Source organism: Vigna unguiculata, chromosome 10 (genome assembly GCF_037176805.1).
Source record: "Vigna unguiculata cultivar grain cowpea cultivar isolate G323 ecotype 2 chromosome 10, ASM3717680v1, whole genome shotgun sequence".
NCBI classification, from domain to species: Eukaryota; Viridiplantae; Streptophyta; class Magnoliopsida; order Fabales; family Fabaceae; genus Vigna; species Vigna unguiculata.
This window is the reverse complement of record NC_140801.1, coordinates 20,523,461-20,595,549: the sequence shown is the minus strand read 5'-3', so window position 1 is coordinate 20,595,549 and position 72,089 is coordinate 20,523,461. Positions and strand designations below refer to the sequence as shown.

General features: G+C 36.6%; 1 protein-coding gene, 1 non-coding gene and 3 pseudogenes across 2 annotated transcripts; 2 read left to right on the top strand and 3 right to left on the bottom strand.

The window, feature by feature from the left end:
• The first annotated feature begins 534 nt into the window (after positions 1-534).
• LOC146882323 (uncharacterized) lies at positions 535-1,844 on the top strand. Its single transcript, XM_085667352.1, has 2 exons — positions 535-615; positions 1,410-1,844. Exons 1-2 carry the CDS (start codon positions 535-537, stop codon positions 1,842-1,844), a joined length of 516 nt encoding a protein of 171 aa, XP_085523478.1.
• A 5,403-nt stretch (positions 1,845-7,247) lies between these two features.
• On the bottom strand, positions 7,248-11,701 carry LOC146882322 (uncharacterized; annotated as a pseudogene).
• Positions 11,702-26,045: 14,344 nt separating this feature from the next.
• Positions 26,046-26,861, bottom strand: LOC114171342 (uncharacterized; annotated as a pseudogene).
• Positions 26,862-34,980: 8,119 nt separating this feature from the next.
• LOC146882321 (uncharacterized) lies at positions 34,981-43,629 on the bottom strand (annotated as a pseudogene).
• On the top strand, positions 42,923-43,031 carry LOC114171343 (small nucleolar RNA R71). Its single transcript, XR_003601441.1, has one exon. It is a non-coding gene; the product is annotated as a small nucleolar RNA R71 (small nucleolar RNA).
• Positions 43,630-72,089: the final 28,460 nt, after the last annotated feature.

The following is a 72,089-nucleotide window of genomic DNA, read 5'->3' as shown; positions in this document are numbered from 1 at the left end:
TGCGACATCAGATGTTTCCTTGGCCTTTCCCTTTTGAGTGGGATCGGCTTCAATCTTTTGCCTTAGGCCAGAATTCTCTTATCGCAAGGCTTCCATCTCATCAGCACTACGCTTCTTCAAGTCAGCCAACTCCTGTTGCATCTTGGCATGACCGTCTAGGATGGCGGACTGGTCCGAGGTGATGTTTGCACGTCCGGGATGTTTGTGCTGGGCAAGGTGGCGGCGGGGGTGGGAGCCGTAGTATTTACTGGGAGGGTGGAGTGGAAGTGAGTAGGATGGGTTGAGAGGATGGGAGTTTGTTGGGTGCTGGTGAAGGTGTGTGGGGTAGGATTGTACTCGCTTTCCTCTTCAGTAGGCTGGAAAGCTGGGGACCCTACGGCATCAGATGTTTCCATGGCCTTTCCCTTTTGACTGGGATCGGCTTCAATCTTTGGCCTTAGGCGAGAATTCTCTTGTTGTAGTGCTTCCATCTCATCAGCACTGCACTTCTTCAAGTCAGCAAGCTCCTATTGCATCTTGGCTTGATCGTCTAGGATGGCGGACAGGTCCAGGGTGATGTTAGCAGGTCCTGAGGGGCCTGCCTCAACTTTCTTGTTAACTCTTGCTTTGTTGCGGGTAGAAACCATTTTTGGAGAAAGCGGGTGGTAACGTACTATCTCGTGCCCCACGGTGGGCGCCAATTGTTCCTGCAGAGAACAAACAAGATATGTCAAACACAAGTATTACGTTATCCTGGTCCACCATCTTCTTAGTAGACTTCTTCCCAGTTGATATATATCGCTTATGGGTATCTCGGTGTGATCGGTTTGGACCCGGGAGGGGTTACCTGCAGAAGGGACTCTGAAGTTTAAGTTAGCGAAATCTCTCAAAAAGTCAAATTTGGTGATTAGGGAAGTAATGAATGTGTACCTTTAATTTGTGGGGTCCATGCATATTTATAGATTATTAATTATGTCTGGCCACGTCATAGGCTGGGCCCTTGTTTGGGCTGTAGGTGTGCTTGGGCCCTAGCCTAGGCCCTTACTTCGATTATTGTGGGCTTGGTGAATCTCATTGAAACATTTTGTTTTTTCCAAGTCCTTGGTTAGTTTCGTGGAGTTATCGGCCTTGGTCGGTTACCCTTTAGCGGTTTAGGCCGCTATTGTTGTTTTGGTTTGTTTGATCAATGTCGCTTCTTAGCGGTTTAGTCCGGGTACCCTAGCATGTGTATGGTAATTGTTATTATTCGGCTAGGCCGACTAGGTGTGGTACATTCACCATTTCAAAACTAACAATTGGTATCATAGCAAGGTTCTTGAAAGGTATTCAAGTTTGATAAAAAATATTTTCAAGTGGTTGAAAGTAAACTCCCTTTTGCTAAAGGTGCCTCTATTCATAGACCACCTATGTTTTATGGCCTAAACTATCAGTTTTGGAAAATAAGGATGCAAATTTTCATTGAATCTATAGACAAGGGAATTTGGGATGCAATAGTTAATGGAATATATACTCCTAAATGTGTTGTTGAAAATAAGCAAGTGGACAAGCCTTGGAGTGAATGGACTGATGAAGAAAGGAGAAGAGCTCAATACTATTGCAATGCCAAGAACATCATCACTTCATCTTTGAGTATGGATGAATTTTTTAGGGTCTCCAAATGTAAGAATGCAAAGGAAATGTGGGATGTGCTAGAGGTTACACATGAAGGAACAAGTGAAGTGAAGAGATCAAGGAAGGATGCCTTGATTCAAGAGTATGAGCTTTTCAAGATGCAAAAAGCAAAGTCCATAGTTGAAGTACAAAAGAGGTTCACTCATATAGTCAATCATCTCATGGGTCTAGGCAAAGAATTTGACAAAAAGTAGCTAAACATCAAAGTGCTTAAGTGTCTTGAGATAAATTGGCAACCAAAGGTGACTGTCATATCTGAATCTAAGGATTTATCCATCATTATAACAGTTGCACTATTTGGCAAGCTCAGAGAGCATGAGATTGAAATGCAAAGGCTAAGTGAGCTTGAAACAAGTGAGAAAAAGGTAAGATCCATAGCCTTGAAGGCTAGCTCTATGAAGAGTGATGAAACTGAGGAAGAGGTTGCTGAATCTAGTGATAACGAGAACTTGAATCTACTAGTCAAGAAGTTTAGGAAGTATCTCAAGAGGAAAGGCAACAAAGGTAATCAAAGGAGGTACAATTCTAAACAAAATGATTCAAGTAATTCTTCTAAATTCTCATGTTATAATTGTGGAAAGCAAGGACATATCAAGATTGAATGTCATAATGTTAACAAAGAGAAGGAGAAGGTTGATGATAGGAAAAAGGAGAAAAAGGGCAAGGAAAGACGTGCCTACATAGCTTGGGAGGACAATGATGATTCAACAAGCACTTCATCTCAAGAAGGAAGTGAGGAAGGAAACCTATGCCTCATGGCCGGATATGAATCATCCTCATCAAGCCAAGTCATAAAACAGGAAAAGAAGGATCTTTGGTACCTAGATAGTGGCTATTCAAGGTATATGACATGAGATAAGACCAAATTTGCAAAGTTGGAATTGAAAGAAGAAGGATTTGTAACTTGTGGAGACAACAACAAAGGAAGAATCCTTGGAAATGGAGTCGTAGGCAATGGATCCTCTTTCAACATCAAGAATGTATTGCTGGTAGAAGGGCTCAAACATAATTTGATAATTATAAGTCAATTATGTGATAAAGGCTTTAAAGTGATGTTTGAACCAAGTAATTGCTTGATATATGATGCACATGGTAGTATTGTCTTGATAGGAAAAAGAGTGAACAATATATATCTACTTGATCTACATCATGCATCATTTAGCATCCATTGTTTGCTTACAAAAGAGGATGACACTTGGTTATGACATAGGAGACTTTGTCACAAACACATGCAGCATTTTAATCGACTAAATAGAAAATAGTTGGTTGAAGGACTACCAAAACTCAAGTTTGAGAAGGATAGAGTGTGTGAAGCATGTTTAAAATGAAAACAGACCAAGGTCTCTTACAAATTCAAAAATGTTGTTTCAACTAAAAGACCTCTAGAGATGCTTCACATGGATCTATTTGGTCCATCTCGAACCCTGAGCCTTGATGTCAATCTTTATGCATTAGTCATAATTGATGACTTCTCTAGGTACACATGGACTTTGTTCTTAGCGGTAAAAAATGACACTTTTCATGCTTTTAAAAGACTTGCCAAGATGCTAGAAAATGAAAAAAGTTCCAAGATAGTGTCTATTCGAAGTGACCATAGTGGGGAATTTCAAAATGAAAGGTTTGAACACTTTTGTGAAAAGCATGGCACTAAACATAATTTTTCTGCACCAAGAACCCCACAACAAAATGGCGTTGTTGAAAGGAAAAACAGGTCATTTGAGGAACTAGCTAGAACTATGTTAAATGAGAATTCACTACCTAAGTACTTTTGGGTTGATGCAGTGAACACTTCTTGCTATATTTTAAATAGAGTTTTGATTAGGCCAATTTTGAAGAAAACACCTTATGAACTTTTCAAAGGGAGAAGGCCTGTTTTAAGTCACATAAAATTATTTGGACGTAAGTGTTTCATCTTAAAAAATAACAAAGAAAGTCTTGGCAAATTTGATGCAAAAGCAGGTGAAGGTGTTTTTCTAGGCTATGCTATATAGAGTCTATAATAAGAGTTGATGACTGTTGAAGAGTCTATGCATGTTGTATTTGATAAAACTAACCCAAAATTGCAAGATCATGTGCCTAAGATTGTAGATGAAGAAGAAACAACACAAGAAAAGAAATCTGCTACAGAACTGGAATCTGCTGTAGGAAATCAGTCAGCTGAAAAGGAATTTCAGTCGACTGAAAAAGCTACAAACAACAACTTACCCAAGGAGTGGATTGAACCCAAGGGGATTATCAAAGGACTACAGAATTGGTGACATAGAACATGGAGTATCCACTAGACGCAAGCTTGCATTCTTTCAACATATTGCATTTGTTTCTCAAATTGAACCTAAGAATGTGAATGATGCATTGTGTGATAGTAATTGGGTTGTTCCTATGCAAGATGAACTTAATCAATTCACTAGGAATGATGTGTGGTCTCTTGTTCCTAAAACTGATGCAATGAATGTGATTGGTACAAAATGGGTATTTAGGAATAAAATGGATAAAAATGGTAATATAGTTAGGAATAAGGCTATGTTAGTTGCTAAAGTATAATCAAGAGGAAGGTATTGATTTTGATGAAACATATGCACCTGTGGCTAGGCTAGAAGCTGTGAGGTTATTGTTAGCATATGCATGCATGTGTAATTTCAAACTTTCTCAAATGGATGTGAAAAGTGCATTCTTGAATGATTTCTTAAATGAAGAAGTGTATGTATCACAACTTCATGGCTTTGAAGATCACCTCTATCCTAATCATGTTTTCATATTGAAAAAGGCTTTATATGGTTTGAAACAAGCACCACGATAGTGGTATGAGAGGTTAAGCAACTTTTCATTAGAAAGCATGCAAGAGATGTAATACTTGTTCAAGTATATGTAGATGATATAATCTTTGGATCAAATAATAACTCCATGTGTGAAGAGTTTGTTGCAGCTATGCAGGGAGAATTTGAGATTTCTATGATGGGTGAGCTAACCTACTTGCTAGGGTTGCAAGTGAAGCAACTCAAGCATGAGACATTTTTATGCAAGTTAAAATACTGTTTTGATGTACTAAAAAAGTTCAAAATGGAGGATTGCAAAGAGGTTGCCACTCCAATTGCTACAAACTACCTTATGGATGCAGATGAAGCTGAAAACCAAGTTGATTCAACCAAATATAGAGGGTTAATTGGTTCCTTGTTATATCTAACTACTAGTCGACCAGATATATAGTTTGGTGTTTGATTATGTGCAAGGTTTCAATCCAATCCATAGGAATCACACTTTAAACTTGCAAAACGGATTCTCAAGTATCTAAAAGGGACAACTAATGTTGGAATATGGTATCCTAATGAATCTAACATTGTTCTTAGTGGGTTTTTAGATTCTGACTATGCAGGGTGCAAATTGGATAGGAAAAGCACAAGTGGTACATGCCATCTACTTGGATCAAGCCTAATCTCATGGAATAGCAAGAAGCAAGCTTGTGTAGCACTCTCTACAACTGAGGCTGAGTACAAAGCAGCTGGACATGCATGTGCTCAAAGCATATGGTTAAAGCATCAACTTATGGATTCTGGTGTAAAGCTAGAGAAGGTACCTCTTTATTGTGATAATACAAGTGCAATCAACCTAACTAAGAATCCAATCCAACATTCTAAAACTAAACATAGTGAAATCAGGCATCATTTCATAAGAGATCATATTCAAAAAGGTGATATTGAAATCAAGTTTGTGAAAACTGAAAATCAATTGGCGGATTTATTCAGTAAACCACTTGCACGTGATAGATTCAATAAGCTTAGGACTGAATTGGGTATTCTTGACATGAAGAATGTATGTTGATATCGGTTTGGCTTATTAATCTTATTATATCATGTGTGTGGTGCATTTAAAGTGGTGAAATCTGCATAATTTGAAAACTGCCAGTATTTCAGTCAGCTAAATTTGCAATTTCAACACATAGATTTCATTTAAAATGTTAAAATCTGCATAATTTGGGTTCTGGAATTGTCTCAATCTATTAAATCTCACAAAACAGCACATATATTTGATTTAAATTGGTCTGGTCTGAATTTCATGAAATATGGAATTTTTAGTCAGCTAAAACTACAAATTTAACACATAGATTTCACTTAAAACTGCCACTGCACCAAAAATAAGTTTTTTGGTACAATTTTAGTCGACTAACTCTGTATTTTTATGTGTTAAAATCACTTATGCTGATGTGGAATTGCTTGAATTGATTTTAATTTATCGACCTAGCCAAAGAATGCATCACATGACTGTTTTTGGACTGTAGTAGCAGCTGTAACAACTATTACATCAGCTAAAATCATTTTTTCAAATTGCATTGACCATAAAGTGCTTTAATTACATGATTTCCAATGAACATGCATTAGATGTGAACTATTTGTGAGTGGATTGTTCATAAAACGCATGAGAAACACATCACTACATCTCTGATATAGATTCCCTTACATTTAATTGCTGTGATTTCCTGTACTGCATTGAAACCAGAAAATCTGCACAATTTAATTGTCTGATTTTGAAAATTAACATGATGATTCTATAAATACTTGCATAAGCATCATGTATTGGCATTCTCATTTGCTAGTAAGAGCCAAACCTACATTTCACCATGCCTAGAAGATCACGAACTGCCCCCTCAGATGATGAAAGCTCCAGCCCACCGACTCCATCCTCTCCAAATGCCATGAATCAAGGAAGGCTTGAGATATGGTTTGAAGGTCATGAAGATAGAATTAAAACCTTCTTGATTGGTGGAGCTCCAAAGGTGCATGAAGAGCTTCATGTGCAGCGGAAATGGATGAAGGAATGGAGGCAAGTTGGAAGGCACTTGCAAGCAATGGAAGGTGAAAAAGGTGATAGGATTTCATAATCTATGCTAGCCTAAGGAAGGTGGCTAGAGGTAGAGAGAGGAAATCTCTAGAAAGTGGTGACTCTCAAAGGCAATAGAGGGAGGACTGCTCTAAACTCAAGTTGCATCTATTGCATAAAATTTCAAGAGTGTCTACAAATGAGTGAAAATTTGGCTTTTATATGAAGCCATTTACACATGAGAAAGGAGAGCCATTGGATGGAGTGAGCCTTGATCTTGGCCCTTAGATCAAGCTAGGAGAAGGAGAGAAGATCACGCCCCTTGGATCTTGGCTCGAAGAACAAGAAGGATTCTTAGCCTTTAGATGTGATGACCAACCTTAGTCAAACCATGAAGCAAAGGAGCCTCCTTGTCTTGATAATCTCGGCCATGTATGAAGAGAATTGGGTCGAGCCCAATTTTAACCCATCCTATGGTCCTTTCACGTCTTATGTATCATTGGAAAGCAAAGCCCAAACAATGGCCCAATTTAAATCTACACTACTAGATTTACGTGCACTTCTTCAAGTCTTTGTGATCTCTTTGGCCCATGTAAAGAATGTGAGAAGCCCATTGATTTTGTGATCATCTAATGAGGAGGCCCTTTTGAATCTTTTTCATCATTGATCTTGTATTTGGGCCTTTTAATGGGCTTGGGCTTGAAGGTGCAATTGGGCTTGGTGGGGTCACATCATCCCCTCCCCCTTGAAGAGGATTTGCCCTCAAATCTTGGTTGTCATCCTCATCAGCTACAGTACCTGTAAAAGGAACTAAGTCAGTGATATTAAAAGTAGGATGTACACCAAATTCAGCTGGAAGATCTAATTGATAAGCATTATTGTTGATCTTCTTTATGATTTGGAATGGACCATCACCACGGAGACTAAGTTTGGATTTTTGTAATTAAGGAAATCTTTCCTTCCTTAGATGAAGCCAAACTAAGTCACCCTCATTGAATGACCGAACTCTCTTACCCTTGTTTTAGAGTTGGTAATCTTTTCCATTTGAGCTTGAATTTGACTTTTAACCTTCTCATGAAAATCTTTGATAAATTGAGACTTAGAAACCCTTTCTTTATGAACAAAGTCAAAAGAAGATGGAAGAGGTAGCAAGTCTAGAGGAGTGAGAGGGTTAAAGCCATAGACAACCTCAAAAGGTGAGAGTTTGGTGGTGCTATGGACCACTCTATTGTAGGCAAACTCAATGTGGGGAAGATACTCATCCCAAGATTTATGGTTCCCCTTAAGCACAACCCTAAGCAATGTGGAGATGGATCTATTGACTACGTCTGTTTGCCCATCAGTTTGAAGGTGACAGGAAGTAGAAAAAGAAAGTTTAGTTCCAAGCCTAGACCACAAGGTCCTCCAAAAGTCCCTATCAAACACAATTGTTTTGGGTAAGCCATGAAGACGAACCACTTCTCTAAAGAACAACTTTGCAATGTAGCTTGCATCATCGACTTTGTGGCATGGAATAAAATGTGCCATTTTCGAAAACCGGTCCACAACCACAAAAATCGAATCAACACCTCTAGAAGTCCTTGGAAGCCCTAGGACAAAGTCCATGCTAATATCCTCCCAAGGGGTGGAAGCCACAGGCAAAGGAGTATACATCCCAGCAGGCATTGCGCTAGACTTAGCATGCAAACATTTCAAACAACTAGCGCAATGTTTTTGAATATCACGTTTCATGTGGGGCCAAAAGAATTTTTCTATAAGCATGGCCAACGTTTTGGCGACCCCAAAATGGCCCATAAGTCCCCCCTCATGCATCTCAATGATTAAAAGTTTACAATGAGAACCACATGGAACACATAGGCGAGCTTCTTTGAAAAGATATCCATTTGAGACATAGAAGCCGCCTTGGGACTTATTTAAACAATTAGAATAAATAGGGGCAAAGAAGGGATCTTGACTATACAATTCACATATATTGTCAAATCCAAGAATTTGAGATCCAAGTTTGGCTAAAAGAGTATATCTTCTAGAAAGTGCATCAGCCACAACATTGGATTTCCCTTTCTTGTATTTGATGATATAAGGGAATTTTTCTAGAAATTAAACCCACTTTGCATTCCTCTTGTTGAGCTTGTGCTGGCTTTTCAAATACTTGAGAGTTTCATGATCAGTGTGAATTATAAACTCTTTAGACACAAGATAGTATTCCCCAGTATGAAGAGCTCGCACAAGAGCATACTACTCTTTGTCATATGTGGGGTAATTACGAGAAGGGCCATTGAGTTTTTCACTGAAATAAGCAATTGGATGACCTTCTTGTAATAAAACCGCACCTACTCCAACCCTAGAAGCATCACATTCTAGCTTAAAAGTTTTCTCAAAGTTTGGAAGAGCTAGAACTGGTGCTTGGGTGAGTTTAGCCTTAATATCCTCAAAGGCTTGTTGTTGCTTATCACCCCACACAAAAGGTGTGTCTTTCTTGACAAGTTCATTGAGGGGTGAGGCAATTGTGGAAAAGTGGGGTACAAACCGTCTATAGAAGCTAGCTAGCCCATGAAAGCTACGGATGTCCCCTACATTCTTTAGCACAGGCCATTCTTGGATGGCTTTGATTTTGTCGGGGTCAACATGTAAACCCAAGAAAGATGACACTCTCTACATAGAAAGTGCACTTGTCTATGTTGGCATAGAGTTGATGGTCTCGAAAGAGAGACAAGACTACCCTAAGGTGTCCTAGATGAACTTTGAAGCTGTGGCTATAAATTAAAATGTCATCAAAATAAACAACCACAAACTTCCCCAAACAATCCCGTAAGACATGATTCATTAGTCGCATGAATGTGCTAGGAGCATTGGTTAGGCCAAAAGGCATGACTAACCATTCATATAGACCAAATTTAGTTTTGAAAGCGGTTTTCCACTCATCAGCTTTGGCAATTCGAATTTGGTGATAACCACTTTTAAGGTCTATTTTTGAAAACATTTTGGCCCCATGCAATTCATCCAACATATCATCTAGTCTAGGGATGGGGTGCCTATACTTTATGGTAATGTTGTTGATGGCCCTACAATCTCAACACATGCGCCATTTGCCATCTTTTTTGGGCACCAACAACACGGGAACAACATAAGGACTAAGACTCTTTTGGACCCATCCTTTGTCTAACAACTCGATCACTTGAGTCTCTATCTCTTTAGTCTCAATTGGATTTGTCCTATAGGCTGGTCTATTAGGTAGACTGGCCCCTGGGATAAAATCAATTTTGCGCTCTATTCCTCTAAAATGTGGGAGGCTTGGGGGACCATCCTTAGGGAAAAGATTCGCAAATTCATGGAGAAGAGCACAAACAGAAGGAGGTAGGTCCTTAAGTGAAGGATGTTGGAGACATGTAAGGACAGCATGACACAACAAAAGGTAGGAAGGGTGTTCAACATGAAGAGTTTGTAAAAGAGTTTTATGAGTGAGAAACACTTCATGATGAACATCCTTAGAAGGAGAGACTTCCTCTATCTTTGTCTTAGAAGCCTTGGATAATTTAGTAGAGTTAGTGGAACTCTCTTCCTCCCTCTTAGCTTTCATTTGAGCTTGGTCACTAGCAACTTGAGTAGGAGTGAGGGGATGTAACACAAAAGTTTTGGAATGATGTTGGAGGGTGATCTCATTGGTATGGCCATGGTGGGTGGTTTTGCGGTTAAATTGCCACGGCCTACCTAAGAGAATATGGCAAGCTTCCATTGGAATTACATCACATAAAACTTTGTCTTTGTACTTTCCAATAGAGAACTTAACCAACACTTGATGCTTGACTTCGAGATCCCCATCTTCATTAAGCCAATGAAGTTTGTAAGTTTTGGGATGGGGTAACAAAGTCAAGTTCAACTTCTCAACCATTCTTGTGCTACAACAGTTGCAACAAGACCCACTATCAATGATCAAAGAACAAGTATTGTTCAAAACGTCACAGTGAGTGTGAAAAATGTTTTCTCTTTAATCATTGAGAGGAAGGGTTGGTTGGTTATTGAGAAGCCTCCTATTCATTAAGAGAGACCCTTCTTGAGGGTAGGAATGATGTTTATCTTTGGAGGACTTGTCAGTGGGGAGTCACTATAAGAGGAAGATTCCTTAGAAGACTCCTCTTGACTACTGTAGAGGTCTTGGCCCTTTAGCACAATGGTGCACTTGGTAGGACACTGTGATGCCACATGACCTCTACCTAAACACTTAAAACACTTGATCTCACTACCTCGCTTGGAGGTCTCACCCTTATCTTGACCTTTTGCTGGGTGTATGAGCGGTCTCCTTGATATGAGAAAAATCTTTCTTTTGAAAATCAGATTTTGAAAAAGAGAGTGAAGAATCCTTGCGAATAGGTTTCCTCAAGAGTTGTTGCTCCACTTTGATGCACATTTGAACAAGTTCATTTAAATTTTGATATGGGAGCAACTCAACTCTATCTGTTATGTTGTAGTTTAGACCACTCAAGAACCTAGCAATGGTTAGATCTTCTTCCTCATCTATCCTAGCCCTCAATATGCACAACTCCATCTTTTGCCTATATTCCTCCACAGGCATGGTTCTTTGTTGGAGCCTTTGGAGTTTATCCATAAGCTCTCTTTTGTAGTATGAAGGAACATGACGAGCATGGAGGGCCTCTTTGAGATCAAACCAATATTCAATCTCGGGAAGGCCTTTCTTTCGCTTTTGGAGGACAAGGGTTGTCCACCAATTTAAGGCATGACCTTGGAAGCTGAGGACAACAAGAGAGACATGTCTCTCTTCCTCAACCACGTGGTTGTCAAACAGTTGTTCAACTTTTGCCACCCAATCTAGATATGCCTCAACATTGTCTTTTCCATGGAAAGGAGGCAAATCTATTCTTGTTTCTTTAGGGTGAGGAGGAACACGCCTTTGTCTCCTAGTGTGAGGAGATTGCCTTGGAAAGGGGCGTTGTAAATCCTCCTCCTCGCCACTAAGATCATGATGATGTCTTGATGGGGGGCGAGAAGATCTAGGAGAAGCACAGTGAGTGTGTGGAGGATTCCTTAATTGCTCAGATATGAAGTGCAAATTGGCTTGCATGGCAGCCATTTGAGCCTTGATGTCACTCACCTCTTTGGTGAGTTTGTGAAGCATACGAGGGGAAACATCACCCTCATCATCCGCACTAGTGTTATGTTGTGTGGGTTGTGGTAAATTTTGTTGGGTCTGCACCCGTGCACGTGTAGCCCTTTTAGTGCTCATGATTGACACGATCTAGCACTTGAGACAAAGTGTGAATAAAAGTTTTAAGAACACAAGTGAACCTCCAAGTAGGCGAGGTGAGTCTAAAAAGACCACTTAATAACCAAAGCAAATCCTAGCCAAGGCACACTTGGGGAAGTTTGAAAGAATTTCACACAATGGCTAGGTGCGAAATGATGACAATCACTAGACACTAGTTGTCAACAAAGAACAAAGAACAAAGAAATCCATAAAACACTAAAGACGGACCCCTAATTGGCCAAAAATATGTAGAGACTTTGGTCTCAAAATTTTAAGTCACTAAACAACGTGAAAACTTGAATATAAGCTATGCGGCCTAATGTAAGGTGAGAAAGCACTTAGAACTTTCAACACACTTACAACTAAAAGCGAATTACTAATGGAGGAGAAAGGTTCTACTTAGGAAATGGGATTGAACACCTTGTGGTTCCCCAAGACACCTAAGTAGGCCAAAATACAAGTTCAAAGAGAGTTAAAATTGGTACACAAAATTTAGGCAAAGAGGAGCAACCTAAGAGCACCAAACTTTTAGAGAACTTTAAGTAGAAAATAAGGCACAAAGGATGCTCGAAATTGACCAAAAGAAGTGACCAAATTGTAGAAAAACTAGTAAACTAAAAGATGCAACAATTACAAGCCACAATGGCCAACAAAAATGCTTGAAATTGGTGTTGGAAGCTACACCCAAGGCCAACTTGAACACCACAATTTTGGACAGCAAAGTGATGCACTCCCAAGAGCACTTTGGTGCCAAATGAAGCCTTAGTTGATGGCTTTGAAGTATACACCAATTGGAGGAATATTTGGACCCCTTGTGGATGCAAAATGCAACACCAAACAGCAACAAAACCTGGCCAAAATAATGAACAAAAATAGCAAACAAACTATGCGAAAGGCATTGGTTAGCTCTCACTCAAGCAAGAAATTGATGGCTCAAAACTTACCAAAATATGGTGAAGGTGAGAGGAAGAATTCAAGCACACTCTCTAGAGTTTTACTTCTCAACCACCGCCTAAAATGCTACCTTAGACTAGCAACCAATTTGGAAAACAAAATCACTTAATTCACAATCAAGAGCATTGAAGCCAAAATTACTTGCCAATTGAAATGTATAACACAAGAAAAGCTAATTAAGAAAGCTAAACCACATTGAATATGATTTGACAAGACTGAATTGAATAGTCAAAAACAAGGACAAGCAAGAAATTAAGGCTTGAAAGAAAGGAAAGCACAACAAAAGGAATCCTAGAACGGAACTAGAATTGAGTAAAAACCAAAAACAGAAACTGCAGTGCTCATAAAATGCTTATGGTATTCATTGCATGTATGCCAATGTGAGGGAAGTAATCCACTCCAAATGAAAGCAATTGATGGCAATATTGAATACACACATAAACAAGCAAATGTATAGACCAAGAGCACTGAAATTCTGAAGCAAAACACACCAAAAACGCACTAAACAGTGATTTTCCCGAAAACAAAGCACCAGAAAACGCTGACAGATGCCTTAAATTTGAAGATTTTTCATATTTTTTGTACTGGACATATTTGAATGATTCTTTTTGCTACTTTTTAGTCCAGATGTTAAGAAAATTAGGAAAAACTCAGAAGGTGATTCGGTGCTATGAATCGTTACAGTTAAATCACACAAGAAAAGTGTACGTCAGGACACAAGTGAAAACAGCAGCAAACTGGCACTGAAAAACACAGAAAGTTGCCTCTACTTCAAAAATTTGTATAGAATTCAATTCTCAACATAATTGAATGATTCTTGGTGGAGAATTTTCGTCTATGACTTAGCTTTTCGAAGCAACAATCAGCTTAAAATTTGGTGCACTGAGTCACTCGTGACACTTCTCAAACAGAAGGTGTGCAGTGGAAAAAAGTTGAAAACAGAAGCAAAAGCAGAGTGAAAGGGGAAGATGTTCAATAGACAAATCAATTCGATTTGGAGCTTGATTATGATCTAGAATCAAGCATAGATGAAGATTAAAATCTTAGGACACTCTAAGGCACAAACCAATTGGTGAAATGGCATTAAAACAATGAGGAAAGTTGACTCAAACAACCACACGCATAGCATGAAGCTTCATTGCGTTTTGGAGTGGAGTTTGGCACGGTTTCACTCAAGCAAGTGCAGAAAATGATTTTAAACGGTGGAAAATTGAAGAAACATGTAAAAGAAAGCATGAACAAGACATAGAACACAACTTGAACGATGGAAATGGAAAAGAAAAAAGAATCACAGAATAAAAATGACAAGAAACACAATGGAAGCAAAAAAATGGTGCTGAAATGTAAAGGAAAGCTAGTAAAATATGTGAACCATAGCAAGCAAGGAAATCTACAAATAGAGTGTAGAACACTCTTGTAGTCTCATAGTTGCATGGAATCAATGGAGAAACACAATATAATATACAATGAACGGTAAATTTGAAAGAAAAACAAAGAAGAAGAAGAAGAAGATGAGAACAAGACGGAAAATGAAGGAAACACAAGACTAGGAAAGAACCTTACCAAACCTTGAGAGACCATGGTTTGATGGCTCTTGATACCATTATGGTGGAGCTCCAAAGGTGCATGAAGAGCTCCATGTGCAGCGGAAATGGATGAAGGAATGGAGGCAAGTTGGAAGGCACTTGCAAGCAATGGAAGGTGAAAGAGGTGATAGGATTTCCTAATCTATGCTAGCCTAAGGAAGGTGGCTATAGGTAGAGAGAGGAAATCTCTAGAAAGTGGTGACTCTCAAAGGAAATAAAGGGAGGAGTGCTCTCAACTCAAGTTGCATCTATTGCATAAAATTTTAAGAGTGTCTACAAATGAGTGAAAATTTGGCTTTTATATGAAGCCATTTAACATAAGAAAGGAGAGCCATTGGATGGAGTGGGCCTTGATCTTGGCCCTTAGATCAAGCTAGGAGAAGGAGAGAAGATCACGCCCCTTGGATCTTGGCTCGAAGAACAAGAAGGATTCTTAGCCTTTAGATGTGATGACCAACCTTAGTCAAACCATGAAGCAAAGGAGCCTCCTTGTCTTGATAATCTCGGCCATGTATGAAGAGAATTGGGCCGAGCCCAATTCTAACCCATCCTATGTTCCTCTCATGTCTTATGTATTATCTGAAAGCAAAGCCCAAACAATGGCCCAATTTAAATCTACACTACTAGATTTACATGCACTTCTTCAAGTCTTTGTGATCTCTTTGGCCGATGTAAAGAATGTGAGAAGCCCATTAATTTTGTGATCATCTAATGGGAGGCCCTTTTGAATCTTTTTCATCATTGATTTTGTAATTGGGCCTTTTAATGGGCTTGGGCTTGGGCTTGGGCTTGGGCTTGAAGGTGCAATTGGGCTTGGTGGGGTCACATCATTGATTGAGATCAATAGGAAGCAAATCATCCCTCCTAAGGTGATTCGCATGTCATGGCTAAGGGCAGAAAACTTTGGCAACCTTGAGCAACATCTCAAAGCTCAAAAATTGAAGACTTTCCTTGAGCTTTCGGGCAAGGTGTATCTGGATTTGGTGAAGGTGTTCTATGCCAACCTCAAGTTCAGTAATGGCATTCTCAAAACAAGTGTCAAAGGTGTGGAGATGGAAATCACTAAGATAGGCAACATTTAGCTGGTTGAAGGAGATCAAGGTGTTAACATTGAAGTTGGAGCAAATGACCATGAAACAGGAACTAATGGAGGAAACCAAGATGAAGATGAACCTCAACCAATGGCAATTGAGCTGTACAACCCTCTTGAGAATGCTGGACCTGCATATTCCCAATTTGAGAGAATGATTCTCAATCAACTTCAAGACCTCAACATGGCACAAAATGCACATCATGCCTATTGCACAACAAGGTTCCAAGACTTGGATGGCCACTTGCATAATGTTCATGACGTCCTCTCTAATGTCAACAATAGAGACAACTCTAGGAATGAGTGAAGGGGATGGCTCATAGGTCATGCATTGCATTTTCCTATTGCATTTTGTGTGTTTGTATGTTTGTTCCAGTATTTTAATTGGCTATTTTTTCATTTCAATTGACTGATTATATCAGTTTTTAGCTTCATGAAGTATTTGTATCTTTCCAAATTGATCTATGCATTTACTTTCATTTGATGAATCCAAAGGGGGAGAAAAATGAGTTAAAATGAGCAAAAGTTGTTGGCAAAAGCAATACAAGTCTAAATGCTGAAACAAGATTTTGATGATGATAAAAGAAGCCATGAAAGCCATCTAGAAGTCAATATGAAGACCATGTGTTGTTGTGTTTAAAGCTATCTTGTAAAATGTAATTAGATTAGTTAGAATCAGTATTGTACAAGAAAATTCTGGTATTTCTCGAAAAGTCAAGGTGATAATCGATTATCACTTAGAATAATCGATTATCCTGAGCTGAACCATTTTTTTCAAGAAAGCACTGGAATAATCGATTATCACCTCTGATAATCGATTATCTGCTCAAAAATTTGTTTTTCATAAACCACACTGGAATAATCGATTATCACTAGTGATAATCGATTATCCTGGTCAGTTGGGCGCGACTGTTCAGCTTTTTGACCTAATTTTTGGAACCTCTATTTAAGGAACCTTAAAGTTACTTCTCAGACACCTTTTTGAGAAGCTAGAGTGCTAGGATCCTAATGTTATCATGCTCAAGAGAGTTCTCTGAGTGTTCTCAATAGAAGCTTTGAAAAACCTAGTGCGGGTAGAGCGATAATTTTTCCTGAGAGGTGTTCTAGGAGATTGAGTGCTGCTGCTGTTGCTAGGAAAGCTAAGGTCAATATTCTCTGTGTGATTCAGAGAAAGGTGTTCATCTCTTGTGCGATTCAAGAGAGGTGTTTTCTTAATATCTGATTGTAAATCTGTTACTTGTTAGTGATTTAGTTAATCTTATTTTTGAGAGATTAACAACTGGACGTAGGGTCTTTTAATCCGAACCAGTATAAATACTTGTGTTCAATCTTCTTCTCTATCTCCTTATTTCATCTATTATTGTGTTTAAAGAAATTAATTATTAATTTAATTGATAAATTTTGGAAAAATTTTAAAGTATTAATTTTATTACTTAAAAACCAATTCACCCCCTCTTGGTTTTGTCCGCACTCTCAAACATTCCGCTGCGCGATACCAACAATTGGTATTAGAGCTTGCTTTGATAGTTATTCAAAATTTTCGAAAATGGTTGGACAAAATCAAACCTTTGCTGAAGGTGCGTCTATCAACAGACCTCCTCTATTTACTGGTGAAAATTATCCTTTCTGGAAAGTTAGGATGTAAATTTTTTTGGAATCTGTTGATAGAGGTATTTGGGATGCTGTTTTAAATGGTACATTTGTTCCTGTTAATATTGTAAATGATGTGTAGGAACCAAAGCCATTTTCGCAATGGACAGCAGACGAAAATAGACGAGCCTAGTATGATGTAAAAGCTAGAAATAAAATTTCATCTGCTTTAACCCTAGATGAGTTTTACAAGATCTCAGTCTGCACTAGTGCACAAGAAATGTGGGAAATATTGCGTGTAACCCATGAAGGAATAGACGATGTGAAAAGAGCACGCAAGAACTCCTTGATCCAAGAATACGAAATGTTTCGGATGCAACAAGGAGAAACTATATACGATGTGCAGAAACGATTCACACATATCGTCAATCATCTCAAAGGTCTAGGTAAAACTTTTGACACTGATGAATTAAATATAAAAGTTCTTAAATCCTTGAACAGGACTTGGCAGTCGAAGGTGACAGCCATCACGGAGTCACAAAATCTTGCGACAATGACGATGGCGGCTCTATTTGGAAAGTTGAGAGAACATAAGCTTGAACTGGGCAGATTAAATGATGAAGAAGATATTGGAAGAAAGAAGAACATTGCCTTTAAAACCAAAGTGGTTAAAGGCAAAAGGCAAAAGGAAGAAGAAGATTCGGATGACGATGAAAATCTTAGTCTTATGAAGAAGCAAATCTATGTTTGATGGCTAATCATGATGATTCTGACAGTGAGGTAAATTCTACTTGCCATGAAAATGACTATGATGATTTGTATGATGCTTTTCAACAATTCCTTATTAAATCTAGTAAATTGGATACTACACATAAAAACTTAAAATCTGATTTTAAAGATTTACAAAGTAAATTCGAAAAATCTCTTGAAGAAGAAAAACTTTTGAAAAGTAAAATTTCAAATTTAGAAAATAAAGAAACTGTTGAATGTGCTTCATGTAAAAGTTACATGTTTGATATATGTATTTTGGAAAAACATCTTGAAGATGCCTTTGAAAATAAAAACTGTGAAAAGTTTGATCTCAAGAAAAACCCAAATAAAACCAAGCATGCTCATAATTATAATTTTAAAAATAAAACTAAAAGAACTTGTAGAGTTTGGGTAGAAAAAGGAACATACCATGTTATGAATACATATGCATGTACTGCTACATGTTTTTATTGCATGAAAAAGGGTAATACCTCAAACAAATGTAATATTAAACATTTTGGTGTTCCAAATGGGAAGTATCATTGGGTACCTGTTCATACTTAGATATTTTTATTTTAACCCCAAGGACCTAAACAAGTTGTTGGGGACCTAAATGAATTGTTTCCTTATTTTGCAGATGACTTCTAAATCCAGAAGATCAATGTGGTATCTTGACAGTGGTTGTTCAAGACACATGACTGGAGACAAAAAGAAGTTTAAGAACTTTAAAAGAATGGAACAAGGATTTGTCACTTATGGGGATAACAACAAAGGAAAAATACTTGGAACATGTGATGTAGGTGGAGGAAATACTTTGGAGATCAAGGATGTACTGTATGTAGAAGGACTAAAGCACAATCTTCTTAGTATAAGCCAATTATGTGATAAAGGACTCAAAGTAATATTTGAGAGTGACTACTGCACTATTCATCAAAAGGACTCCAAAGAAGTAACCTTAAAAGGTATGAGACACAATAACATTTACTTGATTGATCTTGATACTGCATCATCTAGTGATATAACTTGTTTGGTTGTTAAAGAAGAGAATCCTTGGTTATGGCATAAACGAGATGCTCATATTAACATGCAACAATTAAACAAACTGATTTCTAAAGAATTAGTAATTGGATTGCCAAAAATAAAGTTTGAAAAAGATAAACTATGTGATGCATGTCAAAAAGGAAAACAAGTAAAATCTTCATTTCATTCAAAAAATGTGATTTCCACATCAAAACCTTTAGAACTTTTGCATATGGATTTGTTTGGTCCTTCAAGAACAAAAAGCTTTGGAGGAAATTATTATGCTCTTGTTATTGTTGATAATTACTCAAGATATACATGGACTTTCTTTCTCACACTAAAAAGTGAGGCATTTAAAGCTTTCAAGAAGTTTGCAAAAGTAGTTCAAAATGAAAAAGATTTGAAAATTAAATTTTTAAGAAGTGATCATGGTGGAGAATTTCAAAATGAATTGTTTGAAAACTTTTGTGAAGAAAACGGAATTATGCATAATTTTTCTGCACCTAGAACTCCTCAACAAAATGGAGTTGTAGAAAGGAAAAATAGATCTTTAGAAGAATTAGCTTGCACAATGTTAAACGAATATGATGTGCCTAAATATTTTTGGGTTGATGCTGTGAGCACAGCTTGTTATGTATTAAATAGAATGCTCATTACACCAATTTTAAAAATTACCCCCTATGAATTGATTAAAGGAAGAAAGCCTAATGTAGCATATTTAAAAATATTTGGATGCAAATGCTTTGTTCTAAATAACGGAAAAGAAAATTTGGGTAAATTTGATTCTAAAGCTGATGAAGCTATTTTCTTAGGATATTCATTAACTAGTAAAGCCTATAGAATTTTCAATAGAAGAACCTTGAATATGGAAGAATCTGTGCATGTTGTTTTTGATGAAATTGTGGACCTTGAGGAGAACCCTCTTGAGTCAAGTAAAACAAATGCAGGTGATGAAGAATATTTTAAAGAAGCTCTTAATGAGATGTACCTAAATGAGAACCCATTGACTGAACCTGAAGATCTTTGCAAAAGCTAGAAATCACCTAGAGGATTGTCTATGGAAAATTTCATTGGAGATATATCAAAGGGAGTAGTTACAAGAAACATGTCAAATTTCTGTATGATTGTTGCCTTTATTTCATAGATAGAACCCAAAAATGTAGAAGAAGCTCTTCAAGATGATCAATGGTGTATAGCAATGCAAGAAGAGCTGAATCAATTTGAAAGGACTGAAGTTTGGGAACTCATTCCTAAGGAAGATTCACACCAAGTCATAGGAACAAAATGGGTGTTCAGAAACAAGCTGGATGAAGATGGAAACATCACTAAAAACAAAGCCAGACTTGCAGCAAAGGGGTACAGACAAGAAGAAGGTATAGACTATGATGAGACTTATGCTCCAGTTGCTAGGTTAGAAGCCATACGTTTACTTCTTGCCTATGCCTCTCTCATGAAATTTAAACTATATCAGATGGGTAACAAAAGTGCTTTCCTAAATGGATTTATAAAAGAAAATGTGTATGTTGAACAACCACCTGGATTTGAAGACTATAAGTTTCCTAATCACATTTATAAATTAAAGAAAGCATTGTATGGATTAAAACAAGCACCTAGATCTTGGTATGAAAGATTAAGTACATTTTTGTTAGAAAATGATTTTGAAGGAGGTAAAATTGATTTAACTTTGTTTATTAAAAAGAGTGAATGAGCATATTTTGCTAGTTCAGATTTATGTAGATGACATAATATTTGGGTCTACTGATAATTCATTATGTAAAGGCTTTGCAACCATAATGTAAGGAGAATTTGAAATGTCAATGATGGCAGAATTGACATTCTTTTTGGGTCTTCAAATTAAGCAAATGGAAAATGGAACTTTCATTTCTCAATCAAAGTATTGTAAAGAAGTACTTAAGAAATTTGGAATGGATACTGCAAAGGAAGCAAGTACTCCTATGGGAACCTCCTGCTACTTAGACAAAGATGAATCAGGAATAGAGGTAAATCAAACTATGTTTAGAGGCATGATAGGTTCTTTGTTATATCTTACTGCAAGTAGGCCTGATATTATGCAATTTGTATGTGTGTGCTCGTTTTCAAGCCAATCCAAAAGAATCACATCTTACTGCAGTAAAAAGAATTTTAAAATACTTAAAAGGAACTGCATGTTTTGGACTTTGGTATCCTTCAGGAGCATCTCCTAATTTGATAGGCTATTCAGATGCTGATTATGGTGGTTGTAAAATAGATAGAAAAAGTACTAGTGGTACTTGTCACCTCTTAGGTAGTTCATTAGTCTCTTGGCACTCGAAGAAACAAGCTTGTGTAGCTTTGTCAACTACAGAGGCTGAATACATAGCAGCTGGAAACTGTTGTGCTCAAATTCTTTGGATGAAACAACAACTAGAAGACTATAATATCTTTTTAAATCACATACCTCTGAAATGTGATAATACCAGTGCTATTAATTTAACCAAAAATCCCATAATGCACTCGAGGACAAAGCACATTGAAATAAGGCATAATTTCCTAAGAGATCACATTCATAAAGGAAATTGTGAGATAGAATACGTGGATACAAAGCACCAATTAGCTGATATCTTTACCAAACCTTTAGCTAAAGATAGATTTTATGAACTAAGAAGAGACTTAGGCATATGAGAGATCTCTTAAATTGCCAAAAACTCGAATTCCTTAAAAATCCGAAAAATAGCGTCAATAATCGATTATCAGACACTCAAAAAAAAATTCCAAAACAATTTGGAATAATCGATTATTTGGGGACATAATCGATTATCCTTAATTTTGAGCCAAAAATCAAAAACTCACTGGAATAATCGATTATCACTTAGGATAATCGATTATCAGCTCGTCAAACTTCATATTTTGCCCAGTTCATGAACCAATAATCGATTATCACCTTAGGATAATCGATTATTACACGTCATTGGACCAAATAAATTCAAAAACTAGTTGTTGTAACAGCTAGATTTGCATCAAATCACATGTATATGGCCGTTGGAGACTCTTCTCTATAAATCTTAGCCATTTTTGTCACTAGAACACTCTTTTCTCTCCATCAAAACTCAAGAAACTCTCCTTTTCTCATTTTCTCAAAAACTCTCAAAAGCTTCCCTCACCTTTACCTCAACCATGGTTGAACCCTCTCGTAGAAAGATTCCTACCCGCAGAAGGACTACATCTCGTGCTTCTCAACCCTCAAATGCACCTAGGACTGCTTCCATTGAAGTATGGATTACGGATGAAGAAAGAAGATCTGAATTCATCACATTGTGGAAAGACAAACCCCTCATCACTCCTAAATTCATCCAGTCTCAATGGTTTGTCAATCGCCATTTCACAATTCAAAATTTTCTGGCTGAACAAGGTGTGAAATTCTTCACAGAGATGCAAGGCACCTACTACCCCGATTTGGTACGAGCCTTCTACTTCAATTACAAATTCAGAGATGGAGTTGGGTTCACAAAGGTAAAAGGTGTCAACATTATTCTAGATAATGATATTTGGGAAAATGTTGCACAATTTCCCATTCATGATGGCACATCTCCAATCCTCACGACTGGCATTGAAGGGTTCAACATAATTTTTGCATATAGATCCTTTATGCGACGCCCAGATCAAGAAATAGGCCGCCAATTGTTAGCCGGACCTCTCAAAATTAATGAGCGTCTACTTCACTATCTCATTGTTTGGATTTTATGTCCACATGGTACAAACCACGCACAGTGCAGTGAAGCAGATCTTATGATCATCTATGCCATGCTCAACCACATTCCTATCTATTGGCCAAACATCATTCTTGACATCATGCTCAAAGCCAAGAGATTGCCTCAATATCCTCTCCTGTATTCCTTGCTCATCTCTCGTATTTGTGAGTACAAAGGGGTCAATGTCTCTGATGAACAATCTCATAAAACCACTAAGGCAAATAAAATTGCAGAAAAATCCTTGAAGCAGATGAAATTTATTCCTTTTGGGAATACCTACATTCACAAGGATGATATGCCTTCCTCGGACAATGAAGAAGAAGAGAATCCTTCCACTGCTTCTATTCCTCCTGTTGACACACATATTGGATCATCTAGTGGTGTTGGTGGCTCATCCTCTTCTTTAGAGGATCACATTTTAAATCTCAACCAGAGACTTGAAGAATTCTTTCTTCTCTCCACTCACAGACATGAAGAAGTCATTAGCTTAATTAGAGGATTAGATTCTAGGATTTCCAACTTAGAACATAAATTTGATAAGTATGATGAAGATGATGACATGAGTCAAGACTTTTAAAAGTCTACATCATAGTTATTTTTTATTGTAATATGTTTTCTAGTTCTATTATTTCTCAAATAAACGTCTCTTTTTATTGCTATTCTTTACCATTGTCTCATTGAGGGGGAGCTTCTCTATTAAAACTTTTTTTCATATGATCAAAACAAGGGGAGAAAAAGTTTAAACGTTTAAACCCAACTGTGCTACCGACAAATGTACTAGTAAGATATTTTGATTGCAGATACTTTAAACATATTGTTTTGATCATCATAAAAAAGGGGGAGATTGTTGGCAAAAGCAATACAAGTCCAAATGCTGAAACAAAATTTTGATGATGATAAAAGAAGCCATGAAAGCCATCTGGAAGTCAATATGAAGACCATGTGTTGTTGTGTTTAAAGTTATCTTGTAAAATGTAATTAGATTAGTTAGAATTAGTATTGTACAAGAAAATTCTAGTATTTCTCGAAAAATCAAGGTGATAATCGATTATCACTTAGAATAATCGATTATCTTGAGCTGAACCATTTTTTTCAAGAAAGCACTGGAATAATCGATTATCACCTCTGATAATCGATTATCTGCTCAAAAATTTGTTTTTCATAAACCACACTAGAATAATCGATTATCACTAGTGATAATCGATTATCCTGGTCAGTTGGGCGCGACTGTTCAACTTTTTGACCTAATTTTTGGAACCTCTATTTAAGGAACCTTAAAGTTACTTCTCAGACACCTTTTTGAGAAGCTAGAGTGCTAGTGTTGTGATTGCAAGAGAGTTCTCTGAGTGTTCTCAATAGAAGCTTTGAAAAACCTAGTGCGGGTAGAGCGATAACTTTTCCTGAGAGGTGTTCTAGGAGATTGAGTGCTGCTGCTGTTGCTAGGAAAGCTAAGGTCAATATTCTCTGTGTGATTTAGAAAAAGGTGTTCATCTCTTGTGCGATTCAGGAGAGGTGTTTTCTTAATATCTGATTGTAAATCTATTACTTGTTAGTGATTTAGTTAATCTCGTTTTTGAGAGATTAACAACTGGATGTAGGGTCTTTTGATCCGAACCAGTATAAATACTTGTGTTCAATCTTCTTCTCTATCTCTTTATTTTATCTATTATTGTGTTTAAAGAAATTAATTATTGATTTAATTGATAAATTTTGGAAAAATTTTAAAGTATTAATTTTATTATTTAAAAACCAATTCAGTCCCCTTTTGGTTTTGTCCACGCGCTCAAAAATTCCGCTGCGCGATACCAACAAAAGTGTGTTAAGATTGGAAAATCTAAAATAAATCTGCTAGAACCATATAATACTGCAAACTTAATCTAGAATGTGAAGTTAAATCATGTTATTAATGATAGGGGGAGCATATGCATATGTAATATGTATGTATGCTTGTGTGCTTTTGCTTGGTTTTATGTTTGGAATATTGGTATCTTGTATGCAAAAGCTTTTTTAGGTTTCTCTATGGATCTTAGCTCATCAATTCAACTCGAGGATGTTGGCTTCATCAATTTAGGGGGAGATTGTGGGCACAAGCAAGCTTGAAGCAAAGAATTGATAAAGCCATGTGCATGAATATCTTAAGTGTTTGATGAAGATTAATGAAGATCCTTTTGAAGATTAAGTTGTAGTGTGTTAAATCTGTATATAACATGTTAAATGTAATGTGTTAGTGTTATATCTTGTTGGTAGGCTATATGACATAAATTAGATGTCTTGTGTGCCTTAGTGTGTCTCTTTTAATCTGTTAAAATAGGTTTTAACAGGTTAAAAGGCTTGTTGTATATAGTTTCTGGTATGAATGCATTCAGTCAGTTGAATTATTTTTCAATCGACTGATTTCACTTAAGTCAGATGAAATCAGCTGACTATATGAAAAATTCAATCGACTATTTTAACTTAAACCATACTATATAAGCTGTGTTTTCGCGAGCAAAGGTGCGATTCTGAGTTTTTGAGCATGAAATTCTGTCACTCATCTTTGGGAAGCTCTTTCCCTGTAATTCCATCTCCACCTAACACTTTTTTAATTCTTTTTACTATTCTTAACAATTTACAATTCAAATAATTGAAAATATATGTGTAAAAATTGCTCAAAATATTCAGATGGGATTAGTTTCTGAAATTTAAAATATTCGATCTCTCGAAAACAATTTTTCAATTTTTTCGTACTACTTTTTACTATTTAAAATTTAAATAACTCATATTTTCTACATAAAAAATGCTCGAAATTTCACAAGAATTTCGTTGGCCAATACTCAAATTGGATTATTGATGTTATGAATTTTGAAAAATTTCGGCTTTTTGGGACACGTTTTCACTTTTCTTACTAACTTTAACTATTTACAATTTAAATCATTGATATTTGAAATATAAAAATTGCAAAAAAAGTTGGCCAATACTAGGATAGTAGTTGTGTTCTTAAATTTGACAAATTCCATCTCCTCCTAATGCTTTTTTAATTCTTTTTACTATTTTTAACTATTTATAATTCAAATAATTGACATTTTATGTATAAAAATTTCTCAAAATTTCATAACAAACAGGTTGGAGGATACTCAGATGGGATTAGTTTCTGAAATTAGAAAAATTCAATCGCTAGGTAACAATTTTTAAATTTTTTTACTACATTTTACTATTTACAATAGAAATAATTCATATTTTCTACATAAAAATTGCTCAGAATTTCACAAGAAACCCTCTGGTCAATACTTAAACGGGATTATTGGTTTTATGAAATTTGAAAAAATTCTTCTTTTTGTGACACTTTTTTAATTTTTTTACTAATTTTTACTATTTACAATTTAAATAATTGTCACCAGTGCAGGAAGGCCTTTTGGCAGTGGTTATTTTTCATATTCTGCACCGGTTCCCGGACCGAGGCATATTGGGGCGAGGCCAAAAGAGGATAGCCTTTGGCCTCAGTTGTAAACCGAAGCCATAGAGCCCCTCTTCTGCCTCGGTTCCCACGTACCGGAGGCCATAGAGTCTCTCTTCTACCTCGGTTGGTAGGTCTAACTGAAGCCATATGTGCTCACGTTTTTACATTTTTAAAAAATTCGCTCATGTTTTGGCCTCGGTTTTAGTATGACCCGAGGCCATATGTCCCTTTTTGGCTTCGGTTTGCGTAGTACCCGAGGCCATATGTCACCATTCTCAACCGCATTCCATGGCACCCACAAATCCGCATGCCTCCCCAAAGCCCTATCCCAATCCCCCACCACCACGACTCCCAAATCCGCTTCCCTCGCCCTCCTCAACATCTCCAAAAAATCTAAATCATCCGAAACCAAAAACAGCCAATCAATCCCTCTACTCATCGAATGCACCATCTGCCTCTTCAACGCCCAATCCACCGCTTGTGGCTTATCCTGCACCGTCTTAACAAACACCCCCGCCCGCCGCAGCTCCGCCGCCAGCCTGTACCCTACCTTCGGAACCAGCAGCGTCCTTGTCGCCTCATTATACTTATGATTCCTGCGCAAAAATTGTTCCTTGAAACAGTCTTGTTTCTTCTTCCCCTTCAGCGACTTCAAGTACTTCGTCAGGTCCATGTGGGTCTTGCACTTGCGCCCACACATCCCGCACGTGTAGGGCTCCGAGGGTGTGACCACACCCTTCCGTTCGAGGATGTCGAGGTTCCTGCGTTCCCGGTGCTCTTCTAGGACCCACTAGGGAGGTGGACGAAGGCATGGCGGTTGGCGTAGGCGAAGAAGTCAGTCACCTTGCCGAAGCGGGAGGCGAGGGTTTTTGGCGAATAGAGGCCCGCATGGGGGCGTGTTGTCGAGGTCCCAGAGAACAATGACCTTGTCGCTTTTGGGGGCGTAGATTCCTTGGGAGTTCTTCACCATGTCGATTTCGATGCAGCAGCATTAGATACGTGGGTAACGCTGAGACGAGAATTTGATGGAAGCAATGTGCCTGCGTTGTGTTTGTGAAAATGCGGAGTGGAAAGTGAAGGGATTGGGTTTGCGTTGTGGAGAAAAAGTGAATATTTGCAGAGAGAAATGGAGGAGCAGCGCGCGCGAGGAAGTAAGGGGGTTCAGTTTTGAGCCCTAATTAAACTATATGGCCTCGGTTCAATTTAGAACCGAGGCATATAACCCCTTTTGGCCCCGGTTCCCTAACACCTGAGGCCTAACATCCCTTTTGGCACCGGTTTTTTCCCAACCGAAGCCTATAAGTCAAAATGAGAATGGCATTTTTGAAAATTTTGGCAACCTTTTTAGCTTTGGGCCTTCTTAACCGAGGCCTAACACCCCTTTTGGCACCGGTTTTTTTGTAACCGAGGCCTATAACTGCTTTTGGCTTCGGGTTTTAGGTGAACCGAGGCATAAAAGTTGCCTGTAATTGTAAAATTGCCACCGCGCCATTATAGGCCTCGGTTTCTTGCCAACCGAGGCCTATAAGGCGAGGTAAAAATGCAATGCTGCACTAGTGTGTATTTTATATATAAAAATTTCAAAAAATTTCACAAGAGACAAGTTGGCCAATCCTAAGATAGGAGTTGTGTTCTTAAATTTGACACATTCCATCTCCTCTTAACACTTTTTTAATTCTTTTTACTAGTTTTAACTATTTACAATTTAAATAATTGACATTTTATGTATATAAATTGCTCAAAATTTCATAAAAAACAGGTTGACAAATACTCAGATGAGATTAGTTTCTGAAATTCATACTTCATCAGATTAGTTTCTAACTTTTACTATTTAAATAATTCATATTTTCTTCATAAAAATTGCTCTAAATTTTACAACATTCATTGGCAAATACTGAAAGGGGATTATTGGTGTTATGAAATTTGAAATCAAGCTAAAATTTTTCATATTTTTTTTGACACTTTTTAAATTTTTTTACTAACTTTTACTATTTACAATTTAAATAATTAATATTTTATATATGAAAATTGTAAAAAATTTCACAAGAAACAAGTTGGCCAATACTAGGATAGGATTGATGTTCCTAAATTTGACTTCCATCTTACGGTAACACTTTTTAATTCTTTTTACTGTTTTCAACTATTTACAATTTAAATAATTGATATTTTATGTATAAAAATTGCTCAAAATTTCATAACAAACAGGTTGGCAGATACTCATATGGAATTAAGTTTGGAAATTTAAAATATTCAATCTCTAGGTAACAATTTTTAAATTTTTCCTTACTACTTTTTACTATTTACAATTTAAATAATTCATATTTTATACATAAAAATTGCTCAAAATTTTACAAGAAATCATTTGGCCCATACTCAAAGGTGATTATTGGTGTTATGAAAGTTGAAAATTTCCTTCTTTTTGTGACACTTTTTTAATTTTTTTTACTAACTTTTACTCTTTACATTTTAAATAATTAATATTTTACATATAAAAATTGCAAAAACTTTTACAAGAAAGAAGTTGGCCAGTACTAGGATAGGATTTTTGTTCCTAAATTTGACAAATTCCATCTCACGGTAACACTTTTTTAATTCTTTTTACTGTTTTTCGCTATTTACAATTTAAGTAATTGATATTTTATGTATAAAAATTGCTCAAAATTTCATAACAAACAGGTTGGCAGATATTCAAATAGGATTAATTTCTGAAATTAAAAAAATTCAATCTCTAGGTAATAATTTTTAAATTTTTTTACTACTTTTTACTATTTACAAGTTAAATAATTCATATTTTTTACATAAAAATTGCTCAAAATTTCACAAGAAACCCACTGGTCAATACTCAAAGGGGGATTATTGGTGTGATGAAATTTAAAAAATTTCTTCTTTTTGTGATGAAATTTTTCACAAAAAAATTTCTTCTTTTACGTTTTACAATTTAAATAATTCATATTTTATATATAAAAATTGTAATGAATTTCAACAAAAACAAGTTGGCCAATACTAGGACAAGAGTTGTGTTTTTATATTTGACAAAATTCATCTTTTAACTATTTTTAACTATTTACAATTCAAATAATTGACATTTTATGTATAAAAATTGCTGAAAATTTCATAACAAACAAGTTGGTGGATACTCAGATGGGATTAGTTTCTGAAATAAAAAAAAATTCAATCTCTAGGTAACAATTTTTCAATTCTTTTACTACTTTTTACTATTTACAATTTTATAAATTCATACTTTCTACATAAAATTTTCTCAATATTTCAAAACAAACCTTATGGTCATTACTCAAAAGTGATTATTAGTGTTATGAAATTTGAAATATTTCTTCTTTTTGTGACACTTTTTTAATTTCTTTTACTAATTTTTACGATTTACAATTTAAATAATTGATATTTGATATATAAAAATTGTAAAAAATTTAAACAGAAACATGTTGGCGAATACTAGGAGAGGAGTTATGTTCTTATATTTAACAAATTCCATCTCCTCCTAACACTTTCTTAATTCTTTTTACTGTCTTTAACTATTTACAATTAAAATAATTGACATTTTATGTATAAAAATTGCTCAAAATTTCATAATAAAAAGGTTGGCACATACTCCGACTACATTAGTTTCTGAAATTTAAAATATTCGATCTCTAGGAAATAATTTTTCAATATTTTCGTACTACTTTTTACTATTTACAATTTAAATAATTCGTATTTTCTACATAAAAATTGCTCAAAATTTTACAATAAACCATCTGCTCAATACTCAAAGGGGATTATAGGTGTTATAAAATTTGAAAAATTTCTTCTTTTTCGGACACTTTTTGAATTTTTTTTTCTAACTTTTGCTATTTAGAATTTAAATAATTGATATTTGAAATATAAAAATTACAAAAAAAAAATTCAGACGAAACACGTTGGCCAATACTAGGATAGGAGTTGTGTTTTTATATATGACAAATTCCATTTCCTCCTAACACTTTTTTAATTCTTTTTACTATTTTTAATTATTCACAATTCAAATAATTCACATTCTATGTATAAAAATTGCTCAAAATTTGAGAACAAACAGATACTCAGATGGGATTAATTTCTGAAATTAAAAAAATTCAATCGGTAGGTAACAATTTTAAAATTTTTTTACTAGTTTTTACTATTTACAAGATAAATAATTCATATTTTCTACATAAAAATTGCTCAAAATTTCACAATAAACCCTCTGGTCAATACTCAAAGGGGGGTTATTGGTGTTATGAAATTTGAAAATTTCTTCTTTTTGTGACACTTTTTGAATTTTTTTACTAACTTTTACAGTTTACAATTTAAATAATTGATATTTTATATATAATAATTGTAAAAAATTTCAACAAAAACAAGTTGGCCAATACTAGGACAGGAGTTGTGTTCTTATATTTGACAAAATTCATCTCCTCCTAACACTTTTTTAATTCTTTTAACTGTTTTTAACTATTTACAATTCAAATCATTGACATTTTATGTATAAAAATTGCTCAAGATTTCATAACAAACAGGTTGGCGGATACTCAAATGCGAATAGTTTCTGAAATTAAAAAAATTCAATCTCTAGGTAACGATTTTTCAATTCTTTTGCTAATTTTTACTATTTACAATTTGAAAAATTCATATTTTCTACATAAAATTTTCTCAATATTTCACAACAAACTCTATGGTCAATACTCAAAAGGGATCATTGGTATTATGAAATTTGAAAATTTTCTTCTTTTGTGACTCTTTTTTAATTTTTTACTAATTTTTACGTTTTACAATTTAAATAATTGATATTTTATATATAAAAATTGTAAAAAATTTGAACAAAAACAAGTTGGCGAATACTAGGACAGGAGTTATGTTCTTATATTTAACAAATTCCATCTCCTCCTAACACTTGCTTAATTCTTTTTACAGTTTTTAACTATTTACAATTCAAATAATTGACATTTTATGTATAAAAATTGCTCAAAATTTGAGAACAAACAGATACTCAGATGGGATTAATTTCTGAAATTAAAAAAATTCAATCGGTAGGTAACAATTTTAAAATTTTTTTACTAGTTTTTACTATTTACAAGATAAATAATTCATATTTTCTACATAAAAATTGCTCAAAATTTCACAATAAACCCTCTGGTCAATACTCAAAGGGGGGTTATTGGTGTTATGAAATTTGAAAATTTCTTCTTTTTGTGACACTTTTTGAATTTTTTTACTAACTTTTACAGTTTACAATTTAAATAATTGATATTTTATATATAATAATTGTAAAAAATTTCAACAAAAACAAGTTGGCCAATACTAGGACAGGAGTTGTGTTCTTATATTTGACAAAATTCATCTCCTCCTAACACTTTTTTAATTCTTTTAACTGTTTTTAACTATTTACAATTCAAATCATTGACATTTTATGTATAAAAATTGCTCAAGATTTCATAACAAACAGGTTGGCGGATACTCAAATGCGAATAGTTTCTGAAATTAAAAAAATTCAATCTCTAGGTAACGATTTTTCAATTCTTTTGCTAATTTTTACTATTTACAATTTGAAAAATTCATATTTTCTACATAAAATTTTCTCAATATTTCACAACAAACTCTATGGTCAATACTCAAAAGGGATCATTGGTATTATGAAATTTGAAAATTTTCTTCTTTTGTGACTCTTTTTTAATTTTTTACTAATTTTTACGTTTTACAATTTAAATAATTGATATTTTATATATAAAAATTGTAAAAAATTTGAACAAAAACAAGTTGGCGAATACTAGGACAGGAGTTATGTTCTTATATTTAACAAATTCCATCTCCTCCTAACACTTGTTTAATTCTTTTTACAGTTTTTAACTATTTACAATTCAAATAATTGACATTTTATGTATAAAAATTGCTCAAAATTTCATAACAAACAGGTTGGCAGATACTTAGATGGGATTAATTTATGAAATTAAAAAAATTCAATCGGTAGGTAACAATTTTTAAATTTTTTTACTAGTTTTTACTATTTACAAGTTAAATAATTCATATTTCCTACATAAAAATTGCTCAAAATTTCACAATAAACCCTCTGGTCAATACTCAAAGGGGGATTATTGGTGTTATGAAATTTGAAAATTTCTTCTTTTTGTGACACTTTTTGAATTTTTTTACTAACTTTTACAGTTTACAATTTAAATAATTGATATTTTATATATAATAATTGTAAAAAATTTCAACAAAAACAAGTTGGCCAATACTAGGACAGGAGTTGTGTTCTTATATTTGACAAAATTCATCTCCTCCTAACACTTTTTTAATTCTTTTAACTATTTACCATTCAAATAATTGACATTTTATGTATCAAAATTGCTCATGATTTCATAACAAACAAGTTGGCGGATACTCAGATGGGATTAGTTTTTGAAATTAAAAATTTTCCTGCAGAGAACAATAAGATTAGTTAGGCACAAGTGTCAGCTTACCCATATAGTCCGCTATCTCCTCGGTTGGCCTCTTCCTATTTGACATATATCGGCTTAGACCCGGGAGAGGTTACCTAGAGAAGGGACTCCGAAGCTTAAGTCAGCCAAAAGCTCTCAAAAAGTCAAATTAGGTGATTGATGAAGTAATGAATGCGCACCTTTAATTCGTCGGGTCCATGTGCATTTCTAGATTATTAATTTTGTTTGCCCACTCAATGGGCTGGGCCTTGGGTTGGGCTATAGGTGGGCCTAGGCTTTGGCCTAGGCCCTTAGTCTCGACTGTTGCGGGCTTTAATTTCATTAAGTATACCAGGGTGGTCGGCTAGGCCAATTACCTCTTTGGCGGCTCATGCCGCTATTCCTAATATGTGGTATTAGGCTGGTTTTAGTGTCTTGGGTTACCGATTTAGGCCGGTTAGGATTAGGTCAGCCTAAGCCGGTTACCTGAATAACTTTGCGTGTAGATATGGTGGACGTTTATTATTATTACTTGGTCAAATTGGCTAGGTGTGGTACAAAAAAAAGTCAATCTCTAGGTAACGATTTTTCAATTCTTTTACTACTTTTTACTATTTACAATTTCAAAAATTCATATTTTCTACATATAATTTTCTCAATATTTCAAAACAAACCCTATGGTCAATATTCAAAAGGGATTATTGGTGTTATGAAATTTGAAAATTTTCTTCTTTTTGTGAGACCTTTTTAATTGTTTACTAATTTTTACGTTTTACAATTTAAATCATTGATATTTTATATATTAAAATTGTAAAAAATTTGAACAGAAACAAGTTGGCGAATACTAAGAAAGGCGTTGTGTTCTTATATTTGACAAATTCCATCTCCTCCTAACACTTTCTTAATTCTTTTTACTGTTTTTAACTGTACCGCACCTAGCCAAACTCGACCAAGTAAACAGTGTACATATCGAGACCGCCAAGTACCCAGGCTAGGCCAAGTTAGCCTAACTTGTACCGGTTTTAACCTAACCTAAATGTCTAAGAGGACAACCTGCACCTCATATCACCAACAAAAGCCATCTAGGCAAGTAGTCGGTCTAGATCGACTACTCGAGCATATCTGGTAAGGTTAAGGCCCAGGCAGACGCCATGATACCAGTAGAAATTGGTGAACCATCCCTGCGCCGAGAACTATACGACCCAACTCACAACCACCAAAACATGGCCTTACATCTCGACCTCCTTCCCGAACTCAGAGAAAAAGCCCAAATACGCAATCTAGCCGCCAAACAACAAGCTGCCAGGAAATATAATGCAAACCTACACCCACGATCTTTTGTCGTCGGGGACCTAGTATGGAGAATGGCCAGCAGTGCTAGAAAGAAGGATGGCAAGTTCTCCGCCAATTGGGACGGCCCGTACCGCATACAAGAAGACGCAGGAGGAGGGGCTTATCGCTTGGAACAGTTATCTGGGGAAGAGATTCCCAACACATGGAATGTATCCCACCTCAAGTTCTACTTCAGCTAAATATGTATCATAATTGAACCAATACTTGTAACCACGGGTGTACTCTTTTTCCTCACTTGGTCTTTTTTCCCTAAGGAGGGTTTTGGCCAAGGAGGTTTTAACGAGGCACCCCTATTCAATAAATAAAAAGAAGGGTTCCCTACTTTATGACTCTATGCCTTTACTTTTGCTTAATTCGTTTAAGTTCCCCACCCTTACCCCAAGTAAGCGGCCTGGGTCGAATACCCGTATCTTTTGCTTAATTCGTTTAAGTTCCCCACCCTTACCCCAAGTAAGCAGCCTGGGTCGAACACCCTTTAATCTTGGTTCATTCGTTTAAGTTCCCCACCCTTACCCCAAGTAAGCGGCCTGGGTCGAACACCCTTTAATCTTGGTTCTTTCGTTTAAGTTCCCTACCCTTACCCCAAGTAAGCGGCCTGGGTCGAACACCCTTTAATCTTGGTTAATTCGTTGCCCACCCTTACCAAAATTAAGCGTCCTGGGTCGAGTACCCTCAATAACAAGTCCAAATTGCCAAACATCACATACACCAAAACATCCACTCATAATTATCCCATCCGCTAACGCACCATTACCACGGAAGTTATCGACATCCAATAACAAACATAACATACACAAGGCATTCATCATATTAAGGGCAAAGTAAAATAGTGTACGGATTATTACAAACAGAATTCAAGTTTCAAATTATAAAAAAATGAAGTTCCTACATCCCCTTGGTCTCATCACCCCCCACGACAGCTCCCGCATCCTTCTCCTCCTCTGCCGCCTTCTCCTCCACCTCCTCAGCATCCCCCTCATCCTCCCTCACCAACTTCCCACCAACTACGTCCTTATCTACGTCAAATCTTGAATCCAAGACATCCACATCCAAATGGAAGAAGGCCGCCTGCCACAACCCCTTCTCGAAACCATTAATATGCTCTTGGATGACGCTGTTCTTCAAATTGTCAAGTTCCCCAACAGCCCCATCATACTTATCCTTCAAATCCTCATAGTCTTCTTCCAACTCCCCTATACGCTTGTTTAGCTTTTCCTCAAAGTCCAAGCAACGCACCTTCCATGTTACCAGCCTTTTCCTTTCCGCTTCCCAGCCTTCTTTCTCCTTTTCTAAAGCCGCCTTCTCCTCCTCAAGCTTATCCATCTAACCCTGCAACTCCCCCACCTTCTTTACTTCCCTTCTATAAAGAGACCCTACACGTCGACTAAGGACTAAGGCCTTACTTCCAAACTCTACCATTGTTCTCACAATATGATCCACCTCCATGTTATCAATAGAGTTAACAACGGTATCCGGAAGGTCGATCGAGATATCCTTCCTAACGGATATCTCCGGCAACTCAATCAGCCCGGCCTCAGGCAACTTCTCTCCACTAGCCGACCCCGCCCCGCTAGCCGTCCCAAGAAGAGCTGCCCTTATCTTCTTCACGTCTTTGCCCTTCTGATAGAGGCCGTACCCCACCAAATTAAAACATATTAAATGCAATACATGAAAGTGAACCAAGTCGTCTCCCAACGACCAATATTTTCATTCAAAGCGAATTTTCCAGATGGACACAACAATAAAACACAGGGGGGGGGGGGTTGGCAAACAGATCCGGAATGCTAATCAATAGATTAATTTAAATGCTACAGTTACTAAAACCGTATTGACATCCCTGATTCAAACGCAATTTCACTTATCATAGGCCACCAAATTAACACCAACCCTGCCTTGTCTCAATCCACTAGATAATAATTCACTAAGCGAAAATTACAATCTAGCTTCATTATGCACTTAAGCAATGCACACATCCTTAAATTCGTGACAGCCAAGCTACATACATTAAGCATGAACGTATCTTAAACAAAACACATGCAATTACTCTGTAAATTAAGCATTGACAGATTCACCACATGCATTCCACGAATTCAGAACAAAAACATGGCAGATTTCACAAAACAAGCACAACCTCAAAGCTTCATTGCGTTTTTCATCAAGGAGTCAATACACGAATTTAGCTAGACATGGAAATGAGTAATTAAACACTTCAAAACTAAAATCACAAAAATCAGAACCAAGAACCCTAACTATCAAATCTGAAAACGCAATTTAAGACCAAAAATTGAGATTTCAAAGCTTAAATGGAATGCAAAACGGTGATATCATATATAAATGCGAAAACCCCATGAATGGGTATTGTTCCAAGTCAATAAACCCACAAAACGAACTGCCCAAGCAAGAAAACGAATTCAAAACGTAAAACCCTCAATGGGTGCTGTCAAATATGCATGAAAACGGTAAAAATGAGCCAAAAACGTGAAAAACCGCAAGGGGGACGTCCATGGAAGCTTGGAGAACGAAAATGGAGGTTTTGAAGAGAGGTTGAAGATGATGGGGCGGCTCCTCCTTTCTCATGCAGACCTAATTCGTGGTCATATCACCCATGCCACTCAGAATTACAAAACTGCCATTATGGGCCGCAGAATTACAAAAATGCCACTCTAGGCCTCAAATGTTGACTCATTGACTTTGCTGACGTGGAAATGACATGGAAATGATGTGGCAATGATGTGGAAAGTTTCTTCAACTAATTATTAATGTCCAAGCTCCAAAATTGCTTCAACCAAATACCTAAAAATAATTAAAAACAAAAATTAGGCCAAATAATGTGAAATTAGTCCAAATTCGGAACAGTGGCCCAATAAAGCCCAACAGATGAAAAACACTCTAATGATGAACAATTAAGCACTAATCAACTGTCTAATGGATACACAAAGGCTAGTGAAATGGAAGAAAATAATGACTCATCAAAATCGACCACACTTACCCTTTTGCACCCCTGGGCAAAATTAAAGAGTAAAGCAAAGCAAGGACATCACAAACATAACAAGAGAGACAAAAAAGACACAAGACAAACAGACACATGACAAACGTACTCGACACAGACAAAGGGAAACACATCTAACACAGAAGGATTCAAAGCTGCAAGGTATCCATGAACATCATCCAAGCAATTTAAAACATGTCAAGTACTCAGTTCAGCTTAAGGAGAGAATTGAAAGCAACATAACCTCACGAAATATGCACTGTATCACTCAAATCTCTAGGCTATTGTTTACTCTCAAAGCACCCTTGAAAAACAAACATCAAACAGACTTGGCAAGCCTCTAGAACGAACAACCAAACTAGAAACACATGCAGATCAAGATCAGAAGGACTTTTCAAGGTTGTAATGGGGCTGAGGACAAGGTGTGGAACATATGGATAAGTAGCTAAGCAACCAAGGAAATAGAGGAGCAATGGGGAATAAGTCTCAATCAATCATGAAAATAATCCCAAACACCAACACTTCTAACTTCGGTTCTCACACAATGCTCAAATCCAAACTACTTTTTATTCCTTTTCTTTATTCTCTTTTCTTTTCGTTTTGTTTTCTCTATTTTTTTTTTCTTTTTCTATACAAAGAACATGCAGAGAAACAACAATTTGGAAATCCCACTTTGGTGTACAAATGAGCAATTCCAAGAACCAACCAACAACAAGTGCGCGCACAACCACACTTGTTGTGCGCGACCACACTTAATTGAGCACCCATTCCCAAAACAATTCCAAAGCTCCAAAATTTCCTAAGGTAGGAATAATCATGGTTTTTCAGGCTAAGGGCTTGTAATGAGCTGTAGAACAATGAAAGGGTATGCAGGCTCAAAAAGGGGTATCAACAGAAATAGTTCAAGGTAGGCTCATCTGGCTATAGGCTCACAAAACAAAATTGCCTAAATCATATCCAAACATGCATGTGTATCAGGAAAGTATCAGAAAGAGTCAAGCCAAGACCACTGTGCAAGCATTCAAGAGGCGGTATCACACAACAAAGAACAGAGAGTGGCTCAAATTCTCACACAGGATAAAACAATTCCAAAAGCAACTTGACATGCAAAGACAAAGCAAGGATATCAGTTCACAGAATAACCAACAACTCATCCTCCAAAAGTGAAGTGAGTGTTCCAAACAGAAAGCAAAAACATAACACTAACTAACACAAATTAACAAAAAGGAATCAAACAAAAGGAAACAACAACAGACAGACCTGGACAAGTGCAATAAAAGTAAAGAAGAAGGGGAAAGAAAACTCCCTGAATCATGGTGAAACAGCAGTGGGGTCAAGCAGGGAAGTTTCCTCCACAACAGTATCCGCCAAGGCAGGATTGCTGAGGAATGGCTTAAGACGATGCCCATTCACTTTGAAGCTCTTATCTGTGGACTGGCTTTTGATTTCAACTGCACCATAAGGATAAACATTAGTGACAACAAAAGGACCAATCCACTTTGATCTCAACTTACCCCCCATGAGTCCAAGTCTGGAGTTATACAATAAAACTTGCTGACCAACAACAAATTCCTTTCTAGCAATGGAGCTATCATGGAATCTCTTGGTCTTCTCCTTGTAGAACATAGAGTTCTGATATGCCTCCAAACGGATCTCATCCAACTCGTTCAACTGCAACTTCCTTTCCTCCCCAGCTTGATCAAGAGAGAAGTTGCATGACTTGACAGCCCAGTAGGCTCGATGCTCTATCTCCACTGGAAGGTGGCATGGCTTACCAAAGACAACCCGATAAGGAGACATCCCTATAGGTGCCTTGTAAGCAGTCCTGTGAGCCCATAGAGCGTCCTCAAGTCTATTGCTCCAATCCTTCCTGTTGGGCTGCACAATCTTCTCCAAGATCCTCTTGATTTCTCTGTTTGAGATCTCAGCTTGCCCATTAGTTTGGGGGTGATATGGTGTAGAAAGTTTATGCACAACCCCGTACTTTTGAAGCAAAACCCCCAAGGATCTGTTGCAAAAATGGGTGCCCTGGTCACTAACAATAGCTCGAGGAACTCCAAACCTGCAAAATATGTGAGACCTAACAAAGTCCACAACAACTCGAGCATCATTAGTTCTAGTGGCTTTGGCTTCCACCCATTTTGAAACATAATCAACAACAAGTAAGATGTAAGTGAAACCAAAAGAGACAGGGAAAGGGCCCATGAAATCTATACCCCAGACATCAAACACCTCACAAAATAGCATGGGTTGTTGAGGCATCTGTTGTCTCCAAGAAATGGCTCCTCCTGCTCATTGGCATTCCTCACATGTGCTACAAATCCTCCACGCATCTTTGAAGATGGTGGGCCAATAAAATCCGCAATCTAGCACCTTACGAGCTGTCCTTTGTGTGCCAAGGTGACCACCAGGTGCAGATGAATGACAAAATTTGAGGACCGAGTCAATCTCATGGTCCGGAATGCATCTCCTGGTAACCTGATCACTGCACATTTTCCACAGATAGGGGTCATCCCAAATGTAATACCTAGCATCGCTCTTGAGTTTATCACATTGAGCTCTGGATGCTAGGGGAGGAAAAACAGAAGCAGCAAGATAATTAACAATGTTAGCAAACCAAGGTGAGGAAGAAGTAGAGAGTGTCAACAAACTTTCATCGGGAAAGTCATCCCGGATCGGTGTAGCATCATCAGTAGACCTCTCAATCCTGCTTAGGTGGTCTGCAACCAGGTTTTCTGCTCCGCTCCTATCACGGATCTCCAAATCAAATTCTTAGAGCCAGAGCATCCATCTTATCAGCCGAGGTTTTGATTCTGCCTTCTTCAACAGGTACTTAAGAGCTGCATGGTCAGTAAACACAACAACAGGAGAACCAAGCAGATAAGATCGAAACTTTTCAAGTGCAAAAACTACCGCAAGGAGCTCCTTTTCTGTTGTGGTATAGTTTGCTTGGGCAGCATCTAATGTCCTGGAGGCGTAGTAGATTACCCTCGGCTGCTTATCAATCCTTTGAGCTAGAACAGCCCCTAATGCATAGTTGGATGCATCACACATAAGCTCAAATGGGGCTGTCCAATCGGGCGCCTGAATGATTGGAGTTGTGGTCAGGGCCTTCTTGAGGCAATCAAAAGCCTTTTTGCGTCCTTCATCAAAGATGAAGTCAACATCCTTTTGCAATAGGTTGGACAGTGGGAGGGCCTTCTTACTGAAGTCTTGAATGAAGCGCCTGTAAAATCCTGCATGGCCAAGAAAAGAACGAACCTCTCGCACAGAAGAGGGGTAAGGCAATTGTGAAATAATTGAGATCTTGGCAGGGTCAACTTCAATGCCCCTTTTTGAAATTATGTGCCCCAATACTATGCCTTGTTCTACCATGAAATGACATTTCTCAAAATTGAGAACAAGGTTAGATTGGATGCACCTGTTTAAAACTCTGTCCAAACTATCCAAACATGCATCAAATGAGGACCCATATACAGTAAAGTCGTCCATAAACACCTCTATGCAATTTTCAAGAAAATCACTGAAAATGCTTAGCATGCACCGCTGGAATGTGCCAGGGGCATTGCATAGGCCAAACGGCATCCTCCTATAGGCAAAAGTGCCAAAGGGGCAGGTGAATATGGTTTTCTCTTGGTCCTCAGGTGCAATGTGAATTTGAAAATAACCAGAAAACCCATCAAGAAAGCAATAATGGGACTTACCTGCCAAGCGCTCAAGCATCTGATCAATAAAAGGCAGGGGGAAGTGGTCTTTTCTGGTTTCTTGATTTAGCCTTCTGTAGTCAATGCAAACCCTCCAACTGTTTTGCACTCTTGTTGGAATCAGTTCCTCTTTTTCATTCTTGACTACAGTGAGGCCAGTCTTCTTTGGAACAACATGGATGGGGCTAACCCACTGACTGTCAGAAATGGGGTAGATGATCCCAGCTTGTAGAAGCTTGGTCACCTCCTTTTTTACAACATCCGAGATGACAGGGTTGAGTCGCCTCTGTGGCTGTCTCACTGGCTTTGCTCCATCTTCCAACAATATCCTATGCATGCATGTTGATGGGCTAATACTAGGGATGTCAGCCAATGTCCATCCAATTGCCTTCTTATGCTTCTTAAGAACTTGCAACAACCTCTGCTCTTGTTCAGCAGTGAGAGAGGTGGAAATGATGACAGGCAGTTTGTCCTCCTCCTCTAAGTAGACATACTTGAGGTTGTCTGGCAGTGGTTTCAACTCTAGAGTACTGGATGCTGGCTGAATATCAGGAACCAGAGGGGAGGGAGAAATGGGTTCCACAGCCTGTACCTGAGCATAACAATCAGATGCATATGTACTTCCTGCAACATGGTTAGTGCAACCTGATTGTATAACATCAAAGTGAATAGGTACAACATCCAGAGAGTCAAACTCTGTACATTCAACATTATCCACATCATATTCAGCATCATCAGAATCAAAATAAGAATGAAGAACATCAATGCATGCAAATTCGGATAACTCAGACATGGATGAATGTTTTAATGTATGCAAAAAGTGGAAATCAGAAATCAATCCATCAACAGCATCATCAATAATATCCATGTGAAAAACAGAATGATCCTCAGAAGGATGTTTCATGGCATCCAGAATGTTGAATCGCACAACAATATCATCAAACTCCATGGACAAAGTACCTGCATGGACATCAATTTTGGTTCGTGCAGTTTTCAAAAATGGTCTGCCTAAAATGATTGGTGCAGAACCATGTGAAAATCCCTCTTCCATATCAAGAATGTAAAAATCAGCAGGGAAAATCAATTCACCAACACGAACTAAAACATCATCAACCAAACCTGCGGGGTGGGCAACACTTCTATTTGCCAACTGAATCACCACACCCGTAGGTTGCAGGGGTCCAAGAGAAAGAGATTTAAAAATAGATAGAGGCATAACATTTATTGAAGCACCAAGATCAAGCATTGCATTTTCAAATTTATTATTACCTATGATGCAAGGTACACAAAATGTACCTGGGTCCTTGCACTTCTCAGGAATCTGAGGAACAGATTTACCTATCAATGCTGACACGTTTCTGCCCATGCTGATCTTTTCGTTTCCCTTCAGCCTCCTCTTGTGCGTGCATAGCTCCTTCAAGAACTTTGCATATCTGGGAATCTGTTTAATGGCATCCAACAGAGGTATGTTCACCTCCACCTTCCTAAAAGTTTCCAAGATCTCCCTGTCAACCTCTTCCATCTTTTTGCTTGGAATGGCTCTTGGAGGGAAAGGAAGAGGTATGGAAGGTGCAGCAGTAGAGGTGGAAGGTGTAGAAGTCGCACCAGATGTGGAAGGACCAGCTGCATGAGCATCACGCTTTCTCTGAAGTGTGGCAGGGTCGGCTTCCTTTGGAGGTGTAGGCTCGGAGGTGGGAACTTCAATGTTCTTCCCAGATCTCAAAGTAATGGCACTCACATTCCTAGGATTTTCCACCGTCTGTGATGGAAGCTTGTCAGAATTCTGAGCCTGTGCCTGGTTTAGCTGAGTGGCCATCTGCCCCATTTGATTTGTCAAACTCTGGATTGAGGCCCTAGTCTCCTGCTGAAATTGCATATTTTGAAGGGTCATCATCCTGACTAACTCCTCCAATGAAGTAGAAGAAGAAGGTGCAGGTGCTGCAGCAGGAGCTGGTGTGGGTACAGGTGGAACAGGAGCAGCTTGTGGTGCAGGTGCAACTCTTTGTTGTGGAGGTGGTTGCACATTTTGAAATTGTTAGGGCTGCTGGTTCCCCTGGTTTCCCCATCTCAAATTAGGGTGATTCCTCCATCCTGGATTATATCTGTTGGTTGACAAATCATGGTGGTTTTGTTGTTGCTGTTGGGGCCTATTGTTGTTGAAAATATTTGCTGCATAGGCCTGAGGGGTATCCACTGGTGTAGAAGAAGAAGCCTGTTGTTGTAATGTTGGGCAAGAGTCTGTAAAGTGATCAACAGATGTACAAAGGCCACAAACTCTTGCAGCTGGAGCTCTCTGATTGGAAGCAAGTTGGTTGACCAGTGTGGTAAGAGCATCAATCTTACTCTCCAACTTCTTCGTGTACTCGGCTGCTCCTACATCATGAACACCTCTAACAACTATGGCATCACTCCTTGTGCCAAATTGTTGAGAATTTGAAGCCATGTTCTCTATCAGTTGTCTGGCTGCAGCTGGGGTTATGTTACCAAGGGCACCACCACTTGCGGCATCAATCATATTTCGATCCATGTGGTGCAAGCCTTCATAAAAATACTGCAGGAGGAGATGTTCAGAAATCTGATGGTGTGGACAGCTTGAACAAAGATTCTTGAACCTCTCCCAGTACTCATAAAGGGTCTCCCCAGATTGCTGCTTGATGCCAGAAATCTCCTTCCGTATGGCTGTTGTCCTTGAAGCAGGAAAGAACTTGGCAAGGAACAATCTCTTCAGGTCATCCCAGCTTGTGATGGACCTAGGTGCTAGGTAGTACAGCCAGTCTTTCGCATTACCCTCCAAAGAATGAGGGAAGGCCTTCAAGTATACATGGTCCTCTTGTACATCTGCAGGCTTCATGGTGGAACAGACGACATGAAACTGCTTCAAGTGTTTGCACGGGTCCTCACCTGCAAGACCATGAAACTTTGGCAACAAGTGTATCAAACCAGTTTTCAGCACATATGGAACCTCCTCCTCAGGGTATTGTATGCATAAACTATCATAAGTGAACTCTGGTGCAGTGAGCTCACTCATGGTTCTCTCATGAGGTGGAGGAGGTTGAGCCATGTTATCAGTATGAAAATGCTCAGAGTATACAGTATGCTCAGAATGCAAAGAATGAGGAGTGTTAGGAATGTGATGAGAATCAGAAGAATCAGGAAATGTCACTGAATATTCAGCATGCAAAGATGGATTCCTAGGATGCCTACTTCCTCTATGGAATGTCCTATCAATCTCAGGGTCAAATGGTTGTAATTCACTTGGGTTTCCCCTAGTCATGCACCAAAAAGCACTACTTGTAGTGATATTGGCATAACAAAGGGTATAACTACAAGTATACTCAAACGACCTTCAAATGACTTGAAAATTGGTAGGATATTCCTTTGAGTGGTCAAACAGAAGCACAAAAAAAATCAGCTCAAAACTCAAAGCACAAGTATTTTTTTCAATTTTTCAAAAGTAAGAAAAATGAAGAAAAATTACAAAAAACATTGCTGAAATGTAGAAAATGGCATTTTCTGGAGATTCTGAATTTGCAAACCGGCGAAGCGGGTTACAACAAGGTAGGAAATCAAATTCTACCCCAAATCCATATAAAATAATAGTAAATCTGATAACCAGAGCAAAAGTTATGGTCCTCTGAAGTTTAACTAAAAATCAGTCCAAAATTTTTTTGAATCTCTTAACTCAGACCATACCAACTGCTCTAGCTATTTTTCCTATCAAGTTCAACGTCTTAGAAGTGGGGGAAAAAAATTTCAAGTCAAAACAAGCTTCGTAGCTACCAAAACAAAAATCCAGAAGTTAAATGCCAGATTCGAACACTATTCAAACACTATTCACTACTACAAATGACACTATTCATGCGCGCCGCGACACTATTCACTACACTACACAGAAACACACAGGAATGGAAACAGACACTGAACTTAACACAACATTAACATCACAATGAACATATACCAACTCAACCACACTTGAACTACACACACACACCAAAACACAGAACACAAACACACTGGAAATTTTACTTTGAACGAAATGATTGGTCCCCGGCAACGGCGCCAAATTTGATAGAGGTCGTACCCCACCAAATAAAACATATTAAATGCAGTACATGAAAGTGAACCAAGTCGTCTCCCAACGACCAATATTTTCATTCAAAGCGAATTTTCCAGATGGACACAACAATAAAACACAGGGGGGGGGGTTGGCAAACAGATCCGGAATGCTAATCAATAGATTAATTTAAATGCTACAGTGACTAAAACCGTATTGACATCCCTGATTCAAACGCAATTTCACTTATCATAGGCCACCAAATTAACACCAACCCTGCCTTGTCTCAATCCACTAGATAATAATTCACTAAGCGAAAATTACAATCTAGCTTCATTATGCACTTAAGCAATGCACACATCCTAAAATTCGTGACAGCCAAGCTACATACATTAAGCATGAACGTATCTTAAACAAAACACATGCAATTACTCTGTAAATTAAGCATTGACAGATTCACCACATGCATTCCACGAATTCAGAACAAAAACATGGCAGATTTCACAAAACAAGCACAACCTCAAAGCTTCATTGCGTTTTTCATCAAGGAGTCAATACACGAATTTAGCTAGACATGGAAATGAGTAATTAAACACTTCAAAACTAAAATCACAAAAATCAGAACCAAGAACCCTAACTATCAAATCTGAAAACGCAATTTAAGACCAAAAATTGAGATTTCAAAGCTTAAATGGAATGCAAAACGGTGATATCATATATAAATGCGAAAACCCCATGAATGGGTATTGTTCCAAGTCAATAAACCCACAAAACGAACTGCCCAAGCAAGAAAACGAATTCAAAACGTAAAACCCTCAATGGGTGCTGTCAAATATGCATGAAAACGGTAAAAATGAGCCAAAAACGTGAAAAACCGCAAGGGGGACGTCCATGGAAGCTTGGAGAACGAAAATGGAGGTTTTGAAGAGAGGTTGAAGATGATGGGGCGGCTCCTCCTTTCTCATGCAGACCTAATTCGTGGTCATATCACCCATGCCACTCAGAATTACAAAACTGCCATTATGGGCCGCAGAATTACAAAAATGCCACTCTAGGCCTCAAATGTTGACCCATTGACTTTGCTGACGTGGAAATGACATGGAAATGATGTGGCAATGATGTGGAAAGTTTCTTCAACTAATTATTAATGTCCAAGCTCCAAAATTGCTTCAACCAAATACCTAAAAATAATTAAAAACAAAAATTAGGCCAAATAATGTGAAATTAGTCCAAATTCGGAACAGTGGCCCAATAAAGCCCAACAGATGAAAAACACTCTAATGATGAACAATTAAGCACTAACCAACTGTCTAATGGGTACACAAAGGCTAGTGAAATGGAAGAAAATAATGACTCATCACCTTCCCGGGTCGAGGCGGAAGCTCAGCTTTCCTTTTCGTCCCGCCGTGTACATGCACCTCCACAATCGATTCCTGCAGGTTGGGAACGTCAGCTTTCCCAGCCGCCTTGGCCTTAGCCGCCATTTCCTTCCTCAGTGATTGAAAGAGCGTCAGATTCTTCTTGCCAGATTGCGCCATATGCCCTGCAATAACATATCATGACTCGGATCAAAACAACTTAGCATTATTAACACAGCTTAAGTAATAAATAGATACCTTCAATATCTATTATCGGATGCACCGAATTATAAACCCTAACTAGGCCCTTAGTGGGCAACTTATCCACAAATTTCAACAACATCCCCACCACCTCCTTGTCACCAGTCGACAACTCCTCCACTCCCATGTCTTTATATCGAGAAGGATTGTTGGTCCAGCTAAAGGGAAACTTGGTACTCCCATCCGCATTGAAAAAATGAGATTTACCCCCTTCCTTAACGACGACTTTGAAGTACCCATCTTTGAAATGCTTGAAAGACTGGGAGAAAGCATCCAGTCTACTGATGCTGGGGTGGCTGATTAAAGAAAGCCAAGTAGTCGGCCTCCGGGGCCTGGTGGCATAAAAATATAAGAAAGCATAGGGAGTAGGCTCCAAATATAAGGACTCGCACAGAATGCGGAAGGCTTGCAAGTAGGCCCAGCTATTAGGATGTAGCTGGGTAGGTGCCACATTCAACGCCCGTAGCACACCCATAGTGAAATCGTCTAAGGGCAGTCGCACATGAAGCTGAGAAAAGTGGCACATATACATGTAGAAGAATTTTTCGGTAGCCCCCTCCTGCCCATGGCATACCCGGTCGACGGCACTCACCCTCTCCAACGAAACAATGTCTCCACTGACACCCTTGGACATAATGGGTGTACAGTTCAGCCAAGAGTTCAACAGACGAGACCACCTGAATAAAGATGATTGATCACGAACATCAGCAGCAACCCACCCATAGCCGCCTTTGGTGGCCAGTTACTCTCCTCCAACTCTTCGGGAGGATCCTCTCGAACCTCCCTCACTACCTCCATCGGCATCCCGCTCGTAACAACTCCAGAACTCGTACCCTCTCCGCCAAGTCGCCCATCCTTACTTCTATCAGACTCAGTACTTTCACTACTACTAGACGAAGACACGCTACCACTACTGGACATACCTGATTTCATTTTTTTTACGAGAAGATGCCGGTCGAAATTGAGGACTAGTCGGACACTTTTACGCGCACAAGGTCTTTAAATTCATAATTCACAAATGAAACAAGTAACCCCTAATCTGTTTGCAAACACATATTTATAGCCCACAATCCCAAACGACGAACCTCTTCCCGCCAAAACAATACCACAGACCAATCGACACCATCATTGCAAAAGATATGACACTTCAAAACGACGGCGCCAAAACTTTTTCGATTTGACCAACTGACACCCTTTCACCTACCTTCTAACTGTTCACCACACTTAAAGGCTGGCGGACTGGTGTATCACATCTAACCGGTTCCGCTAGCTTATCAATACATCATCCTTGACCGACAACCCATATCGGACATGGCTGGGAGACTGGTGTATCACACCTAACCGGTTCCGCTAGCTTATCAACACATATCATCCTTGACCGACAACCCATATCGGACAAGGCTGGGAGACTGGTGTATCGTACCTAGCCAAACTCGACCAAGTAAACAGTGTACATATCGAGACCGCCAAGTACCCAGGCTAGGCCAAGTTAGCCTAACTTGTACCGGTTTTAACCTAACCTAAATGTCTAAGAGGACAACCTGCACCTCATATCACCAACAAAAGCCATCTAGGCAAGTAGTCGATCTAGACCGACTACTCGAGCATATCTGGTAAGGTTAAGGCCCAGGTCGACTACTCCAATAAACTTAGCGAAAATCGAAGCCCCCGCGTTCAATAGGTCTCAAGGGCCTGGGTTAGGGCCCAGGCCTACTCGTGGCCCAAACTAGAGCCCAAGTCAAGGCCCAGCCTATGATATGGTCAAACGTCATTAATGCTCTATAAATACACATGGACCCCATCAATTAAACCTACGCATTCATTAATCACTGATTTTGACTCTCTAAGAGCTTTAACTGACTTGAGCTTCGGAGACTCTTCTGCAAGTAACCCCCCCTGGGTTCAAGCCGACATGTATTGACTGGGAAGAGGCCAACTAAGGAGATAGCGGACTACGTGATAAGGTGACGCTTGTGCCTAACCTATCTTATTTGTTCTCTGCAGGAACATTAACTATTTACAATATAAAATAATTGACATTTTATGTATAAAATTTGCTCAAAATTTCATAACAAACAGGTTGGGAAATTCTCATACGGGATTAGTTTCTGAAATTTAAAATATTTGATCTCTAGGAAACAATTTTTCAATTTTTTCGTACTACTTTTTCCTATTTATAATTTAAATAATTCATATTTTCTACATAAAAATTGGGCATAATTTCACAATTAACCCTCAAGTCAATACTCAAAGAGGATTATTGGTGTTATAAAATTTGAAAATTTTCTTCTTTTTGGGACACTTTTTGAATTTTTTTCTAACTTTTGCTATTTAGAATTTAAATAATTGATATTTGAAATATAAAAATTGCAAAAAAACATTCAGACGAAACAATTTGGCCAATATTAGGATAGGAGTTGTGTTCTTGTATATGACAAATTCCATTTCCTCCTAACACTTTTTTAATTCTTTGTACTATTTTTAACTATTGAATATCAAATAATTGACAGTTTATGTATAAAAATTACTCAAAATTTCATAAGAAATAGGTTGGCAAATACTCAAATAGGATTAATTTCTGAAATTAAAAAAATTCAATCGCTAGGTAACAATTTTTAAATTTTTTTTTACTACTTTTTACTATTTACAATTAAAATAATTCACATTTTCTACATAAAAATTTATCAATATTGCACAATAAACCCTCTGGTCAATACTCAAAGGGGGATTATTGGTGTTATAAAATTTTAAAATTTCTTCTTTTTGTGACACTCTTTGAATTTGTTTACTAACTTTTACAGTTTACAATTTAAATAATTGATATTTTATATATAAAAATTGTAAAGAATTTCAACAAAAACAAGTTGGCATATACTAGGACGAGAGTTGTGTTCTTATATTTGACAAAATTCATCTCCTCTAACACTTTTTTATTTCTTTTAACTGTTTTTAACTATTTACAATTCAAATAATTAACATTTTATGTATAAAAATTGCTCAAGCTTTCATAACAAACAGGTTGGCGGATACTCAGATGGGATTAGTTTATGAAATTAAAAAAACTCAATCTCTAGGTATCGATTTTTCAATTCTTTTACTACTTTTTACTATTTACAATTTTAAAAAATCATATTTTCTACGTAAAATTTTCTCAATATTTGAAAACAAACCCAATGGTCAATACTCAAAAGGGATTATTTGAGTTATGAAATTTGAAAATTTTCTTCTTTTTGTGACACTTCTTTTAATTTTTTACTAATTTTTACGTTTTACAATTTAAATAATTGATATTTTAAATATAAAAATTATAAAAGATTTGAATAGAAACAAGTTGGTGAATACTAGGAGAGGAGTTATGTTCTTATATTTAACAAATTCCATCTCCTCCTAACACTTTCTTAATTCTTTTTATTGTTTTTAACTATTTACAATTCAAATAATTGACATTTTATGTATAAAAATGGCTCAAAATTTCATAACAAACAGGTTGGCAGATACTCTGATGACATTAGGTTCTGAAGTTTAATATATTCGATCTCTAGGAAACAATTTTTCAATATTGTTGTACTACATTTTACTATTTACAATTTAAATAATTCATATTTTCTACATAAAAATTGCTCAAAATTTAACAACAAACCCAATGGTGAATACTCAAAAGGGATTATTTGAGTTATGAAATTTGAAAATTTTCTCCTTTTTGTGACACTTCTTTTAATTTTTTACTAATTTTTACGTTTTACAATTTAAATAATTGATATTTTAAATATAAAAATTATAAAAGATTTGAATAGAAACAAGTTGGTGAATACTAGGAGAGGAGTTATGTTCTTATATTTAACAAATTCCATCTCCTCCTAACACTTTCTTAATTCTTTTTACTATTTTTAACAATTTACAATTCAAATAAATGACATTTTATGTATAAAAATCGCTCAAAATTTCATAACAAACAGGTTGGCAGATTCTCATATGGGATTAGTTTATGAAATTTAAAATATTTGATCTCTAGGAAACAATTTTTCAATTTTTTCGTACTACGTTTTACTATTTACAATTTAAATAATTCATATTTTCAACATAAAAATTGCTCATAATTTCACAATAAACCCTCTGGTCAATACTCAAAGGGGATTATTGGTGTTATAAAATTTGAAAATTTTCTTCTTTTTGTGACACATTTTTATTTTTTTACTAATATTTACGTTTTACAATTTAAATAATTGATATTTTATATATAAAAATTGTAAAAAATTTGAAGAGAAACAAGTTGGCGAATACTAGGAGAGGAGTTGTGTTCTTATATTTTACAAATTCCATGTCCTCCTAACACTTTCTTAATTCTTTTTACTGTTTTTAACCATTCCCAATTGATATCACTATCGTTAGGCGATAAAATTACCACCACTTAACTTTAGCAACTTCAGTATTGCCAAATTAGTAGTGAACAAAATAGTTAGGGTTAAGATAAACCTGAGTCGTCTCACAAGGAATACAGAATTGATCTCAAATATTTGATTCTTAAAAATGCAATTAAAACTAGCAATTATAAAAATAGGGGGTGATGAGTGCGTATTTTTGCCCTCATTCAGTGTTTAATTTTGGGTACTTAATTGAATTTGTGTGTTTAAAGATTGATTTAATTGAGATTTCCTATAATTGGGTTTATTGAGTATGAGATACAAAAGCATGTTAAAAATAGCTTTTTAGTTGCATAAATTTTCTTTGGATATTTTGAGGTGTGTTAGTGCAGCTGCAGCTAAGTTGAGCTCATGGAGGTGTGGAAAAAAATTGATTAAAGCTTCATGACACCTTAAAGATAAATCCAAAATATAAGAAATTATCAAAAGCACAAAAATCCAAGCCAAGCATTGCATGAAGACGGCAAGAAAAGCTTGAAAAAGTGAAGAAGTTTGGCTAAACCAAGAAGAGAGGAACAAAAAAATCGGACCTTGCGGTTTTCTTTATCTTTATGATAGATGATAATTTGGGAAAAATATATCTTTAGATATTTTATTTGATTATTTTAAATAATTATCTTATTTAATTATATCATAAAATATTAAAAGATAATAACTACCAAATCTTTTTAAATGTGACAAGATCTTCTTGAATCTTTTTAGTTCCACAACAAACAAATATATCTTGAAGATATTGGATTATTTATAAGATAATTTAAGGAGATTGCAAAGGGTTGATTTGGAAAATTTATACAAATACTAATTGGTGATAATTTATCATATATCTTTAATTAATTAATTAATTTAATTATATTAGATATTGATATTATCAACCAATTATATTTGTCAAATAGTCTATATCTCTCCAAATATTTTTTAAATATTTATCTTTATCTTTATTTTAAAAGATATTTGAGAGATTTTAGCAACATAAAAGCCTAGTCCAATTCCTATATAAAGAGACCAAAGGAGAAGTAGAAAACAAGCTGGGAACTTCGGAGTTTTGGAACCCTTAGGGGTGCCTAATTTCGTTTCCTTTCTCTCTCTTTTCTTGTCTCTATTCTTCTTTTTATTTTGTATTCCATGAATTGCTAAACTTCTTGGGTTGATTCCATTGTAATTTCATTATGGATTTTGAGGTTAGAATGAATTAATTTCTTTGTTCTTTTTATTATTGTTCAGGTTTTAATTCATCTATGTCTTTTATCTTTGAATCTCGTAAAAAGTAATGATTTTAAATCTATATGCATGTTGATCATATGAGTTCAAGGGTTTTTAAATTTAATTGAGACTTTACTTTGATTTTATTTAGAAACTTTCATGTGATTAAATGAGTTTTTACCAATAATTGAGACTTTACTTTGGTTAAAGGTATTTACTCTAATGAAAATTAATCAAGACTTTACTTTGATTAATTAAGCTTTTTATTTGGTTAGGAGATAAAAGAATAGACATGATTAGGCATAGTAAAATTTGATTGAGACTGTACTTTGATTGAATTTACTATGGATAATCTAAAAGTTCTAACTTTTAATTGAGACTGTACTTTAGTTTAAAGTGAGAACACCAACAAATTAATTGAGACTTTACATTGATTAATTTGTAAAACTATAACAATAATTAATTGAGCAATAATCTTTAGATAACCGATGATGAATCTATTTTGAAAAAGCAATGGAATCAATCTATTTTCTTTACTATTGTTTTTATTTCTTTTTATCATTTAAATTTTATTTCTATCTTTGTTTATCTTAATCCCCTATATTTTTTATTTTATTTGACTAACTCATTTGTATAGTTTATAAGAACTAATTTGTTAAAAATCAATTCCGTGTTCGTTGGGAGACGACTTTGGGTTACTTTACCCTTACTATTTTGTTGACTACTTTCTTAACAATACTGAAGTTGTTATAAGATAAGTAGTATTAATTTGATCGCGTCAACGACAGCGTTATCAGGGGGTTTTGATATGCAAAGAAAATGACACCGAAGATTGTAAACAAAGTAATAGTAAATAGGTCAATTCCACTACTTTTTCTAAATAAGATTCTTCATTGGTTATCTAGATATTATTGTTAAATTAATTATTGTTTTTGATTTACAAAGCAATCAATGTAAAGACTCAATTCATTTGTTGGCATTCTCACTTTTAATCAAAGTACAATCTCAATTAAAAGTGAGAATTGTTAGATTGTCCATAGTAAATTCAATCAAAGTACAGTCTCAATTAATTTTACTATGCCTAATCATGTCTATTCCTTTGTTTCTTCATCAAATAGAAAACTTACTTAATCAAAGTAAAGTCTTGACTAATTTTAGTTAGAGTAATTACCTCTAATCAAAGTAAAGTCTCAATTATTGGCTAAACTTATTTAATCAAATGAAAGTTTCTAAATAAAATCAAAGTAAAGTCTCAATTTAATTTAAAAACCTTTTAACTCATATGATTAGCATACATGTAGATTTAAAATCATTATTTTCTATTCGATTAAGAAGCAAAGGACATAGATAAACAAAAACCACAACAATAATCAAAATAACAAACACATAAATTCATCTAACCTCAGAATCCAGTTAAGAAATTACAGTGGAATCAACCCTAAAAGCTTAGCCCTCCATGGCTTTGATGGAATACATGATGATATGAAGGAAAGAAAATAAAACAAAAGAGAGAATGAGAGATGTGATGGATGACGGTGTTTGCCAAAACCAGAGAGTTCTAAACTGTCTAAGTTGTCCCCTTGTTTCTGCTCCCTTAAGTCTCTTTATATAGGCTTCAACTGGACTTTGGGCTTTATCTGTCAGTTGCTAAAATCTTTTATTTTTATTTAATTAATTAGTAACTTAATTCCTGTCCAATTTCCAATTCTTCCCCTCTTATTTAACCATTTTTGCAGTTTTGACCAGAGTTGACCGCTGACTTTGACTAGTTGACCAGTTTGACTGTCCAATAGCAGCTTGACACGTGGCAGAGTGCTTTCTCTCTCCAGAATTAGGGTTCCACTCTCACACTCGTTCCTTGGCTTCGCGTGAAGGCTATGACGGCTGCTGTTGCCGTTTTCCGGCAAAGGCGCGGTGGTGGAGGCTTGAACGGCTGCTGGTCTGCTGTTGCGTGAATGACGGTGGTTCCAGTGAGGTGCGCTGCTGCGGTGGCTGCGTAACGCGGGTGCAGGGGCTGACGGATGAACTGCGTTTCTGGTTCAGATGCGCGCAATGGTGGAGAACTATGGTTGCAGCGTTGCTCGCATTTTTGTGGTGCAGATTCCGACGACAAGGCTGTGTGGAGGTGGTGCGCTGGTGGTTGCGCTGCTACGACGTGAAGGTGCAGATTCGTGGCTGCTGTTGCGATTGTTCTGGTGAGAGTGGCGGCTTCTCTTCTCCTCTAGTAATTGCTGGTGCAGACGGTGCGAGGGAGGAGCGTTGCGGAGAAGATGGAGGCGGCGGTACTGCAAATTGGAATCAGGCTCGCTGTTGCGGAAGAAGAAGACTGACTGTGGTGCTGCGATTGCTCCAGCAAGAGTGGCAGCGTGAAGATGCAGATCTGCGGTGCTGCAAGGTGTTTCGTGTTTTTTTGCAGGTTCGAAGATGGTGACAGGCGCAAGCTGCAATGACATCACAAACTATCTAGGTTGGAATGCTAATAAGCAAGAAATTTGAGAAATTATTTAAAACGAGAAAATGGAAATAGATAAGAAGATGTAGAGGAAACTGATAGACGTCACCCTTCCAAGAATGGAAGATAAGCCTAAGAGTTTAAACACACAAAGGGAAGAAAGACCTTCGATAAAACTCATGGATTCTTGAATCACTCAAGAACTTAGGAGAATCACTCTCACTAAGATAAAAGAGATAAAACTCTAATATTTTCTGAGTAAAACCCAACCTGTTTCATTGATTGAAATGGCTCAGCTTATATAGAAGCTTTAACCAATGGAATTACAAAAGACACATAGGTTGAAATTACATCCCACTTAAAATTATTAATGATCCAAAAACTTAATGACTGATTGTAACTGAAATTATGGCAACCCAAAAGTCACCAAAAACAATTCAGCCAAGCATCCTCTGGGTCTCCCAAAGGCAATTGGGTCATTATTACAACTTGAAATAAAACTAAACCAGAGCCCATTAATTGATTAAACCAAAACATAATTTGGTGAGCCAATTTTACATTGAATTGGACCATATTTTAACAAACTAATAACTTCAAAAACTAAAAATAAACTAACTGCAGCAAAGTGGTGCGTTAGTACTTCTCCATTTGAGTTATGACGTGATTCATATCACACCCTCCTTCTTCGAGAAGATTCGTCCCGAATCGTAGGGCTTTCTTTTTCTGCTATTTCTAATATAAGTTTATTACGATCTTGTGAATGACTTCATTTTTCCACAACTTGAAACTAATTCTCTTCCTCCAGGATCAAATTCAACTTTAATATATTCATATTTGTTCCTTTCCAGTGGTTGCAATCCGTGGAGCACCTGTCTTGCCAACACTACCCCACCTACCTTGATATGTAACAATAAATAATTCTATGCGTTGTGTTTGACGAATTTGCTGCTCATCAGTGGACCAAATGCATAATAAAGCATTGTGAACAAGCTTCCTTTTCAAACATGGAAGCTGGTGTGTTTCATTCACTTTCTTATCCTTTTGTTCCTGTAAAATGATATCACAAACTGTAGAAGAAAAAACATTGACAAATAAAATTTCCACCATCTTTTTCTCTACTTTCTTTTCTTTTTCTACATTTTACATTCCTTCTACAGTTTACATTCGTTCTTTTTCTATTCTTTTTTTTTCTCTTTTGTCCTTTAGCCAATATTGATCCTTACTGACTTGTCTTGGTGTCATAAATTTCAACTTCATTTTATGTCCCTCCTGCCTCAAATAAGGGGAACGTTCATAAAGATTGAGTGTTTTAAAACGAAGTCATGTCCATCCCAAAAGAAGATGGGAAGAGTCCATAGGAGCAATATGACATTATACTTCTCTCACACATTGCCCCGTATTGAATTTGATCCAGGATTGATTCAGATGAAAGCATGTTGGTAACTCGAGTTTCTCGGCCAGTCTTTGGCTCACAACATTGTTGTCTTCCGTAATCGATTGCAACTAAATATGGGGTGCCTTCGATTAAACACCTTGTATAATAAACTTCCATTGCTATACCAAATCTAGTGAGCTAGGCTCTGAATACCAAATGATGTGAATCTAGAGGGGTGGATTCGTTTTATGGATCTATCTAGGTTAGAATGCTAATAAGCAAGAAATTTGAGAAATTATTTAAAACGAGAAAATGGAAATAGATAAGAAGATGTAGAGGAAACTGATAGACGTCACCCTTCCAAGAATAGAAGATAAGCCTAAGATTTTAAACACACAAAGGGAAGAAAGACCTTCGATAAAACTCATGGATTCTTGAATCACTCAAGAAGTTAGGAGAATCACTCTCACTAAGATAGAAGAGATAAAACTCTAATATTTTCCGAATAAAACCCAACCTGTTTCATTGATTAAAATGGTTCAGCTTATATAAAAGCTTTAACCAATGGAATTACAAAAGACACATATATTGAAATTACAACACACTTAAAACTATTAATGATCCAACAACTTAATGACTGATTGTAACTGAAATTATGGCAACCCAAAAGTTACCAAAAACAATTCAGCCAAGCATCCTCTGGGTCTCCCAAAGGCAATTGGGTCATTATTACAACTTGAAATAAAACTAAACCAGAGCCCATTAATTGATTAAACCAAAACATAATTTGGTGAGCCAATTTTACATTGAATTGGACCATATTTTAACAAACTAATAACTTCAAAAACTAAAAATAAACTAACTGTAACAAAGTGGTGCGTTAGTACTTCTCCATTTGAGTTATGACGTGATTCATATCACACCCTCCTTCTTCGAGAAGATTCGTCCCGAATCGTAGGGCTTTATTTTTCTGCTATTTCTAATATAAGTTTATTACGATTTTGTGAATGACTTCATTTTTCCACAACTTGAAACTAATTCTCTTCCTCCAGGATCAAATTCAACTTGAATATATTCATATTTCTTCCTTTCCAGTGGTTGCAATCCGTGGAGCACCTGTCTTGCCAACATTACCCCACCTACCTTAATATGTAACAATAAATAATTCCATGTGTTGTGTTTGACGAATTTGCTGCTCATCAACGGACCAAATGCATAATAAAGCATTGTGAACAAGCTTCCTTTTCAAACATGGAAGCTGGTGTGTTTCATTCACTTTCTTATCCTTTTGTTCCTGTAAAATGACGTCACAAACTGTAGAAGAAAAAACATTGACAAATAAAATTTCCACCATCTTTTTCTCTACTTCCTTTTCTTTTTCTACATTTTACATTCCTTCTACAGTTTCTATTCTTTCTTTTTCTATTCTTTTTTTTTCTATTTCGTCCTTCAGCCAATGTTGATCCTTACTGACTTGTCTTGGTGTCATAAATTTCAACTTCATTTTATGTCCCTCCTGCCTCAAATAAGGGGAACGTTCATAAAGATTAAGTGTTTCAAAACGAAGTCATGTCCATCCCAAAAGAAGATGGGAAGAGTCCATAGGAGCAATATCACATTATACTTCTCTCACACATTGCCCCGTATTGAATTTGATCCAGGATTGATTCAGATGAAAGCATGTTGGTAACTCGAGTTTCTAGGCCAGTCTTTGGCTCACAACATTGTTGTCTTCCGTAATCGATTGCAACTAAATATGGGTTGCCTTCGATTAAACACCTTGTATAATAAACTTCCATTGCTATACCAAATCTAGTGAGTTAGACTCTGAATACCAAATGATGTGAATCCAGAGGGGTGGATACGTTTTATGAATCTATCTAGGTTGGAATGCTAATAAGCAAGAAATTTGAGAAATTATTTAAAATGAGAAAATGGAAATAGATAAGAAGATGTAGAGGAAACCGATAGACGTCAGCCTTCCAAGAATGGAAGATAAGCCTAAGAGTTTAAAAACACAAAGGGAAGAAAGACTAAGATAGAAGAGATAAAGTATTTTTTGAATAAAACCCAACCTGTGTCATTGATTAAAATGGTTCAGCTTATATAGAAATTAACCAATGGAATTACAAAAGACACATAGTTTGAAATTACATCCCACTTAAAACTATTAGTGTTACAAAAACTTAATGACTGATTATAACTTAAATTATGGCTACCCAAAAGTCACCAAAAACAATTCAGCCAAGCATCCTCTGGGTTTGCCAAAGGCAATTGGGTCATTATTACAACTTGAAATAAAACTAAATTAGAGCCCATTAATTGATTAAACCAAAACATAATTTGGTGAACCAATTTTACAATGAATTGGACCATATTTAAAGAAACTAATAACTTCAAAAACTAAAAATAAACTAACTGCAGCAAAGTGGTGCGTTCGTACTTCTCCATTTGAGTTATGACGTGATCCATATCACACCCTCCTTCTTCGAGAAGATTCGTCCCGAATCTTAGGGCTTTATTTTCTGCTATTTCTAACATAAGTTTATTACGATCTTGTGAATGACTTCATTTTTCCACAACTTGAAACTAATTCTCTTCCTCCAGGATCAAATTCAACTTGAATATATTCATATTTTTTCCTTTCAAGTGGTTGCAATCCGTGGAGCACCTCTCTTGCCAACACTACCCCACCTACCTTGATATGTAACAATAAATAATTCCATGCATTGTGTTTGACGAATTTGCTGCTCATCAGCGGACCAAATGCATAATAAAGCATTGTGAACAAGCTTCCTTTTCAAACATGGAAGTCCGTGTGTTTCATTCACTTGTTTATCCTTTTGTTCCTATAAATGACATCACAAACTGTAGAAGAAAAAACATTGACAAATAAAATTTCCATCATCTTTTTCTCTAGTTTCTTTTTTTTTCTTCATTTTCACTTCCTTCTGCAGTTTCTATTGCTTCTTTTTCTATTCTTTCTTTTTCTGTTTCGTCCTTCAGCCAATGTTGATCCTTACTGACTTGTCTTGGTGTCATAAATTTCAACTTCATTTTATGTCCCTCATGCCTCAAATAAGGGGAACGTTCATCAAGATTGAGTGTTTTAAAACGAAGTCATGTTCATCCCAAAAGAAGACGGGAATAGTCCATGGGAGCAATATCACATTATACTTCTCTCACACATTGCCCCGTACTGAATTTGATCCATGCTGGATTCGGATGAAAGCTTGTTGGTAACTCGAGTTTCTACACCAATCTTTGTCTCACAACAATGTTCTCTTCCGTAATCGAATGCAACTAAACATGGGTTGCCTTCGATTAAACACCTTGAATAATAAACTTCCATTGTTATTCCAAATCTAGTGAGCTAGGCTCTGAATACCAAATGATGTGAATCTAGAGGGGTGAATTCGTTTTATGGATCTATCTAGGTTGGAATACTAATAAGCAAGAAATTTGAGAACTTATTTAAAACGAGAAAATGGAAATAGATAAGAAGATGTAGTGGAAACTAGTAGACGTCACACTTCCAAGAATAAAGATAAGCTTAAGAGTTTAAACACACAAAGGGAAGAAAGACCTTTGATAAAACTCGTGGATTCTTGAATCACTCAAGAACTTAGGAGAATCACTCTCACTAAGATAGAAGAGATAAAACTGTAATATTTTCTGAATAAAACCAGACCTGTTTCATTGATTAAAATGGTTCAGCTTATGTAGAAGCTTTTACCAATGAAATTTCAAAAGACACATATATTCAAATTACATCCCACTTAAAACTATTAATGATCCAACAACTTAATGACTGATTGTAACTGAAATTATGGCAACCCAAAGGTCACCAAAAACAATTCAGTCAAGCATCCTCTGGGTCTCCCAAAGGCTGATGACTAAGTTGCAATTGGGTCATCATTACAACTTGAAACAAAACTAAACTAGAGCCCATTAATTGATTAAACCAAAACATAATTTGGTAAGCCATTTTTACAATGAATTAGACCATATTTAAACAAACTAATAACTTCAAAAACTAAAAATAAACAAACTACAGCAAAGTGGTGCGTTAGTACTTCTCCATTTGAGTTATGACGTGATTCATATCACACCCTCCTTCTTCGAGAAGATTCGTCCCGAATCTTAGGGCTTTATTTTTCTGCTAGTTCTAATATAAGTTTATTACGATCTTGTGAAGGACTTCATTTTTCCACAACTTGAAACTAATTCTCTTCCTCCAGGATCAAATTCAACTTGAATATATTCATATTTGTTCCTTTCCAGTGGTTGCAATCCGTGGAGCACCTCTCTTGCCAACACTACCCCACCTACCTTGATATGTAACAATAAATAATTCCATGCATTGTGTTTAACGAATATGTTGCTCATCAGCGGACCAAATGCATAATAAAGCATTGTGAACAAGCTTCCTTTTCAAACATGGAAGTCCGTGTGTTTCATTCACTTGTTTATCCTTTTGTTCCTATAAATGACATTAAAAATAGTAGGAGAAAAAACATTGACAAATAAAATTTCCCTCATCTTTTTCTCTACTTTCTTTTCTTTTTTTCATTTTCCCTTCCTTCTGCAGTTTCTATTTCTTCTTTTTCTATTCTTTCTTTTTCTGTTTCGTCCTTCAGCGAATGTTAATCCTTACTGACTTGTCTTGGTGTCATAAATTTCAACTTCATTTTATGTCCCTCGTGCCTCAAATAAGGGGAACGTTCATCAAGATTGAGTGTTTGAAAACGAAGTCATGTTCATCCCAAAAGAAGACGGGAATAGTCCATGGGAGCAATATCACATTATACTTCTCTCACACATTGCCCCGTACTGAATTTGATCCATGCTTGATTCGGATGAAAGCTTATTGGTAACTCGAGTTTCTCCACCAATCTTTGTCTCACAACAATGTTGTCTTCCGTAATCGAATGTAACTAAACATGGGTTGCCTTCGATTAAACACCTTGAATAATAAACTTCCATTGCTATTCCAACTCTAGTGAGCTGGGCTCTGAATACCAAATGATGTGAATCTAGAGGGGTGAATTCGATTTATGAATCTATCTAGGTTGGAATGCTAATAAGCAAAAAATTTGAGAAATTATTTAAAACGACAAAATGGAAATAGATAAGAAGATGTAGTGGAATCTGATAGACGTCACAATTCCAAGAATGGAAGATAAGTCTAAGGGTTTAAACACACAAAGGGAAGAAAGACCTTTGATAAAACTCGTAGATTCTTGAATCACTCAAGAACTTAGGAGAATCACTCTCACTAAGATAGAAGAGATAAAATTGTATTATTTTCTGAATAAAACCAAACTTCTTTCATTGATTAAAATGGTTCAGCTTATGCAGAAGCTTTTACCAATGAAATTATAAAAGACACATATATTGAAATTACATCCCACTTAAAACTATTAATGATCCAACAACTTAATGACTGATTGTAACTGAAATTATGGCAACCCAAAAGTCACCGAAAATAATTCAGCCAAGCATCCTCTGGGTCTCCCAAAGGCTGATGACTAAGTTGCAATTGGGTCATCATTACAACTTGAAATAAAACTAAACCAGAGCCCATTAATTGATTAAACCAAAACATAATTTGGTAAGCCAATTTTACAATGAATTGGACCATATTTAAACAAACTAATAACTTCAAAAACTAAAAATAAACTAACTGCAGCAAAGTGGTGCGTTAGTACTTCTCCATTTGAGTTATGACGTGATTCATATCACACCCTCCTTTTTCGAGAAGATTCGTCCCGAATCTTAGGGCTTTATTTTTCTACTCGTTCTAATATAAGTTTATTACGATCTTGTGAATGATTTCATTTTTCCGCAACTTCAAACTAATTCTCTTCCTCCAGGATCAAATTCAACTTGAATATATTCATATTTGTTCCTTTCCAGTGGTTGCAATCCGTGGAGCACGTCTCTTGCCAACACTACCCCACCTACCTTGATATGTAACAATAAATAATTCCATGCGTTGTGTTTGACGAATTTGCTGCTCATCAGGGGAGCAAATGCATAATAAAGCATTGTGAACAAGCTTCCTTTTCAAACACGGAAGCTGGTGTGTTTCATTCACTTGTTTATGCTTTTAGTCCTATAAATGACATAACAAACTGTAGAAGAAAAAACATTGACCAATAAAATTTCCATCATCTTTTTCTCTACTTCCTTTTCTTTTTCTTCATTTTCCCTTCCTTCTGCAGTTTCTATTGCTTCTTTTTCTATTGTTTCTTTTTCTGTTTCGTCCTTCAGCCAATGTTGATCCTTACTGACTTGTCTTGGTGTCATAAATTTCAACCTCATTTTATGTCCCTCGTGCCTCAAATAAGGGGAATGTTCATCAAGATTGAGTGCTTTAAAACGAGGTCATAGCCATCCCAAAAGAAGACGGGAAGAGTCCATGGGAGCAATATCACATTATACTTCTCTCACATATTGCCCCGTATTGAATTTGATCCATGCTTGATTCGGATGAAAGCTTGTCGGTAACTCGAGTTTCTCCACCAATCTTTGGCTCACAACATTGTTGTCTTCCGTAATGGAATGCAACTAAACATGGGTTGCCTGCGATTAAACACCTTGTATAATAAAGTTCCATTGCTATTCCAAATCTAGTGAGCTAGGCTCTGAATACCAAATGATGTGAACCGAGAGGGGTGGATTCGTTTTATGGATCTATCTAGGTTGGAATGCTAATAAGCAAGAAATTTGAGAAATTATTTAAAACGACAAAATGGAAATAGATAAGAAGATGTAGTGCAAACTGATAGACGTCACAATTCCAAGAATGGAAGATAAGCCTAAGGGTTTAAACACACAAAGGGAAGAAAGACCTTCGATAAAACTCATGGATTCTTGAATCACTCAAGAACTTAGGAGAATCACTCTCACTAAGATAGAAGAGATAAAACTCTAATATTTTCTGAATAAAACCCAACCTTTTTCATTGATTAAAATGGTTCAGCTTATATAGAAGTTTTAACCAATGGAATTACAAAAAACACATATATTTAAATTACATCCCACTTAAAACTATTAATGATCCAACTACTTAATGACTGATTGTAACTGAAATTATGGCAACCCAAAAGTCACCAAAAACAATTCAGCCAAGCATCCTCTGTGATGAGATGCCTCGAGCCAAGGGACCTACAACAAGAGCCATGGCTAGGAGAATACAAGAGGAATGGGCCTTAAATGTGCATGCAAGGCCCAAGATGAACTTCACATGGGCGAAGGAAGATGTGAAGACCTAGCCTAGGACATTTTACTTGTAAATACTAGATTAGGATTTTATTTTGGGCTTTGTATTTTGGGCCCAGTAGAATAGGGTTTTCTTTGGGCCATGTATTGGGCCTTAGAGGAAATTGGGCTTTAGAAGTAATTTTGGACCAAAAAGGGGAATTGGGCCAAATGGGCCAAGAGTAGTGTCTCTACTCTAGAAAAGCCTAGAAGCTTCTCAAACTTGCTCTCCAAGGATGAGAGTTAGCTTCCCATGGCAAGACAAGTGTGACTTGCTTAGGTGGCAAGTCACACCTCCCACATGCTCCTTTTTGGCTCCAAAATTCAACTTTCTAGACTCCTTTTTCCCTCCACTTTTTGGAGACTCCTTGGTCTCATTTTAGCCTATAAATAGAAGGCTTAGGAGATGTATTTTTCAGCTTGAAATTGAGTAATGAATTGCTGCCCAAATTTGTGCACAAATCTCCTTTGAGCTCATCTTAGAGTAAACTCTTCTCTAGTTTACTCTAGTCTTCTTCCTTAGGAGTTGGCCTCACCTCTCTTAAGAATCCTTTCACCTCCACCAAACCAAACACCTTAAGCTTCTTTCCTTCATGCTTCCGCATCCAACACCATCCATGGAGCCTCCATTCTTCATGCAAGCTTCAATGGAGACAAGAAGAAGCCATCATGTGGTATCATGAGCCTTGGTTTTAGTGAGTTAAGTGCTTCTTCTCCATTTTTCTTTCAATTCCGTGTTGTTCATCACTTCTCCTACTTGTCTTGCTATTTTTGTTCATTTTACTTTGAGTATTAATGTCTTTTTACTTTGGTTCATCTTCATTTGCTTCATCTTGAACCATCCTTGTGTGCTTTAGGTGTTTTATTTGGTTTCTACCGTTTACTTTTCATTTTAATTGAGTATTTGTTGTTTTTTGTTAAGTTCATTCTCTTGTTCTTGTGTTTATTTTGATTTTAAGATCCATATGTTTTGTCTAGAGTCATGTTTAGTCCATATATGTCATTAATTCCTTGTTTAGCTTTTAATTTTCTTTGAATTTGTTGGTGATGTGTTGCTAAATTCTGTTTCAGATTTGAGTGCAGTTTTTAATCCTTAAAAATTAACACTCTCTTCTCTTTTTGAGCATTGGAAATGAACCTTCACATCTAGATAACCTTAGTTATCTTAATGTCCAGTGGGAATTTTCCTTGTGCTTGCTTAACAATTAGTAAACATCTTTTATCGTATTCACTTATTACTTGTGAAATATATTGCTCTTTCTTTGATCATTCTGCTTATGCGCGTGTATTTCTCTATTTTAAAATGTTGCTTTCACGTGCTTAATATGTTTGATCATTTCACCCATTTTAGAATATTTGTTGACTGCCTACTTGTATTGGGTATTTCACATAGTAACTATGAGATAGGTAGTTGATAGAAACTTGTTGAAAATATGTAATAAAGTAGGTGGCAGGAAATCCATAATAATTTTTGTTCGACCAAGATCACTATTTAAATAGGCAGCATAGAACTCAAAATAATTTTGTTCAACCAGCACCGCCTACCAAGTAAGAGGTAGGGAACTCAAATTTTTTTTTCAACTAATACCACCTACCTAAGTGAGCAGCAAGGAACTCGAAATAATTTTTTGTTCAACAAGGACCGTCTACCTAGGTGTGCGATAGGAAACTTGGAAGTGCTCGACTAGGACCGCCTACTTGTGTAGGTGGTAGGGAACCGTAGAGAATATAAAAGAATTTTGTAAGGAACCCTGATTTTATTGATTGTTTGGGTGCCTCATTAAAAGCTACCTTGCCAAAACGGTCCTTTGGGAAAAATGTCGGGTGACAAAAAAATAGTACACCTAGGGTTACATGGGATCACCTTGTACAACCCGATTTTCAACTAAAGCGAAATTTGAGATGAGATACATTCCACGTGTTCGGTATTAGTTTTCCAGACATTGCTCTAATATATATGCTTCCCCACCTACATTTTCTCGTATCATGTACGACCTATCCTAATTATTTGAAAAATTTTCGTCTTTCTTTTTCGTGCATTTCTTGCCATTCTCCATTCCAAATCTTCCTTTATGAATGTGCGTGGTTGGTGTTTCGAGTTTTGCGTCCTTGCTACACTTTGTTTAGCTGCTATGTTCGTAATTTGCATCTTTTCGTGAAAATATGTTAATAGGTCTAGGCTTACGTGTAAGCTTTCCTCGTTGAGCTTCTCGTCATAACTTTGTCATCTTAGAGAGGGTTATCCAACTTCAACTAGAATCGTTGCTTCTGCCCCGTATACAAGACTAAATGGTGACTCGTTTATGGTGGATTATGATGTGTATTGTATGCCGATAGTACCTCTAACAACTCCACTGGCCATCCCCCTTTGGATTTGTCTAACCTTTTTTTCCATTCAATAAGGATTACTTTGTTGGCGGCTTCAGCCTGCCCATTAGTTTGAGGGTGCTCTACTGAATTGGTAATGTGCTTTATCCCCAAGCTAGTATAAACTTTACGAGTTCTTTGTTGCTGCCTCCCGTTGTCCGTTATCATGGTGTGTGACACTACATAACGTCATATAATGCTTTTCTGGACAAACGGCTAGACTTGCCTAGTCGCCATGGTGGCCAAGGGTTGAACCTCAATCCATTTTGTGAAATAGTCCATCCCTACTAAAGGAATTTAACTTGCCCCTTACCTAGAGTCAATGGTCCCAATATGTCCATTCCCCACTTCGCAAACGGCCATGAGGAATATAAAAGTATTGAAGAAGGGGGGGTTGAATTGGCTAGTTAAAAAATACGTTTACTTTTATAGGCTTAAAATTGTTTTCAATTGAATCAAAGTAACCAACAACTAAGGATGCAAACACTTATGGACTGGAGACTTTTAATCAATAAAAAACAGAGTTAGTTGATTGATTTCATTAAACAAATGCAATACTGATATAATCAATCAATTGAATCACAAAATAGTTGACTAAAATATTGGGAAAAATGCAGAAATGAAAATCTGTGATTTAAAGCACAATCAATAATGAAGATAGTCAAGATAGGTTCAAATGAGTTATACAAACATGATCAATGCTACATATAACACCAGATCACTCAAGAATGTCACAAAGATGGTTTAGATCACAACTATTTAAACTTTAAAGTGTAATGCAAGAGAGAAGGGTTAGAAAAAGAGCACTGCATAAGATTTTTACACTAGTTCACTCAAACCTGAGCTACATCCAATTAGTCAAGGCAACCCGAGCTTGACTTTGCACTATTTCAAAAGATTTACAAAGTTTACACCCTTACACTTTCAAAATATGCAAAAACACACACAAAAGACTCTTGAATCACAGAAGAATGAAACCATCACAGCAAGACACCTCTTCCAGACTTGGAAAACCACTAGCCACAACCCAAAAGCTTGTGAAAGATCAAACCTCAATGGTAGCACAACCTTACCTACCACAACCACCTTCTCCAAGCTTCAAACACTAAGCAAAATGCTCTTAGAATTGATCTAAGATCAATATTCACCCGCTGCACACTATATGATCACGAAAAAGAGAGACTTCCATTGATTCTAGAATGATTTCATGCTAAAAAATGGTCTTCTCAACTCTTTTTCAAAAAATACAACTTATATATTCTAACTATTACGAAATTCAATAGATTGATTTTCGAATCAATCGGTTAATTTCACTTAACTCAAGTGAAATCAGTTGATTTCAAAATAAATCAACTAATTGAATAAGCACCAATTATGACCACTACAACTAACCTTTTAATCTGTTAAAATCCATTCAACAGATTAAAATACACCATTTAACCTGTTGAAAAATATTTCAATAGATTAAAAGATACAACTAAGAACCTATAAATTGAATTAATGCAAAATGGTTTACAACATGAATTACAATGTTCAAGCTTGTTTTCAACATGATGAAACCAGATTGAGATCATGCGTACAAGGCTTGATCAACACTTGAAACATCAAATCTCTATATCTTCATCAATGTGAGCATGGTTCCAACATGTTCCAAGGCAATGGCTTCAAGTACCTTCATCAAATCCATCAAATCTTCAAGCACCAAATCATCCAAACCATTTATGCTAACAAAATATACATGGTTCAACTTTTCCATTTTTACAAGGGTGAGGTTGCCATGCTTTTGGCATGCCATGCACTTTTTGACAAAATCATGGTAGTCAGACTCCACGGTTGGCAAAAAATGTCATGCCCTCAGAATTCTTGTTACCATAGTGCATGATCCAAAATGATAACCACAAATACCTTCGTGTACCTCGTGTATGACATACCCCACTTGTTCCTTAATGATGCATTTTAAGAGAGGCTGGCTATATCCTCGTTTATTGAGCTCATCCCCGACTAGCGTATATCATGTCGCCTTTCTTATCCATCCCTTGTCCATTGGGTCCGGTGTGTTGCTCTATGTTGGAGTAGGTCAAGTAGTGTATATATGGTGTTATCCAAGTCTCACCCTTTTGCTCTATGTTCATGCAATTGTTGCTTGTGGATGGTGCCACTAACATTTGTTGGAGTAGGGATTTGCATTTCCCTTTGTTTTTCATATTGGCTAGCTTGGATAGGGTGTTTGCCTTGACGTTTTCTCCCTTGGACTACATTTGTTGGACTAACAATTGTTGCATTTGTGGCTTCCTTCTGAAGTATCTTTTAGACAAGATAATCAATTGTTATAATGACTTTGTGGTTCTGCAAATAGGGTCTTAACCTTCCTTTTGTTGTGACTAGCGATAAAGCTACATTCTCCACCATATGATATCAGGTTTCTGGATCTTGGAGCGTTCTATTGATGAAGTATACTAGCTCCTGACTTCCGCTTACTTCTTGCACCAAAGTCACACTTACCGAGTATTCATTGGTCGTTATGTATACTATGTTGGCACAAGTAAGCTTGAAGCAAAGATTTGATAAAGCCAAGTGAATGAAGATCTCATGTGATTGATGAAGATTGTTGAAGATTCACTTAAAGATCATGTTTCAAGTGTATTAAATATGGAAATAATATGTTAAATGTAATGATTATATGTTATATCCTGTTGGTAGGCTATATGAAATAGGTTAGATGTCTTGTTAGTCTTAGGGTGTATCTTTTAATTTGTTAAAATGGGTTTTAACATGTTAAAAGGCTTGTAGTATATAGTTTTTGGTATGGATGCATTTAATAAGTTGAATTATTTTTCAATCGACTGATTTCACTTAAGTCTAGTGAAATCAGCTAACTGTAAAGAAAATTCAACTAACTGATTTCATTTAAACCAGACTATATATGCTTTGTTTTCGAGAGCAGATGTGTGATTATGAGTTTTAGATCGCGAAAACTTGTCATTCATCACTAGAAAACACAGTATCTCTATAATACACAACTGTATCTTGTTGATTGAAGATCTTGGTTGATCTTGGAGGCATTTTGACTTGTGAGTAGGTTGAAGAACACATGTATGATTGTGTAAGTCAAAAATCTTGTGAGTTTCTTTGTTCAAAAGTGTAATCTTGGTGTGTGATTTGTAAAACTCTTGAATATAGTGGAAAAAAGGCTCAGGTTGTCCTGGTAAACTGGATGTAGATTTGTGATTGAGTGAACCAGTATAAAAACAATTTTGCAATTCTCTTTCCCTCATCTCACTTACTTTGAATCACTTTAAAAACTCAAGAAAATCAAGTAATCTACTCTTTGTTGTGCTTTAATGTGTTCTTGTATAATATGAAGTTGTATTACTGTTAGAAATATTTATTGGAACAAGTCTTGCATGTAAAAGTTTGTTGTTTGAGTTAAATCTACGAATTCTGCATTCTGCATAAATTCCTAGAATTTTAGCCTACTGATTTGAAATTTTAATCAACTGTTTCATAGTTCAAGAACAAATTATTCCGTTGTTTTATTTTTGGATCGGTTGAAAGTGTACTGGTTTGCAACTTTTTCACTCTAATTCTCTAGTCTATTTGATTCAATTGAAAGGGGTTTTATGCTTTCGAAAAAGTTTTAAATATCCAATTCAACCCCCCTTTCTTGGCTTAAATCACTATTTCAAATCTACATACTATAATGGGTTCGCTGGTGTCAAGCTTTTGAATGATGGAGGGGAACTAAGTCTCTATTTTACTTCCTCAAACATTTCTTGATATTCTTCATCGCATGCGAATTTTTCTGACTTCTTTAGCAACTGGATCATGGGTCTAGTATTGTCTACTAATTTGGGAAAGAATCTTGATATTGTTGTCAACCGCCGTATTAATCGTTGTATCTCTTTGATGTTGGCGGGACTTCCCATCTCTATAATGGATTTACATTTTTCAAGGTTGGTTTCTATTCCTCTTTGCGTAAGCATCAAGTCGAGAAACTTTCCCTCGTTTACCCCAAACATGCATTTTGCTAGGTTCAGTCGTAGGTTGAACTTTCTCAGGGCCACAAATATGTCTGCCAAGTCTTCTGAATGTTGCTCTGGAGGTTGTGACTTGACTACCAGTATACTTGCACACTTTTTGCCTATTAGGTGGCTAAAGACCCTATCCATCAATCTTTACTAAGTTGCCCCTGCGTTCTTAAGGCCAAAGGGCATGACCTTATAATAATATTTTGCTTCTTCGGTGATGAACATGGTTTTTATCATGTCGACTGGGCCATAGGTATTTGGTTATAGTTTGAGTAGGTGTTTAAGAAACTCAGTATGGTGTTTCCCATCGCACTGTATACAAGGCAGTCAATACTTGGTAGAGGGTGTGCGTCTTTGGCGCAGACTTTTTTTAAATCTACATAGTCGACACACATACGCCACTTATCGTTGGGCTTCTTTACCAAGACTACATTCATGAGCCATGTTGTGTATTGTGCTTCTCCTATGAACCCAACTTTTGGCAACTTTTCTACCCATGCTCGTTGATAGAGGTCGTACCCCACCAAATTAAAACATATTAAATATAGTATATGAAAGTGAACCAAGTCGTCTCCCAACGACCAATATTTTCATTTAAAGCGAAATTTCCAAATGAACACAACAATAAAACACAAGGGGGGGGTTTGGCAGATTCACACAAGTTTGCTAAATTCTAATCAAAACACACAATTCAAAACGTACTAGTCCCTTGATTCCACTGAAAATCAACCAATCATAGGTTACTAAATCAAGTCTCTTATCCAATTTACTCTCATGAAATCCGAATTAATCAACTATGTGAAAATTAACACAGCTTCATTATGCCATTAAGCATAACACACATCCTTCTTTCAATTTCACACACACAGACACACAGATTAAGCAACTGTGGCCAAAACCGGAACTCACTAAGCAAGACAACGATTCTGAAATTGTGCAAAATATGAACCCACGATTAAGCATCACAAATTCCATTTCATTCAAAGCTACGAAATTGAATAGGATGAAGAGAAATTAGGAATTGGAGTGCACTGCAAAACATCAACCTCATGGTTTCAAATCAGTTTCTTCAAGGAACCAATATGAAAAACTTAGCTAGACATGGAAAATGAACAATCAAACACTTCAAAACTGCAATAACAAAACAGAACCAAGAACCCTAATTTATGAAATCTGAAAAGCGCAATTCAAGAGCTAAAATAGAGATTTCAAAGCTTAAATGGAATGCAAAACGGTGTTGTCATATATAAATGTGAAAACCCCATGAATGGGTATTGTTCCAAGTCAATAAAACCAACAAAACAAACTGCCCAAGCAAGAAAACGAATTCAAAACGTAAAACCCTCAATGGGTGCTGTCAAATATGCATAAAAATGGTAAAAATGAGCCAAAAACGTGAAAAACCGCAAGGGGGGCGTCCATGGAAGCTTGGAGAACGAAAATGGAGGTTTTGAAGAGAGGTTTAAGATGATGGAGCGGCTGGCCTCCTTTCATGCAGACCTAATTCGTGGTCATGTCACCCCTGCCACTCATATTTACAAAACTGCCACTCTGCCACTCAGATTTATAGAAATGCCACTCTGGGGCTCAAATGTTGACCCATTGACTTTGCTGACGTGGAAATGACATGGAAATGATGTGGCAATGATGTGGAAAGTCTCTTCAACTAAATATTAATGTCCAAGCTCCAAAATTGCTTCACCCAAATACCTAAAAATAATTAAAAACAAAAATTAGGCCAAATAATGTGAAATTAGTCCAAATTCGGATCAGTGGCCCAATAAAGCCCAACAGATGAAAAACACTCTAATGATGAACAATTAAGCACTAATCAACTGTCTAATGGGTGCACAAAGGCTAGTGGAATAGAAGAAAATAATGACTCATCACTCGTGCTGCTAACCTTCCTTCTTCTTCTATCTTTCTTTTTTTTGTGACATATCTTGCTACTTTGAACATGGATAGTCGGTGAACTACTACCCCGGGGTCTACAGCTGGTAAGTCAGCATCGGTCCAAGAAAACAAGTATGTGTTATTCTTCAGTGTTGTCTCAATCACGACTCCTTCTTTTGGCTTTAACTCTAACCTGACTTTTAAGCTACGGTCAGGTTCAAGCAAATATCTTCTTGTACTCCCCACTAGTTCTATTCTAGAGGAAATGTTGGAGAAGGTTAGCCATGTGTGCTCTCAAATTAATAGAAGGGTGGAGTGATCTCAGCACTAGCATCTATTAGCAATTCAAGAGTAACCATTACAGGAGTGGAATGGCCCCATTTATAGGCAATATGGCTGGCCAAATAAAATGTAGATGCAACAAAGATGTAATGAAAATGTAGCTTGGAGGAGAAGCTTGATTGTAGGCCATGTGATGTAGAAGATGAGCCTTGATGACTCCATGTGGCATGTCACTCTCTTTGCCAATGTCACACGCTCCATGCCACCATCACACTCTCCTTGCTTTGCTCATGCTTACGTGCTTGCCTCTAAGTGTAGAGAAATGCCAAGGATTCTCGGCCAAAAGAGCAAATTGGGCTCGGCTCAATTGATCCAAAGTGTTCTAGCTTATTTTATTGAAAGCAAAGCCTAAGCAATGGCCCAATTTAAATCTAGACAACTTCCTTCATGTATCAACTCATATTTTAGAAATTTCTTTAGCTCATGTGAATAAAGTGAAAAGCTCATGATTGACTTGATAATCTTGTGAGAGGCCCATGTGAATCTTTTTTATTATGCTTCTAGTGATTGTGGATGTGGACTTGGGCTTGTTGATGCACTTGAGCTTGGTCTTGTTGGGGTCACATCATCCCCTCCCCCTTGAAAAGGATTTGCCTTCAAATCTTGGTGGTCATCCTCTTCATCAAAAGTACCTACAAAAGGAACCAAATAAGTAGTATTGAAAGTAGAACGCACAACATATTCCACAAGAAGATCCAATTGATAAGGATTATTATTGATCT

Bases quoted from the DNA above. Each gene is read 5' to 3' on its own strand.
- LOC146882323 (XM_085667352.1), top strand. From the start codon at position 535: ATGGCGGACAGGTCCAGGGTGATGTTAGCAGGTCCTGAGGGGCCTGCC. The intron at 616-1,409 runs GTAGAAACCATT...CTAAACTATCAG, and splicing joins TAACTCTTGCTTTGTTGCGG to TTTTGGAAAATAAGGATGCA.